Here is a 72,089-nt window from a genome sequence, read left to right as displayed (position 1 = left end):
GATTTTCACTCTGCAGCGGAGTGTGCGCTGATATGAAACTTCCTGGCAGATTAAAACTGTGTGCCCGACCGAGACTCGAACTCGGGACCTTTGCCTTTCGCGGGCAAGTGCTCTACCATCTGAGCTACCGAAGCACGACTCACGCTCGGTACTCACAGCTTTACTTCTGCCAGTACCTCGTCTCCTACCTCCCAAACTTTACAGAAGCTCTCCTGCGAACCTTGCAGAACTAGTGCTAGTAATTAACTGGACGGTGGAGTGGTGAGCTACATGCAGATGTAGATGTAGACCAGATTCTTCAAATCGTTGTTCAAGTTCATCTGCGCTGATGAAATAGAAGACGATGTCATGTTCTAACAGATGTGCTTCATATATATCACGTTTCCTTAATCGGAATTACTTCTTGATTTTCCCATTTTAACAATCTGGATACCTGCCGTAAAGTTGTCGAGAATAATTTTGTAATGTAGAATTTCTGTTTGCGAGTCTTCTGACAGACATGTATTTCACACTATATGGATGAAGTTTTACAGAAACTGCAACACAGCATTGACTTATACAATTTTCAGTGTACTAACAAAGCTTAAATCTATATATCTTTTCCCAAAAGCTGTTAGTTTCACGTTTGTTGAAAGTATGACAAAGCTTTCTTCAAAACTGGTAACCCCAAATAATTTACAATCCATATTCATACCTCTTTTACAGCTGATTACAATTTTAGCGTATATCTAATAAATTACTGAAGGGAAGATTTCTTGTATCGTGCCTGCAACCTTACCTTTTAACTAACATAATTACAGAATTTCCTCAAATACGATAAGTCTTAGCCTTGAGGAATTCTGTACTTTATTTTGCAAGATATTTTGTATTAGTTTTGCTTCAACTTCAGTCATTTCTGCTAAATCTCTCTCATATCATTGTACCTTTACTCATCTATGTGCATCATGTGGCTTCAAGCTCCTCTTATGTCATAATTTCCGGAACTGTTCTTTCAGCATTCAGTGCGCCTGATCTGTATACTGAACTACACATACATTGAAGAAAATTTTCGAATGATAATACAAATTAACTTCTTTTGTTTGTCATTGTGCCAAGTGCCTTCTTAACTTTACAGAAGTTTCTGTTTTGCTGTACGTAATAACACTGTCAATCGTTTCGTTAACGAAACCTTCAGTGTATCTTGCCACACTTTCATCTCTATTTTAGCATGTGCTTTAATGCGAGTATATGTCCCTATTCTTAAATTAATTGTCATAGCCGGTATAACTGACTTTTCACCTGATGAGTCTGTTCCTTTTCAGCTTTGTTTCTATTTTTTGTATGCATCTCCATGATAAAGTGGAATTCAGAAGTTGTTAAGGACCACTGTATGTTGCGGAATACCTCATAAGCTATACGCCCTTACACATTATTTCTATTCCATTATAAACAAGTCCATTATTAATTGTGCTATTCTGGATGTATGTTTGATGAGAAACATGTGGTTCTTCTGGACTAACTCCAAAGCTGCATTCTCAATAATTTTGTTTTTGCCGTAGTCCCACGCTAAATCCCCAGAGCACAATCTTGCAAGCTTTCCTATCACTTAGCATCTTCCGTATCTCTTTATATTGGTCTTCCACCTTCTTATCAGAATATGCTCATTTTTGTACATCGACACTAGTGATTCCGATGCAACACATTTCTTTCATTTTTAAGAGAAATCTTGGTATATATTCTGAGATATTGTCAATAACTAGAACACTGTTTCGAATTTTCGTGTTTACCAAAAATCTTCCAACTTCAGTTTCCTCAGCCTAATTCTTATTAATAAAAAGGTGATCTTATTTTAATTCTATTGGGTCTTCTTTTCTTCGTAACTATTATGATAACCCTAGAGTTTCCCTAAAGTGTCTCAAATAAAATGTAGTACAATCAGTTCATTTGCTAATGTCCATGGCATTGTTTGTATATTCAAAACTACATGTATCAAGTTGTGTACACAGACGATGCTGGGCATGGCCAGCAGCCTGAGTTTCATAAAGGACTTATTCACAATATCATTTCAATTCACCTTGAATATTAACGTCCTAGTAATTTACAGAAAGTCAGCAGAGTCTCCAAAAGCCCTTACCCATGGCAGATAAACCTTCCCGGTCCTAAAGACCTGAAGAGAGAAACGAATAGTACCTGAGCTAGCGAGTTCTACACCCACACCAGTCTCAGCTAAGTGCTGAGTGCTTACAAATCTCAGAGCCAGGGATCAAAACGGTCAGTCAGTTTGGTGACAATGTCAGCAGAATTTTAATCTGAAAATATAATTTAGCAGTCAGTTTCAATTTTTTGTAATCGAAAGTACATATATTTAGTCTGCTGGTGAGTGATTTATCGAGAGTTTTTATGCATCAAGTGACCCTTCAAGATTGTTTGTTTTAAGTTTACTAACAGCTGAGCGACATGAACGTCTGGAATGTAGACTGGTATGTGTCCTCGGATGTTTTTCTTTTTAATCCTCACTAACATGTAAGAGAACTCCACGTAAACCTTAGCACACTGTCCTCTTACAGTATAAATTTCTGCATCGTTATATCAATTGCTTCAGCAACTTTAATTAATTTTGGTCTTTTACAATTAGTTAAAAACTTCATTAATAACTGTTGCCTTGTTTATCGTTTAAGCAATTGCAAACTAATTCTTCCATGTGCTGGTTATGTATTCAGTATGTTGATTACAATTCTCATAATTTTTAGTAAATACAAACTTTCTCACGAATTTGCAATACAAAGTTTTCAAATTATAATTTGTGGTCGAAGCTTTATCTTATATTCATGTTACAGATTCTCTTTAACCATAGAGACTGATTAAATTAAGATAGTTGTTGGTTCATTCAAACGTATGAATATTGTATGAAACATATACACACATCAAAAAACGTTTTGTGCCACCTCGGTTCTGGGAGTTCCAGTACCTGTACAGAAAATTGGAATAGAGATCAACACAAAAATCATTTCCACCCTTTTTATTGCTCATGAAAACCACGCATTGCATGTTGTACCACCAAACAGCGAGACCTTCAGAGGTGGTGGTCCAAATTGTTGTGCACACCGGTACCTCTAATACCCAGTAACACGACCTCTTGCATTGATACATGCCTATATTTGTCCTGGCATAATATCGACAAGCTTATCAAGGCACTGTTTGTCCACATTGTTCCCGTCCTCAACGGCGATTCGGTGTAGATCCCTCAGAGTGGTTGGTGGGTCACGTCGTCCTTAAACAGCCCTTTTCAATCTATCCCAGGCATGTTTGATAGGGTACATGTCTGGAGAACATGTTGGCCACTATAGTCGAGCGATGTCGTTATCCTGAAGGAAGTCATTCACAATATGTGCATGACGGGGGCGTGGATTATAGTCCATGAAGACGAATGCCTCGTCAATATGCTGCCGATATGGGTCGAAGGATGGGATTCGTATATCGTACAGCAGTTACGGCGCCTTCCATGAGCACCAGCGGCGTACGTCGGCCCCACATAATTCCATCTGAAAACAGCAGGGAACCTCCATCTTGCTGCAATTGTTGGACAGTGTGTCTAAGGCGTTCAGCCTTACCGGGTTGCCTCCAAACACGCCTCTGGCGGTCTGGTTGAACGCATATGCAACACTCATCAGTGAAGAGAAAGTGATGCCAATCCTGAGCGGACCATTCGGCATGTTGTTGGGCCCATCTATACCGCGCTGCATGGTGTCGTGGTTGCAAAGGTGGACCTCCCCGTGGACGTCGGGAGTGAAGTTGCACATCATGCAGCTTATTGCTCACAGTTTTAGTCGTAACACGACGTCCTGTGGCTTCACGTAAAGCATTATTCAACATGGTGGCGTTGCTGTCAGGGTTCCTCAGAGCCATAATCCGTAGGTAGCGGTCATCCACTGCAGTACTAACCCTTTGGCCGCCTGAACAAGGCATGTCATCGACAGTTCCGGGCCGTGTACCTCCTTCCTAGTGGATTGACTGAAATTGATCGGCTGTCGGACCCCCTCCGTCTAATAGGCGCTGCCGATGCATGGTTGTTTTGGCCGGGTTTAGTGACATCTCTGAACAGTCAAAGGGACTGCGTCTGTGATACAATATCCACATTCAACGACTATCTTCAGGAGTTCTGGGAACTGGAGTGATGCAAAACTTTTTTTGATGTATGTATAATGTCCAACACATGTGGATATTTATAAAATGTTTTCAGTAGGTTGTCTTCTTTAGTTTCGTGTATTATTTTTTGGCAGAAATTGTGTATGTTTTCGAAAATAAAATTATACCTCTGGATATTCGAAATTATAATAATTGTGTAGTACCCTCTGATAAACGTTTAATGCGTGCGTTTTGTACGTCTTGTTTTCTTTTCTGCAAATACGTTTTAAATGAAAGTGGGATTGAATATACAGTACACTCTAACCTTTTTACCTGTACCAGCAATCTACCAAACTGGTCGTTTATTGTCTTATCACATCGAAGGTATGTTGCTCTTATATCATGATCGACCCATCTGTTTCAGCTCAATAAATTAAAGCCTGCAGCGAGAATGATCCAAACATGAGTGAATGTGCACTGAAGAATGGTCACGCTGCAATGCCCTATCTGGTGAAAGGTGAGGACAGACAACAGAAAGCGCCGAAGAAAGTGACATTCTCGCTATGGAGAAATGAGAATAACATGTATTGCATATATTCTACTTTTTTTATTAGATACAAAGGCTTTACTGTAGTAACTGCTTATACTGGTTCCATTCAATTGCGTTCTGGACAGGATGACTAATTGCAATAACATACTAGCAGCAGTTAAGTTAATTATGAATTATCTGACAATAAAAAATAGTAATAATATCAGGTATAGATCAAAGTACAGTACAGCAGAATCTACGAACAATTTTCAAAAAATCTATTTCACTTTAAGTGGCTTTAAATTTATACATTTAAAAATTTGCCGGTTGTGCACTGACAAAGACAACGTTTGCCCCTAAAGTAAGGAGTACGGAAAGTGGGGCTTCTCATGGTTTGCCTACATAATCACCTTTTTCACTTTTTCTTGTTTAATACGACAGTGCACGTTTTGGACACACCAATTCGCCATATGATCCCTGACTTACGGGTATGAACTTCATATATTTTTCATTTACCTTTATTTCACTTGGAATCAGAATCAGTTGTTTCAAAGGTTTCAAATCTTTTATGTTGAGATTTTTCCTTCTTTCATTGTAGGTTCAAAAGTGGGGAAATGTGCGGCTGAAGCAGATCGTGATTCTAAAAGTGTTCTATGACTGTGTCTAGAAGTAATGACAAGAAATATGTAACTGAACATTTTGTTGAAAATAGTGACGAAAGTGTAAAGTGTATTATTCTTTAATTTTTCTAAGACAACGGCGTTTATCCTGTTTTGTTTGATTTTTTCTTGTCTCTTACTTAAATGGCAGTAACTGTATATCGTGTTTTAGAAAAAATGTATTCTATAATTTTTTTCCTCAGTACATTTCACTATACATTCTCGACTCAATGTGAATTTCATCATTGTCGCCATTTGGCTTCATGGGACTTTATCTCATAATTTAAATTATTTCTCTTTGACAATCTATGTATTAATTAATGTCGTATGTCACAACGCTACGGAACGTCTCGAAAATCATAAATCATGGTTTGTACGTTCTTCTTTAGACATTAATAATTTAATGGTTTTTATTGGAGCGTTGTGATTTTTCGGTTGTGATTCTCGTCACTCATCTGTATAGACAACAATGACATAAACCTTTACAGAATGACTGATTTGTGAACCACTAAGCTCAAATTTGTTTATTTCTTTGTTTTACTATTCTAGCTCCAACGTTCTAGGGCCAAAGTCAAGAGAAAATCTCTTTGGTCATGGAGCGATTCAGAACATGAAGTCAACTTCAGAGAAGTTAGTAGTAAGCAAAGTAAAATTTACATGAATCCTACGTAGACCATGTTGCTGAATATACACCGACGGTAAAAAATTGCAGCTCCAGGTAGCAATTGTGTGTCATAAACAAAAGTTGGTAATCGTGTTTTAACATTTAAAAATGATGTCTATTCAGATTTCGCACCAGTCGCATAAGTGTGTGACACTAATAGTGTTACTATGAGGATGTAAATCAGTTTTGTTTTAAATACATTCTTCAACGGACGTGAGGGTTAGTTACCTTTGGGATTGGATGTCATGAGTTTATGTTAGTCAAGATGACGATGATTCCACTGTCAAATCCTCACTGAGTTTGGACAAGGTCATGTAGCAGGACTAAGAGAAGCAGGATGTTCCTTCTGAAATACTGCAGAGAGACTTGGCAGGAATGTAGCGATTGTACATTATTGCTGGCAGCGGTGGACACGAGAATGTACATCAGTAGAAGACGGCTGTCGACGGTCACGTGGCGCTACCGAAAAGAGGGACTATCTTGTTCGGATTATGGCTCTGTCGCATTGCACTGGATCAGCAGCCGAAATTTTTTTGGCACTATAATGACACAACGAACTGTTACGAATCATTTAGTTGAACGACCGCTCCGGATTAGACGGCCCTAGTGTGCATCCCACCAATCCCAAACGACCATCATTTGTCACTTCAGTGGTGTCAAGCGAGAACTCATTGGAGGGCAGGATGGAGGTCGGTTGTGTTTCCGATGAAAACTGCTTCTGCCTCGGCGTCAGTGATGGCCGTGTGTTAGTTACAAGTTCAGGGCTTGCTACCATCTTGTCTGTGTGCTAGGCACAGTGGACCTACTCCTGGAGCTATGGCGTGGGATGCGATTTGGTATGAGAGCAGCACTCTCTTCGTTATCCCGTACACCCTGACTGCAAAATCGTACGTCAGTCTGGCCATTCACGACTAGCATTCCAGACGGCGTTTTCCAACAGCATAACGCTCGCCCACATACCACTATGGTAACCTGACATGTTCTACAGCTAGCCGACGTGTTGTCTTGGCTTCCTCGATAACCAGATCTGTCTCCAATCGAGCATTGTACGTTGTACGTTGGCGTGGTCGACAACACAGGGATTTGCTTAAATTTTTTCCAGGGACTCACCGACAGAATAGAAGCAGTGAGGAAAGTTTTCGCTTTAGCCTAGAAAGTACCAGAATTACTACTAAGACCTTTTAATTAGTGTTGTAGCATATTGAAAACGGATGCAGCAGAGTACTATAAGGCTTTCTGCAAAAGAGTGACGGATGTGCGATCTACATGCAGAATGGATTTCTGCCTAGTATTCACTGATTATAAAGTGCTAATTCTTCGAAATAAGCTCATACTGTCAACAACAAACTACATTAAAGGAACTGTATATTAAGCGACCAATGTCAGATTCCCCAGACTCCTCAACAGCGATCGAAAAACGTTCGCGAACATACAACACATATTGCTCGACCTGCCATTCTGAGATAATAAAATAACCTCTCTGCAAAAGAAAATAAGCAACACTGAGCTATTGCTTATAGCAGGTATTGGTGTATTGATAAAAAGAGCAGCATTCTGTTTTTTTAAGAAGATCCTGAACATGGGCTTTCCAAGACAGCTTAGCACTTATCAGAAAACCAAGGAGTTTGGTTTGTTGAGACTCACTAATCAAACGGCCATTCCGTGTAAAGGTAGCTTTTTTCATTTCAACTGTGTGTTAGAAACTGTAAAAACTGAATTTTGTCTGGAAGTTCAGTATTTGATACGTTGCCTCTATGAAAATGAACATCCTTCACTACCAAGCTGGTGTCATCGACAAAGAAAAATATTTTAGAATCACATGTTATTTTAGAAGGCATATCACTTATTTTGTATATATATAAACAGAGCTGGTGCCAACGCTGGCCCCTGTGGAATCCTCCCTTCCCCATCCACCCATCGGCTTACCCCCTTTACGGTACCCCATTCAGATGCCACAACGTAGCCGTTCTCATTACCGTGGAGAACCATATTTTGTTGTCTCTTCTTAAGGTATGACCGATATCAGTTGTGAGCTACTCCTCTTATTTCACATTGATCCAAATTCTGCAGCAATATTTTGTGATCATCACAATCAGACACTTTAGTTAAATCGAAGAACATACCCGATATTCGCAACTTTTTGTTTAATCCGTCCATTGCTTCACACACAGAAGAGAATATAGCATCTTTCGTTGTTAAACAATGTCTAACATCAAACTGTACGTTTCAACGCAAATTATATTACCGACATGATCGATTTCTCACAATATTTTCTGAAGTATTTTTAGAATTTCTGCTTCTTAGCTTATGGAGAAATCACGCTCCTTTTGTGAACACTTCTTCAAGCTTTAAATTTAGTGCATTAAACATTCATAAATATACATATGAACAATCATTCCCAAATGTATTTGTAATATTTTAAGCGTCAGTGAAGCGAACCTTACGGTTTTCAAATAAACTTATATTCTTTTCTGAAACTACTGACTTCTGTACAGAGGAACATGATCTGCTGTGTTCGGTGAGACACTTCCCATTTTAAGTGTAAGAAATGGCGTGTGGAAACTGTTATAACAATAATTATTTGAACCACAGTTTTATTATTTTACATACCGGTAAACAGTTCACATGTTTATCTCTGTATTAGGTGTTATTCAACTACCTCGTGTTATAATGTAGCCGTTTTCGATGTCTCGTTCTTCTTTCATGTATGTTGTCGTAGATATGTCTTTATTTCAATAGTCGAGCTTGTGACTGCAGTTTCATTGTGCGGCCGTGTGTGTGTGTGTATGTGCGCGTGTGTGTGTGTGTGTGTGTGATTGGTGGGTCGGTGGGGGGTGGAGAAACGTGTAATTAGCAGAGCTGTATGTGGGGGAACGCTACGTGTTGGTAGCCACATGGTGACAGAAAACTGCCTACTGTGATAAATACGTTTTTGGAAAAACACAGTGCTGGTACACAGCGAAATGTAATAGAATTTACTATATTTCGTGTTGGGACTCAGAGGTCTGTCCATACAGAGTAAAGACAAAGGTTGCAGCAAGTGCTTGCTGCTGAAACTGGTTTCTCTTGTCTTGACAGGTGATCCCAGCATCAAACTGTTACCACAGGATCCACATACTTCCTGTATGTGTAGTAATTCCTCTCAGAAACTTTGGCATCTCGTAAAAATCTAAAACAAAAACCAATGACCTTTTCAAGTATTGGACCAAAATTCAGAAGTATTAAAAATAATACATAGTACGGAATTATGACACAGGCAAACTTTAAAAACTTCGCATCAATAAAAAAACCAAATGGATACTTCAAACAACTATTTCATGAAGTTGCTACGAGCTGAAATAACGTTCTCTTTAACTCAGGTGATCAAATCCTAAAAGCATTTAATGTGATTCAGTGGGTATATCCGACTGTTTTGACAGAAGGAATAATACGAATAAACATTGAGCTTTGACGAGATCATTAGAGACGGAACACAGGGCCTGCCTGGACAGCAGTAACAGGACACCGTCTCTCGTTTCACGTTAACTAGCTCAGATAGCAATGCCAATACGAGTAACTTTTTATCTGAAAAGTCGTACCTATCAAGCCACAAATAGTTTACCAGCCACACTCTGAACATTGCTCATTTTACTGTAGCTTATTGCGTTGTCTACTTTTATACTTCACACGACTGAAAGTTTACCAATCAAAACCCATCAGATATTTCTAAAACGAATCCTGTATCGGATGACTACAGGAAAAGAATCGTGCCCTGGCGAAGTAGAAATCACACCCAGTTCTAAAAACATTACAATGTGTTAGTATTACACATTTAAGAAGTTTCATAAGTAAAAATCAGAGTCGAATATTAATAGAAATTTACATATGGGTTGAAATGACAAAACTTCTGGTTAACTATTATATTAAAGAATGTAAGTCTATGTTACACTTCCAACTACGGCAATATTATTTAAAGTACACGCTTTAACTATCAATAAATTGTAACGTTCTTTAAAAACAGAATTAGTGTAACGTTCTTTTAAAATAAGAACTTTACAATACTTATTAAAATTGTTCTGCTTTTTATGGAATACATTGAATGATGGCGAGTGCATGCAAATATTTATATTGTCTTACCTCTAATGCAGCAACAGTATAACGCGATATATTATGATCTCTTGTAAAAAAAGAAAGTATGCTAGTTACTGCCTCAGCAGTGTGCAATGCTGGCCATAATACTTTGAAATGCACATGTAATTCTTTTAGCTGATAAATGAAAACAATCAAGAAAAATTAAACTTCTTTGAAAAACATATGACCTGAACAGGAAGGCGGTACTGATTGTGGTGAATTACTAAGACTGATTTTTTAAAAATTGTATTGCAACTTAAATTTGTCTTTTCAAAAACACCTGACAATTGGAGTTACAGTGGTCAAAAAATACCTGACTTTTACTAATTGATTCACGAACAATGAGATTTATACAGCAAGTTTTATCTAACCTCATTCAACCGGCACAAATGGAAATCATCAAACTACATATAGCTCTGTTAACAAATCTTAGAAACATTACAAAACTGAAATATCTAACTAGCCTATTTGTCCAATCAGCTTACGCACATTCTGGTATTACTTCGCAATTGACAGTTATCATCCAACCCACTAACGTGCTGGTCAAACGAAAATCAAATTATTTAACATCTTTACCTTGCTTGTGAGAAGACTTCTGCTAACACGTTCTCGTGATTCCTTCATTAATTTAACTCTTGGTGGCTTCACTGAACACACCACAAAAACTGCCTACTACATCCTATTTCACTCATGGACAGCTGCCTACACGTGTAGACAGCTACCTACAACAGTATGCCCAGCGCTCTCTTACTCTACACTACAGTCTCAGACCAGGAGCAGTACCTTTGGCTCTGTGGTCGTACAGTCAGCGATCCTCACTATAAAGCATTTCACTTTAGTTCACATCAATTTTCTTATCGTATTGGGGTGCCACATGCAAGTGTGCGCCAGTAGACTCCTTTTAAAATAACTTATGGAAATTTATCAAGTCTGTTATTTCCAGTTCTTTCATTGCTTCAAATTTATTATTTAACAGAATACAAAAATCGCTAATTTCCATTTGTTATTTAAGAAATTAATGTGAGCCACCTTGCACCAAAATAGAAGCAACGGTATAGTGATTTGTTCATAAACTAATATAAAGCTACCCTTCACTATGGTAACGTAACCGAATGAAAACGATTTCTATGCTAATAGTGCTCTCAACCTGTCTATTGCGTTATTATACATATGTATGAGTTTGCTCGCATAGAAGAGAGAAAGAAAGTGAATGAGTCTTTATAACTTGTTTCCAGATTGTAATAATTCAGCGTTGCTTCGTTGTGAGCTTGACGGTGTCGATTTATTTGTCAGTGCTACTACTTCTCTCTATGGATGGGATTTTCAAAATTTAGTGGAACCGTTTCAAGACTTTTCCTCTTACTGTTAACTTCTTTACCACATTATTGGAACTAGAGCAGCGTTGAGTGCGGTAGTAATCAAATATTGTTATTAATTTGATTGTGCTTAGGCATGTCACCTATACGTAGAGCTTCGTCTAAACGTATATCTGTGATAGCCTTATTGAAACAAAAGACATGTTACGTAACAAAAACGTCTTTGAAACGGAATATGCGTGATCCGTTTAGGCCTCTTTTAAACCAGCAACTTTCTAGCCAAAACAGACTACTCATAGTGCATGCGCATTTTGTACCTGTGTATAAATCAACGACCAACCACGATACAAGTCTGTCTATGACGTCAATGATCTGTAGATTGTGCCGAGTGTGGAGTTCAAAATTTTCGAGTATGCTGCACACTGCGTATGCCCAGAGACAAGGGTCTATGGCGGCACATGTTAATATCGGAAGTTCTTTTTCTGGTCGAGATCACTCCTATTACAGAAATGGATTTTGTGCTTTCGTGTTTTCTTAATCTTTATTGTGTTGTTTGCTTTGTTTTCATGGCGCATTGAAAAGCTACACAAGATGGAGGCATTTTTTCCTAACAGTGTTCTCCTTAAAGAGAGACGAAATATCTGAAAGCAAAAGGCTTTTACGTTTTACAGAGAAAAATTCACACTATACGTAAATAAGAATCTAATTAGATAAGCGTGATTTAATGAAAATTATTTCAATAGTAAAAGAGTCAGAAAAGTAATTTTTGTTGTTACTTGGCGGGAAAACAAGTTTAAAGGACAAAGGAAAAAGGTACTATTAACTGCATTCAACACAGTGTGATGTGTTTGCAAATACATAGTTTTACGAGCAAATAACTGTATATGTCCTGCAATGTTTGGTTGGGACGGTTCCTATTCTTTCAGATGTCAGGAGTAAGAATATTTTACTATGCTACCTTTAACAAGACCATCCACTATGAACTTTGGTCAACAATAAACTCCACTATCATTACCTGTTCCTACATTTTGTAACTACATTTCGGTTTCTTCGTAAAGAGGATAGTCCCTTATAGACTCAAATTCTCCATTCAGATGCCAAACTGCACAGCATTCGGCTCAAACAATACCGGCAATTTTGGAGCTGACGTGTAAACGAAAATGACCACTCAAAACAAACAAGACGCGGTACAGAAATAAAACACAAGGAGCGCTGCAGTAAACGCACTTGTCTCGAGTAGTCATTCAAGGGACGAGAATCGATCGTGTAAAAGAGGGCTTACATTATAATGTGCTTTGTAAGGTGGTGTTTAGGGAGAGAGGCGAGGACTGGTATTCATCATTGACACATCCCAACACTATAGTCCGATTAGAATTACTTGATAGTTGTCTGTCACTTGCCGCTACGGTGTAGCCACATCGGCTGACGGTTACCGGTCGGTTATAGCTGAAACACACACACACACACACACACACACACACACACACACACACACAAAAGCGCGCGGGTCACTTGCTGTTAATGTGTAATGCGAAACAATGAATGCGAAGTACTCACTCGGCAGCTAGTAAGTGACCAATGACCGAACGGCGGTAGACAACGTGTTTTGTAGCCATGAATTTAAACTCATGTCCTAAACTATCCATAACATCGTGATGTACACTGTATCCGAGAAAACGGCTCTCAACAATCTGCATCACAGCTAAAATCACGACAACTTTGTTTACAGCGATTGAAGCGAATCTCTGCGAGCAAACTCCAGACAGAAAAAATTGAGATTGAGCGCCAAAAGCTAGCTGTAATTTCTTGCTAAAATTGGTTACCTGAAACTATCCTCATACTAGCTACACGGGCTACCGCGTTGCCAACTAATGAGCAGTCCCTGTTGGCACTTGCCTGCACGTTACAGGCGACACAGGCAGATTCCAAACGGGAAAAAACGACAGAAAGGAAAATAAGAGCAAATAAAGTCAATATGATGATGAAAATGACGTGGAAAAGAATTAGAAATAAAAAATTATATTTAAACCATTATCTGGATAAAAATAATAATCAATCTCATTTGGTTCGATTCAGAAATAAAACAAATAACCTTACAGTTGAGAAGATTCGAACGTACGACACGACTTTCTGCATGTGAGCTCACTATGGTAACCATTGTGCTAAGCCACACGAATAGGCTGAGTAAGTTTTACAGTATTAACTACTGCAGTGCTTCCGTCGCAACTATGAATTGCAGCCTTCAAAAATTCGAAATATCGAAAATGTTCAAATGTGTATGAATTCCTAAGGGACCAAACTGCTGAGGTCATCGGTCCCTCGACTTAACACACTACTTAAATTAACTGATGCTAAAAACAACACACCCATCCATGCCCGAAGGAGGACACGAACCTCCGGCGTGAGGAGCCGCACAATCCGTGACATAGCGCCTCTAACGGCGCGGCCATGCAATATCGTGGGAAGCTTATCCACTGTAATTACGATAACTGTGTATGTGACGCTGACTTGCGTCTTGAACGGAAGTATCCAGTAGTGTTTGGTTAGCCCTGTGTGTGAACTGTGTTTGTTTCGTTAGCATCGTTTAGTGTGGGCGTTGTTTTTGGTGTTTTTGTCATGAAATACGAAATGAAAGTGCCACACCCATGATTGGGGATCAAAAAACACTAGAAAGAACACCGGACAAGAAACTGGAAGTGAAATGACCAACTGTTGTGGCAGTTTGGCAACGGTGAACGGGTCGGGCGTGACGTTGAGAGCTCTGATTGGAGGAAACCAGGTGGGACGAGTGAAGTAATTTTAGTCGCACTATTGTTTTAATCCCCTCGGAGGTTTGTGTTGGGACTGGGAAGTCCATTAACGTGGAGTGTCTCACAGAGAAATGTATGAAAGTAGTTTCATTCCTCCAAACGGGCTCTGTAGTCTCTCACAAGACACAATCGTGTGGGAGCTACTTTGGCAGAGAGATATGGTCCATTTTTTTTCACCTCTCTTTCCGTCGAGGTGTGGATATTGTGTTGGAAGGGGCAGGTTCCGTGAGGGTTGCAGGCCTAGGTTTGCCTATGTCACAAGGCAGAATTTCATTTTATCTATTTTTTTTTACAATTACATTTCAGTACAGCTGTGTCATTATTAATTAATAGTAACAACTTACATTTCATTACTGCTTATATGGTTTGAATATATTGTACATATGTTGTAACCTATCACAATTACAATATGTACCGCAAGATTGTTTCCTCATCTTACTCACCAAAGTTTTGAGGCTGCAGTGACTAAACTATCTTCACATTTATCGGAATAAATCTCAATTGAAATAATGACTCTGTAACTTAATTCTTGTTTTAGCTCCTTAGCCCTGAATTACACAGATTCGGGAGCAGGTCCACATAGAGCACAATATGGAATGCAGCTTGAGTAAGAGAAAGGGAAAAATTATTGTTTCATTCTCCTAGAAGAACACAGAGGAATAGCACTTACAAGAATACTGCTTAATCTCTCATAAAGTACACCTTTTTTTCTCGTGCAGATATATTTCATCTTAGACCAACAATCAGATTAGAAATTTTACTTTTGTTGTGACCATCAACATGCAGGCAGACGCTTACCAGCACGCCCACCTGTAACAGCACATGCAAAAGAAACGTTACGGATGACAACGATTCAGATATAGAGTAAATACTGGTTGCAGTATAACATGTAAGCAAATAAACTTTCCAGCTGCATATATTATTCCAGGTATTCGGAAAAAATATATGTATTTCTAAAAGGTGAGAGACAGTTACGAATAAGGGGAAATTTTGAGACTGTTTAAAAAGCATGTACCGAAGTGTCAGGTGGTAAATCCTATGCAGACGAATAATAAATAGACAGTTTCAAAGCAGGATCAGCAACATAACTTCATTCTTTCAGAGGCATTTACCACTGAGTCTTCACTGCAAAATACATTTCCCTTCTGGTACTTTAGTCTTAGTAATAGGTTTGTTTATAAATAAGTCATCTGCTACCACTCACAATTTTCTTTATTTTATTTTTCGCACGACGCGTTTCGGGAAATAATTCCCATTTTCAAGTGCGTTTTTTGTGTGTTTGTTATGCCATTTCTATGTGATGTTGTCGATGTGAGAGAGTCGGCTTCATTTCGTTGACTTTACTGCAAAACACGCGATTTTTTGTTGGTTGTCGATCTTTCTCTGAAGTTAGTGGCGAACTTTAGAATAATTTGTTCTTACAGTTTCCTTCCGGTCTATTTGTGCAATCTCTCATACACACTAAACATCACATACAACTTGTTGTAGACTTTTAAAATGTTTTGATGTTTAAATGTGTACTACAAGTTGTATGTGATGTTTAGTGTGTGTGAGAGTCTGTACAAATGGACCAGAAGGAAACTGTAAGAACAAATTCTTCTAAATTTCCCCACTAACTTCACAGAAAGATCGACAACCAACTAAAAATCTCATGTTTTCTTATATATATTGCTGTAAAGTCAACTAAATGAAGCAGACTCTCTCACATCGGCAACATCACATAGAAATGTCATAACAAACAAACAAAAACGCACTTGAAAGTGGAAATTATTTCCTGAAACACGTTGTAAGAAAAATGAAATAAAGAAAATCGTGACTGGTTGCAGATGAGTTATTTATTAACAAACATATTGTTTTCACAGTCGCAAGCTTTCAGAACCATTTATAATGGATGAAATCAGATACCTTAGTCTTGTTCACAGTACCCCTGAGAGCAGCTTCTAGAATTTCTATGTAATGCTAACCTGGTGTGTATTAAATATTGTAATGTCATAGCGCCTCAAATGAACTTTTTAGAAATCTATGAAAAGCCCTGGCAGTCTTCTACACAACTGTTGCCTATCACAGCACTCATCTCTAAAGCTAATAATTAATGACGCAATAGGTATGAGTGTTCTCTTTGCTGTCGGATATGTCTGACAAGACAGACACCACTCATATCTCTAATCTTACGTGCGTGATGGCTATTTGATCAAGTTTCAGTGTGGATGTACAACCAATGTCAGAACTCCTGTAGGAATCATAAATCTGCGACAAGGGGTTTAATAGACTGAGTTCATTGCCGTACGCAAGCGGGAAGTCGGGAATTTGGGTCTGACGAATGGCCGAGGTGGTTAAGGCAGTCATTCCAGAGAAATACAGCATCCGAGTTGAGTCCCGGTCAGCCACAAATTTTCAGCTCTCACCTTTGCATAGCCGCAATGTCCTGTGCGTCTAGAAGTCGTATAGTCTCCTTCCTATCTCTTTTCCATCAACTTTCCTTTACTCTCACCCGAATTACTCACTTAATGATACTATATACAGAGGTGACAAAAGTTATTGCATACCTGTCAGTATCGTGTAGGACCTCCTTTTGCCCAACGTAGCTACTCCACGTGGCATGGACTCAACAAGTCGTTGAAAGTCACCTGCGGAAACATTGAATCATGCAGCTTCTATAGTCATCCATAATTGCGAAAGTGTTACCGGTGCAGGATTTTGTGGACAAACAGACTTCTCGGTTATGCCCTAAAAATGAAGGATGGTATTCACGTCGAGCAATTTGGGTTGCCATGGTCGAATTCTGCAGAATGTTCTTTCAGCGAATAGCGAAAATTGTGGCTCACTGACAATTCCGTCGTCATTGAGGAACATGAAGTCCACGAATGGCTGCAAATGGTCTCCGAGTAGCCGAACATAACCATTTCCTCTCAATAATCGGTTCAGTTGGACCGGAGGACCACGCTATTATGGAGTCACCGCCAACTTGCACAGTGCCTTTTTGATAATTTGGGTCCATGGCATCGTGGGGTCTGCGCCACACTGGAATCTACCGTCAGTTCTTATCAACTGAAATCGGGACTCATCTGACCAAGCCACTGTTTTCTAGTCATCTAGGGTCCAAACGATGTGGCCATGAGTCCAATAGAGGTGCTGTTAGCAAAGGCACTCGCGTCGGTCGTCTGCTGCCAGAGACCATTAACGCCAGACTTCACTGCACTGTCCAAACGGATACGTTCGTCGTACGTCCCACATTGATTTCTGCAATGTTGGTTGTCTGTTAGCACTGACAATTGTACACAAACGCCGCTGCTGTGGGTCGTTAAGTGAAGGCCATCGACCGCTGCGTTGCCCGCTGTGTGAGGTAATGTCTGAGATTTGGTATTCTGGGTACGCTCTTGACACCGTGGTTTACGTAATATTGAATTCAGTAACGATCTCGGAAATAAAATGTCCCGGCGTCTAGCTCTAACTACCATTCCGCGTTCGAAGTCTGTGAATCCCGTGTCGCGGCCATAACCACGTCGGAAACCCTTCAACACGAATCACCTGAGCACAAATGGCTACTCCGCCAATGCACTGCCCTTTTATACCTTATGTACGCGATAGTACCGCCAGCTCTATATGTGCATGTCGCTAACCGATGACTTCTCACCTCTGTGTATTGACTATGAAGGAAGATCTCAGAATCTGACTGTGATAAATGTGTCTACAGACATTTTCTAATTGAGGGAGTGTTTACCTGGGTCTGTTAATGTAGTGAGTTTTGAAGTAGGCCCTTTGTTGATCGCGGGATCTACCACTGCACGATGTGTTACAGGTCGTTTCCGAGCGAGAGACGCCTTGAGCTGGACGTGTGGTTCCCCGTGCTGGACATGAGCTTCAAGTACAACGTGTCCGGCAAGGTACTGGTGCTGCCACTGGACGGAGCGGGTACGGGCACAATGAAACTCGGTGAGTGGCGCCGCCAGCTCTGGTAAAGCAGGCGTTCATACTGGACACATTAATACCCCAAAAGCATGCACAGTACGGCACTGAAAAGTCAAACTAGTATGTACTGTGTGCCTCAAAACAGCAAGAATCTCATTGAAGTTACCAAATCCGCATACTGTGATTGAGGTGGTGATAATGCGGTTGCGCTCGGAGGGGTAAGGTGCTGGTTCGTGTTAAATAACATTGTACTTATTTGTAATGTGAGCCAATTTCTATTTTCTCTATTGTGTTGACAACGTCAAAAAAACAAAGTTTGTCCAAAATTAGATGCTGAACAATCCAAGAGGTTCAAATACTAAAACTTCATAGACTAACCTAGAGACCAATCTCATCGCGAGGGGATGGTCAAGTATTCGTAAACGGGTATGATCTAGCTTCCGTCCTTTACATACATATAGGGGCAATAAATGCCTAATGTAAACACACTCTATATATATCATCGCCTTTAGCTACTTTCACAGTTACATGACGACGAAGAACTTAATCAGGTGTACACAGAAATTTCTTTAACCGATACAAGACAGTTAGAGCAAACTAAGTTTTCACCTCCAATATTTACCCTAACGACTATCCAAGTTTTATATAAAATAATGATTGTCGAAATTTCACAGGATGCACTTTACACACTTTTGCAACTTACAATGTCCCATGCAGCTCCACACGCCTCTGGTCTGGTTAGCCATGAGGCAAATCTTTCACTTCTCGATGCGTGGAATAGGACGCGCATTCCTTCTCCACTATCATCAAAGGATAGCAACCAAGTAAATTCAGAAGCTATGTGGAGCGTACGTATGATTCAACCTTAAACAGACACGGCAGCCATTATGCATTAGTACTCAAAACCTTTTAGCTCAATACAGTCAACAGAAATGTCCCAAACCAAAACGTTCTCCCCAGTAATCTTCAACCAGTTACCGACCACTTAAGGCAGTTCACAACCTATGTACATAAAAGGCAATGCCCTGACTGAGTGACCCATCGTAGCCCACCCCAAAACGCTAAGAATACAAACTGGACAATTGGAGAGGATCCTGATCTTATACTGCAGGCGTCGTTTAAGAAGGGATTTTTCGAAATTCCATCCCTACGGGGGTGAAAGAGGCGATAAAACGATTTTTTCAAAATATGTCGCTGTTAAGGCAGTTTTGAAGCTACAGCTACGAGAATTTGTATCTGGTTTCTCGATCGCAATAATGAAAGACATTTCAGCAATTTTGGAATTTTAACTACTTGGAGTGAAATAATGAGAGGATTATTCTTAAAACAGTTCATTCTGAAAGAACTAGTAAGGTATTTCTAAGCCTACATCTGTGAAAATTGTTATTTGGCTTATCGGTTATGAATAAAAAACACGTGTATCATTGATTTTGGAAATTCGACCCCTGAGGAGGTGAAATAGTAGACGAAAAGTTTTAAGAAGATATTTCATTGTATTAAAAAATTTTAAAGCTAAATCTATGAAAACTGGTATTTCACTTCTCGGTCAGACATGAAGAACTATCACAATAACAAAAAGGCAGGATTTACAAAAACCTTGCTCTCTAAAAACCAGAATCGCTTTTTGAGCAGAAGTACATTCGGAAAAGACCGTGCTTCTAAGGCCTTAATTATCTTGAAATATGTTATGTTGTAATGTGTGAACGAATTAAAAATTTGATTAAAGAAAACAAAAACACCAAACCTCTACAGGCTGTACAGTCTAAGCAAGTGAAGCTGCGAGTGCTAGGCTACTTGTTAATAATTAAGCTTTTAGTGACTGTGATCTAAATAGCTCAGAACCACACTTCAGAAAAGACGGATTAAAAACTAACATTGAGTATAACAATAAATTAGTATTGCAAAGACAGGCACACAGGCGAGAAGATGATTTTAAAAAATAAACGTAACCAAACGGCAACACCACACAGCAGGTCTCAGTACCGTATCAAACAGATATGAACGCACTCTGATAATTATAACAACCGCCCCCGCACCTCCACCTAAACCTGTAACACACATAATACGCAGTTACAGTGAGCTTATAATATCGCTAATTTTATGCGAAATATTTATTACCCAAACGTTATCAGAGATCTTAATTGAAGAGCACTTTACAAATACGACACACTAGCCAGTAAGCAACTTCATAACTGCATACAGAAAACAGCAAACAACCAGTGGCGATTCTCCATACAAGACGTATCCTCACATCTGGACCTAAGTTTCAAATCATACACCATTACGTAAAACTATCTTACGAAATGATATACGGCGCCTAAGACCATACAATTCATCTAAAGCGGCCGTGACGGCTAGGAGTTCAGCACCACTGCGCAATGCATACAACCGGGATCTTAATGCTGCTGACACTTCCTTGCTATCTTTAGAAAGAGAAGCAGACCCTAACAACACCAGCGCCGGCCGAAGTGGCCGTGCGGTTAAAGGCGCTGCAGTCTGGAACCGCAAGACCGCTACGGTCGCAGGTTCGAATCCTGCCTCGGGCATGGATGTTTGTGATGTCCTTAGGTTAGGTTAGGTTTAACTACTTCTAAGTTCTAGGGGACTAATGACCTCAGCAGTTGAGTCCCATAGTGCTCAGAGCCATTTGAACCATTTTTTTGAACAACACCAGCTAAATTAAGAAACCGGCCTAGCAAAATTTCTCTTAAACACACAAAGGCCGGCATAGATATACAAATGACTTCAGCTCAATCTTCATCAAGTACTGGGGAACACGCCTTAACTACTAAAGCCGTAACGAAATTGAGCTGCACACAGTCAGACCCAAAACATCAGGCATGTTCTTGCTCGAACATATGTAGCTTGAATTACCGGTATCCTTACCGTATTCTCGATACTGAGTGGAGTGCAGACTCTCAAACGGCTCTCGCTGAGATTACGGCGTCACGTGTGAACCCCATCTGTCCACTGGCCCAGGCCGCTCTGACGTCTTAAAGCAGCGCCGCCGCCTTCCTTGCCGAACCCGGCCTGCCCCGTGTCAACACGTTCCTGCAGCACACTCCGTCCACTTGCATTATCACAAGTTCATGTAAGTGTGAGATAAGCCACTCCAAATGTGAAATACTGGTGCATTAATAATCAGTGTAACCGGCAGAATGCTGAATGCAAGCATGCAAACGTGCATGGACTGTGTTGTATACGTCCCGAATGTCGGTTTGCCGAATGGAGTTCCATGCCTGTTGGTCGATGACTTGGAGTTGTCATCCGATAGTGTCCCGTTTCTACTCTTAATGGAGAGAGATCTGGTGATGAAGCTGGGCGAAACATGTTGACACTCGTTAGGGCATGTTGGGTTCCAACAGCGGCATTTGGGTGTGCGTTATCCTGTTGGAAAACACTCCATGGAATGGCTGTTCGTGAATGGCAGCACAACAGGCCGAATTACGAGACTGACATACAAATTTTCAGTCAGGTCGCGTGGGATAACGACGGAGTGCTCCTGCCGTCATTAGAAGTCGCAACCCAGATCGTAACTCCAGGTGTAGGCCCAGCGTCTCTAGCACGCAGACACGTTGGTTCCCGATCCTGTACTGGCCTCCTCTTAACCAACACACTGCTATCACTGGCTCCGTGATAGAACCAGCTTTCATCAGAAGAAGCAACAGACCTCCATCCTGTTCTTCAAAAAGCCTTAGCTTGACTCCACTGAACGCTAATGGTGGTGGTTTGGGTTCAGTGGAATGCAAGCTATAGGCCGTCTCTCTCGGAGCCGTCTTGAAGAACCTAACATAACCTAACCTAACCTAACCTAACCCAACCTAACCAAACCTATTTGTAACAGTTCGTTGTGTTACTGTGGGGCCTCCATGAGAGGATCAGTGACGAATACAGCTGTTCCCCCTCGAGGTTGGGAGGTTGGGGGGGGGGGCGATATTACGATTTATGGGTGGGACGGAATGTTATAGGCTTCAAATTTTATCGATAATATACTAAAAAAAATAGCCGTTGTAATAGTATTTAAAAACTTCTTTCAATCTCCGATATTTAATTAAATTTTAAGTAAGTACTAAGTAGGGATGGCCTAAGTTAGTTAATTCTATTCAAGAATAAAATTAAGTGAATCAATAAAATAATATTATTAAGTGTAATAACTTAATTTTACGGCATGTCTGTTGATAACATCATCAGTGAAGGTACTATGGGTTCGTCGTACCCTTCTGTTGATCACACAAACTGAAGCGCCGGCCGCGCTGCTGCTGCGGTCGCAGGTTCGAATCCTGCCTCGGGCATGGGTGTGTGTGATATCTTTAGGTGAGTTAGGTTTAAGTATTTCTAAGTTCTAGGGGACTGATGACCACAGCAGTTGAGTCCCATAGTGCTCAGAGCCATTTGAAGAAACAGAAGCGTATCCTGACACATCCTATTTCTTGATTTTGTCATTACCTTGTTCATTGTCTGAATGACCTCACACTGTACTTGGAAACGCGAACGCATAGCACACATTCGGCTAATGTCCTTAATGTTTCATAGCAGATGTCATCCCTTAAGATAAAAGCAGCAGCATCGGAAGACGAATCTTCCGATTTGATACAAGTAATGCACTTAAAATAATGCAGTCTGCATTATCAGCGGCAACATTTTTAAGTCCTAACATCAAGCACAGTTTCCAACAATTATTATCACTAAATTCTTGAACTGTTTTAAAACTTTCAGAATATGCACCTACTTCTATTATTTTCATAGCCTTGTAGTTGAAACGTTGCTCAATTCCATTAATCATACTTTTTACAAATTTCCTTACGTTCTCCCTTGTTTGTTTCTTGTCCTCTGTGATAAGCCCACTTCTAACTTCCGTTAAATCCACTTGTAGTTTTTTTTATTTTATTTTACTTAGTGTTCCATTTTCCACGCTGTGTTCATCAGATTCACAAGAGCAGTCGATGTGCCTTAAAAGTTCCAGAAACACAGGAAGTTGTGAAATAATAAGTGATTGTTTTTGTAAAACTTTACTTAAGTTCGAGACAGCCTGTAATGCATCGCTCAAAATCACAGAAGGTACAATGAAATTGTAACTTATTATTTCTAAAAAGATTCCTCCTGCCAAACTTGCTAAACTCGGATAGCATAATATCTTGACATGCCATCATAATAAATTTGTAGCATAGGAATATAGAATGAACTGTGCAATAGGTACTCAGTCTTTGAATGTCAACGGCTTCGAGTATTTATAAAACAGATGTTGCTAAACCACACCCAATTTCATGGAATACACTTTCTCGCTTAGGAGAACGACGAACAAGTTTATAAATGTCCTCAATAATATATAGTGTGCGTTTTATTATGGAGTATTTTTTCTTACAGACGGTTCCAGCTAATGACAAAACACTTGTTCTGCTGAATTTATGGCAACTCGTGCCCTCTTTTCTCCGATAACCAAGCAGAGACCGACCCACGTCACAGAACCACTAAAATTGGCAGTGTCATCGAAAGAGCATGTTACTAATAGCCTATACTACAAAAAAAATTTTCGTTTCTTTAGTTCACTATAAGTTGCTGTAAATACAGATTCAACTGTAGTACTCTTCAGTTCAACAAGGCATAACGCAACATAACGAACTAACAGTTCACTTTTGTTAGAAAAAGCTGCAAATCCGTCCACCATTAAGGAAAATCATTAATATGTAAAATAATAATTATAAAGCAGTGGCTGCTAACATATATACAGCTTTGACTGTGAAATTTAATAACCTTTCCAAAATTAATGGTCGTTTTCGGTACTGTCTTACAAATTAGAGATCCAAATTTTGTTGTGTGGGGGATTTCTTCCTTACTAAAGAAAAACCACAATTCGAATTAAAGAAGATACTACTTGGGGATTTAACATTATTTCATTCTCATTTTGTGCATGAATTGGGGCGTTTAATCGTCGTAACTCACAATTTTCAAGTGCAATGACTTTTGACGTTTTTATGGCTTTGTGGTTTTCTAGTGTCCCTGTGTTTCCAGTAGCTTTTCTAAATTTAGATGTACAGCAACGAACACTTCCCCCTGTTTCTAGCAGAGCTTCGATATCATTTTTAAATGCATTTCACACAATTTTCAAAGTCTGCAGCTCGTGATCTAGTGGCTATCATTGCTGCCTCTGGATCACGAGGTCCCGGGTTCGATTCCCGGCCGGGTTGGGGATTTTCTCTGCCCGGAGACTGGGTGCTCGTGTTGCCTTCATCATCAATCGTGACACTGGCTAGACTGGATTGTGAAAAAATTGAACTGAGTAAAAATTGGGACTTTTTACGTGTGCTGATGACCGCGCAGTTGAGCGCCCCGCAAGCTAAACATCATCATCACAATTTGCAAAAATCCCAAACTAATCACCGCCAAAGTACATCCAATTGCACCTTCACTCCCATGTTTTCTGGTACTTAAACTACCGTTCTACACTTTGTTGACGATGACGACTTAAGGATGAGTCAAAATTAGTATAGTTTTCGTTCGAAGAGTGAGGAAGAGTAACTGAAGATTCAGAAAGCACTTCATCAGCATTTGTTTAAAAATAGACTCACAATTATCTCTGACTTCTGCAGTACACTGTCTTTTATAAGATCATCATCATCATCATTTAAGACTGATTATGCCTTTCAGCGTTCAGATATAAGATAAGAAAGCAAATAAAGTTTGTTGTTCGGCATTGTATTTCGACACTAACACATCTTTTTACTCGACGAACTGTCTAAGAGCTCACGAACACTGCATATTCACATCGCTCTTCCATAGTAAGCTGTTGACTACCCATTAAAATAGGTGCATACAAGAAGTTGAAATTTATTACAACGTTGGAAGCATATTATTGTCGTAGTGTGTAGCAGACGGCAGCCGATATATTGAGACAAATCCTTTTTCCGGGTATCGGTATATGTAATGTTACCACAATTTGTCCATTATTGATTTCAAACTTCATAAACAGCGGCTACCGGCACAGATGAAACTTTTCAAAAAAATGCAAGGTTATTACTTACTATATTACATTAGCCAAGATGATTATTTAAATCAATACGTTATTATGACTTTTAATCTTACATGAAACTTGATATGAATTTATAAGGGGTGGGGCGAGGAGGGAGGAGTTTCTAATTTTCTGCGGGGCTCTTTTCTTCCTCTGTCTACCCTCTGAATTCATTACTTGTAAGGATAACATGATCGATATTCTTACCAGCGAGCTACTTAGAAGGCAGCGCTAGCTGGCGAGCCTTAACTTCTAGAACTTTCTGTAGTTTCCCGCCTTTTCAGGCGGCCAGGGTATTTCCGTGTCGCGCTGATAGTGCTAAGGCAGTTGTGGAACGGAGTCGGTCCAATGAGCATCCACTGAAAGAGTCGGAAGACGGGAGTCCGCGGAACTACGGTAGAAAGCGTATAACAGTGCACAGAGTGGAGTATCTGATTGAAACAGGAATACGAATAGTCCTTGACTTTTTGAGGATGAATGACTTCCGTAGTTTGTCAGTTCCACCAAAGTGAATGAATGTGATACGGTTAGGCGTGTTTGTATTGTTGAAAGTTAAATAAACTACGTTAAAGGACTTCATGTACTGCTGGAAAAAAATAGTACACCTGGAAAGACGAAGTTCATTTTTATTCGATGATGGCATATGCTACCTGGAAGTAGTAGGTGTACTGAAAATGGTTTCAGTGTCGTCCGCCAATATACAGGATAGTGGCATAGCTAGTAAATCCCTGTCCGTGTCTACCCTTTAATACGGAATGCCTCACAGCCAGAAGGCTAGTGTGGTACAAACGTGTGAACCAAGCAGGCAACCATGCCACGGTCGTGATTCCTGCAGCCAACTAAGTGAGTTTGAAAGGGGTCAAACTGTGGCGTTTCTAGTGGCTGGATGGTCCTTTTGGAGAATTGCCACACAGGTTGGAGGTACTGCGTCAGTTGTGCAACGATGCTGGTGTCAGTGGTCACGTGAACACTGTCACTCCTGTAGAAGAGGTTCTGGACGTACACGTAGCAGGGAGCCCGCCAGGAACGTCGTATTGTAAGGGCAGAATTAGCAGATCGTAAAGCTACCGCGGTACATTGCTTGTGAGCCCTGACGCGCAACACGAACTGTTACGAGCCGGTTATGAACAGTGGGACTACGTACACGCACGCACACACACACACACACACACACACACACACACACACACACATGCACGCACGCATGCACATCTAGCCTGTCTTCCATTTCCAGACATTGACGTGCACGGCTCGATGGGTGGCAACAGAGGATCACTTGGAAGATGGAATGGAGGGTCGTGGTCTTCAGCAATGAAACTGATTCTGCCTGCACGCAAGTGACGGTCGTTGCCGCGTACGACATAGACGTGGTGAGTGCTGTCTCGTACAGTGCGTTAGTCCATGATGTACTCAATCCACCCCACGCCTTATGGTCTGGGGTGCGATAAATGGTTCAAATGGCTCTGAGCACTATGGGACTCAACTGCTGAGGTCATTAGTCCCCTAGAACTTAGAACTAGTTAAACCTAACTAACCTAAGGACATCACAAACATCCATGCCCGAGGCAGGATTCGAACCTGCGACCGTAGCGGTCTTGCGGTTCCAGACGGCAGCGCCTTTAACCGCACGGCCACTTCTACCGGCGGGTGCAATAAGCCACAACTTTCGTACACCTTTGGCGTTTCTAGAGCGGTACGTGCAGAATCTTGTTAGATGCGCTCTGTTGGTGTTTTTGCAACAGGAAGGTGATTTGATGTTCCTACACGATAATTATCACCCACACACTGTCCGCGAATCTTAACGTGATCTGCAAGACGTGCAGCAACTTTCCTGGCCAAAATGATCTCCGAATTTGTCTGTAGTCGAGGCCGGGTGGGACATGATGGGATGAGAAGTGACTCGTGCGATTCGTCAGCCAACAACTCGCACAGGACGACATGAACAGGTTGAGTAGTAGACGTGGCACATCGTATCTACGATCGACTGGATGCCAGCGTCAGCGCCTTTACTGCCGCCCGTGGAGGCTGCACCACACAGTAATGTTGGGTGTTGTAGCAGGGTCTGTACTTGGTACAGAAATACCGCCAGTGCTATTGATGTCTAAGTGTAATCATTTAATGTACTCCATATGCACTATTGTAACAATGATTCTTGAGTGAAATTGAAACCTCTAAAAAGGCATACTATTTTATTGTATTACAATAGAACCTTACCTTCTCTTATGATTTAACTTTGTCGTAACTGTTAATGGAAACGTCGAATACAAGCGACAATTAAATTTTCTATGCGGTCGTGGCTTTGCCTCACTTCTCAAGGGTCCGATTACAGGGTCTCAGGAATACAGCCAGCGTGCTTAATATTTCGGGGGAGAACTTACAGTGCACGGCCTATCGTGGAACAATGTGCAGGTGGAAAGAACGAACCTAAGAAATTTGTGGACGAAAATTGAGAGACGTTGATAATTATCGAGGCAACGAGCAGCTACTGTGCTGGAGAACTAGCAAATGGATTCAGAGCCATCCTATACAGTCCCACTTGTAGCGGAAGAGTAAGAGAACTCCGTAGGTAGTTTAACAATTTCATACGTACAAAAAGAACTGTGAAAACAGCGTTCAAAATCTGTCAAACATGGCAAGTGCAGACAATTGACAAAATTAAAGAAGCTGCATGTGAAATTAACATGAATTTTTAGGTCCAAAAATAAATCTTGTCAAAGCTGACATACGAAATATTCTGACAATATTTTCCATTCATGTTGCTGCAGAAAAAAAGGAATAATAATCTCTGTGAGTTCTCAGGTGTGAAGTATCCTTCTGTCGTCAAACTCATATGTTGAGTACCATAGGACGAGTAATCTATTTTTCCTCTCTGATGTTAGAGTAGCCTCTTACAAGCTACACGTTACGAGTAGCATCAATCAGTAGAGATTATTGAGAATACCTCTGAATTAAAAAGTTTACGAATAATGCCATATTCCCTGCGTTTCCTGAGTTCCTTCATCTGCTGTTGATGGAGACAAACGCAAGAGCAGCATTGAGGGATACGCTGCAGAAGTGTCTTGCATACAACGTGAGCTACAACACTACTGACATTACTGAGGTGTACGACTTCCTACACAACGGTAAAGAGAGGAGGGCTACAGAATGGTGCAGCAACTATCGACGTATGAAGGCTGAACAGGAGCAGAAATGATAGCGGACGAGTTAACGTAGTAAACAGAAGATTTGCTTAACGCGTATTTTTCCAAGTGTATGAAGATTCATTACAAACCGTGCAGCAAGAAACAGACTTCAGCCCTCAATGTGAACAAGGATGAGGCTCTCTGACCTGAACAACGAACGATGGTGTCAGGGTGGTGACCAGGCGGCGTCTGCGTAGCGTTATATAACAAAGCGGCCCCAACCGCGAGTGGGCCGTGGGGCTGCAGCTGACCATCCTATACTGCAGCGGCAGAGGGCGTTCGTGGTCTAGAGCTGCTTAAAGGGTGACTGACGAGGGCACCTTCTGGGAGGTGCATCGAGTGATGAGCTCCCACTTCGCCTGCTTACAGTGTGGGTAGGTACCTATAACATCCTAATATTGTAGGTGCCAGTGCGGCCACGTTTTTGAAACATTGCCTGTTAAAGTTTGAGGAGTTCTCTATATACAGAAAAGTTTCACTATTGTGGCAAATGAGCGAGTAGCCGAGTGGCAACTGAGCTAGACTCCCGTCTATACTACTTTTGTTTCCTTTTTTTTCAAATACCTGTTTTAATTTATAATTAATCATGAACATTCCGAAAGGAGTTGATTAAAAAGAATTACAAGCCTTTATATATAAAAATTACAAATTGAATCTCACATTTTACTTCAATCTTTTACGTTTTTTTATTGTAATAGGAAATTAATCGTAATGTAATTTCTTGAAATATTTTATTACTGTTCAATATGTTTTCGTTGTATTTTCAATTTTGTTCCGTTGAGGTAGGGAATATTAAAAAACCAACGAATGAAGGATTGAAAATATGTTTCATTCAATGGAAAGTTAATCGATATTTCCTATATTTTGACGAGTACATTCCGGCGGATGATACTTGTTATAAAAACAATCAAAACATTTGTACTTTCGACACCACGAACATTCATTTTCGTCGCAATCGCATTTTTATTTTCTCAAGTCCGCAGGAAACGCCACTGCATTGACGTTATCGAACACTTCTTTTTGCGATGGATCTAGCGTCGCGAAAACAAAAGTAGCATAGACGAGTCTCGAACCGGGGTCGCCTGGACGGGAGTCTCGCTCACTTGCCATTTTTTGTTTTGGAAAGGTGTAGTAGATCAGGGGGTATAGTGGGCAGGGGTCATACGGGGAGGCTGGGAGGCCTGGCCACGGTGCCCCGTCTCCTAACAGGATAAGGGAGAGGCAGTGGGAAGGAAACACTGTACGTGTATGTAATTCTTTATTATTATTATTATTATTATTATTATTAATTCTTTATATTTATTTGTTTAATTTTAATGTCCCAGAAGAAAAATCATATATGAAAAAGAAAGGAAAGAAATATAGTGCCGAAGTGACATCCTCGTCACTTCACTCGGAGTGATATCCTATCCCTCGAAACAACGTAAACCTGGAATCCCCCACCGCTTCCGGGGGTCATGATACATGCTGCCTAGAAAGTTCGCAAAAGTGCGTTTTATATTTAGAGTGGCGTCGGATGATTTCGTGTTGTTCTAGTAGATAATGCCAAGAGTCCATGCCCGATATCAACGTCCGCGAGAGCATGTAGTGCGATGCGTGTCCTCCAATCCAGCGGATTGCCGATGTTTTCTGTGAGGGGGAAAAAGACAGCGTCAGGGAAAATAAAACGTCCGTCGTGATCGTGGATTCGTCGGCGCGTCGGAGGAGTGCCATGATGCGTTGCGTCAGCCGCCAAACATCCTTTGCCTCACCGCACTGCAGAGAATGTTCTTCTGTGTTTGGCATGCCACATGTAAGGAAGAGCGGGGAATCTACCATGCGAATGTCGGACAATCGTTGGCGGTTGACTGTCTTGCGGTTGATTGATGTATACCATGACGATCTCGCTGCTGTGGTGAGGAGAGGCGTATGGACACCTCGCCAAATCTGTCGCCAGTCTCGCGTTGGGTATTTAAGTTCGACAACATTGCTGCCATGATGACGCCGCAAGTATCTATATATCCCACGGGTAGTAGGTATTCTTGTACAATGTATCTGAAACTGAAGATAACTAAAATCAACAAAGAATCGCGTGATGTGAGAAAAAGAGGGCGATATTACGGTGGTTCAAAGGACGGGTGAAGAAACACGTCCAGGATCGCCGACGTGATGGTGTGTTGCCGTTGGTTCCGAGTCCGTAGCGTCGCTCACAGGTATAAAGCTAGCGCCTTGTTCCACACATTCGTGAGATTAAGTCCTCCAGAATGGTGTGGGAAAGTCTCGTATTTGATCTTAAACAACATTCCCTGGTTGACATAGTATCCAAAGGCCGCCATTAATCTGTCAGCAATACCATGTTGCATTGACAGTACATGTGCAAGGTGCGGCAGTTGCGAGGCCAGATGAAGATTAGTGTATTCCACCCTTTGGAGCAGGTCGTGCGTTCGGAGTGAATTGTTGCGTATGTGCAGTCGGACGTGCTGGAGGAGACGTCGGTAACTCGCCGCCGCTGATTGCCGTAGCGATTGGGTGAACAATACACCTAAGCATCGCAAAACGTCCACCGCCGTAAACGGACTGTGCAGAGCGTCCACCCCTCGTCCGATGTGCATAATCTTGGTTTTGTTCATGTTGACCCTGCTTCCAGCAGTTACTCCGTTCGCAGTAAGAAGGGTAACCACCTTACTTTGTTCCCCGACCGGACGAGTATCATCAAGTCGCCGGCATATGCACGACATGTGAAGGAACTCGCACGGTGTCGGACGCCTGTAAGAGTCCGTCTAAGAGTCTGCATCAACGGTACGAGCGCTATTACAAACAGCATTATCGACAAGGCACATCCTTGCCTAACTGAGCTGCAAACAGGAATCGTTCCTACCTCCCTGCCATTGACTCTTAGCGTCGAAGAAGCGCCGCGAACGAGGCGCATGAGGATGGTAATAAAATCCTGAGGTATCGCCATGCGTCGCATGGTCGAGTCAAGGAAATCATGGTTGATTCTGTCAAAGGCACGATCAAAATCCACCGATACGAACGTCGCTCGCATGCGACAAGTTTCCGTCAGGGAAATTACGTCACGGTATTCGCCTAGGATAGAATGGATGTTGCTCCGAACCCCTACACAAACCTGGTCTGGTGGTATTGTCTTGGATATTACAGTCTTGAGCCCTGCCGCCAATATTCGTGCAAAGATCTTATAGTCAGTATTGACCATTGTGAGCGGGCTAAATTGATGGGCGCTGACACTCGCTGTCGGTTTCAGTATTGGTATAAGCAGTCCCGCCATGAACTGCGACGGAACGTTCTGTGTCAGGGCTCAATAACTCATTATACATCAACACCAACGAGGACATCATTAAATCCGCAAATGCACGATAAAATTCGAGTGTCAAACCATCTGGCCCAGGGGATTTATGCACCGCGCCCTTCGTGAGTGCCTCCGTATGTCATCTTCCGTTAGGAGTTCCGATAGCGCCTCTGCATCAGTACCATCCACCTCCGTTTGCATCTGTTGCAAAATTTCTTCACCTGTCCGATTGTCCGTCGGCTCCAGAAACCCAACTGCAACGTCCTGTTGTGGCGTCAAGGGTCGACCATCGTCATCATGGAGCACTGTGATCAAGGATAGACGATTACGTGCATGTCCTTTGGACACATGATGCATGCTAATACGTTCTCCATCGACGTTGTCTAAGCACCGAACACGGAACGAAAGCCCCTCCAGTCGACATCTCGTGATGGATAAAATGCATGCCTGAATGCGATGGACTTCCGCTTGACGCTCGGTCGATGGGGCCCTGGGAATAGGTAGCGAAGCACCGGGTAGTAATAGTCAAGTGTATCTCGGAGCCATTTCACTTTTTCCTTGCCATAGGTTATGAGAGCTCTTCGTATCGCCGGTTTTGCACATTGCAGCCACCATGAAAGAACAGTACAGTGCAGCGGCAGTCGGCGAGTGCATGTCTGCCATGTTTCTTCGATCCATAGGCGACATTCAAGATCCACCAATAAGGATGAATTAAGTTTCCATGAACTACGACTCCGCCAGACCCACTACCGTGGGAGGGTTAACGTGCATAACTATGCAAGGTGATCCGTAAAAGTTGTGGGCCAACGTTCAGCAGCCAACACGTGATCCCTTAATCTGTCAGAAACATAAATCCGATCCAGCCTGCTCGCCGTGTGGCTAGTAAAAAACTTGTAGCCCTCTCGATGCCCATGGATCTTATCCCCCGTGTCCATTAGTGCCAAGTCCCGGCAGATCGTGTTCAATGCGTGGCAGGAGCTGAAATTAGGAGTTTGGTCTTTCGGTGTGAGAACACAGTTAAAACCTCCTCCTACCAAGATGTGGTCATAACTCCCATGGAATAGAGGGGGGGGGGGGCGATCTCCTCCGAGTAGAATCGTGTTCGCGACCGTCGATTGTCAGATCCGGAGGGTGCATAGATGTTAAAGATACGAATGCCGTTCACGGTCATAGCCAAACCCCGAGCCGAAGAGAGGTAATCGAGGTCACAGTCGGAATTCCTTCCCGGACTAATATCGCTGTGCCACGTCCTTCATCTGGAGTCGGCGCTAGATAAGTGTTGTAACCACGCACGTAGGCAAAATCAGCATTGCAGATTTCCTGCACCAGCAGAATATCAACATCTATGGCGCAAATCATGTCCCGGAAAAGTTACATCTTTGCAAGTGAACATGCGGTGTTAATGTTCACTGTGACCACGTTATATGCTTGGTTCGTTGTCGTTGTCATGCCCGTGTCATGTCATTGTGAACTGCAAGGGCTTTAGTCCACTATTCGTGTTCAGAGGGGTGCCCGCCAACGGGTTGCCCTCCGTTGTTTTCGTTCCGTGGTGTACATCCTGTAAGTGAGTTGTCACCAATTGGGGGTGCCAATTCCTGTCTGTCTTCGACTGGTTTCGCCCAGTTGCAGTGGTCATCAGTCCCAGAAACGTCCTCTGATGTATTTCGATGTGGCTGCCGGGACACTGATGTTCCTGACTCCTCCGTCAGCAGTGCTGGGTCAGTCGGTGTCAATGAAGAGGGACCGCCTGAAAGGCAGGACATCCGGTCACCATCTCAAGGAATCCTGTCAGCGTCCTCTAAAGGCACGTGTTCCGTGTCAGCCAGTTCTTCGGCTAGGATAACTTCCGTGTCCCCTAGGCTAGGGGGGGACGTGTCACCCGAACTATGGCGACACTTTTTGCGACGCTTCGGCGGTCGCTGTTTGCGTGCCCTGCCCTCTGCTGCCATAGGCGACGCCTCACTGTGTTCGTCGATCGTTCGTTGGTTCTTTGCTGGCGCCAATGTCTCGACCTCTACTTCCACGCCGCGTGCCACATGTGAGGGTGCGGAAGATTGCTCCCTCATCTGACGTGACGTGGGTCTAGGGGCGTTCTCCGTGTCACCTCCATGCTCCCATAACTCGGCCTGCTCTTGCATCAACACGTCCTTGCCAGGCTCCAGACTCGGCAACACCTCCCGGCGGGCCACCGACACGTACGTCATTGGCAATTGCGTGGGAACTTCTCGCTGTGACGCTTCTCCATGTGGAAGTTGCACGAAGCGGCGTTGTGTGCACTCCGAGCGGAAATGTCCTTCTCCACCACAGCCAGAGCATATGCGTGGCTGGCCATCGTAAACCACTATAGCTCGACATCCTCCAATGTATAAATAGGAAAGGAAATGTTTGTTACGGACGATCCGCACCTGTCGGAAGCCGCTTAGTACGGGATAAGAGCTAATAACTTGCCCAGCGTTCAGGCGTATGACTATGTACCGTACCATATGGTCGCAGCGATTCAGTAACCATCGATTCTGACACCTCAAACGGCAATTCAAAGATCCGAATGAACCTCACACCCAAGCCTGAAGGAGCTACTGTGACATCGCTGATATGGCTATCAGAGTGTCGAAATTTAAATCCTCTTTGAACAGCGGCGAGAGTTCTTTCACACGCAGCTTCATCGGTCATCTTGACGTACATTGTACTGCTTACAATGGACAGGTGTATTCCTATTAGGTCTGTAGCAGGTAAACGAAGTTATTCCCTCAAAAAACGCTCTATTTCTAAATCTTTGGGTTTGGCATATTCGTTGTCGAACGTAAACTGGAGCGTAGTCTTTCTAAAATTGTGTGCCATGGCGATCTAGTCAGACAATAACACGCACGAGTACCGGCGGTGTAAACACTTCCTCGTCTACGCGCGCCCGCGGCCGGGACAACAGGTCCGTGCCGCGACACCGCCTATAGCAGACTTGCCACTCGGCTAATCGCTCACTTGCCAGAATAGTGAAACTTTTCTGTATATAAAGAGCTGCCCAAACTTTAACAGGCAATGTTTCAAAAACGAGGCCGCATTGGCACCTACAATTTTAGGGCGTGATAGGTGCCTACTCACACTATAAGCAGGCGAAGTGCGAGCTCATATCTCGATGCACCCCCCAGAAGGTGCCCTCGTGACTGGGGCATGCTCCATTGAGTCAACCGGATCCCGCACAACCGCTATGGGCGTTGACGGAAAGTTGTAGTTCCGTTGACAACTTCAAGACGCCGGTGGGGTGCTATGGATACATGATACCACAATTACAGTCTGTTGTAATTCCGCTTTGAATCACCTCAATTGACGTGTGTAAACACCCAGGGAACTGAGATCAGTGATAGGCTGTCAAGTGCCCAGAGCCACAATTGTAAGATGGCTCAGTCAATAGAAATTAATGACATACATGTCTTATCATAGACGTCATTAAAGCAAAGATTGTTGTAATGTAGATTAGGAAAGGCTAACAGTTATGGTTTCAGTGACGAATACAGATTGTATGACGGCACCATGCCCGACAATAAGTGACAGAATTTCTTGTGGATCAGCACACCTCAAGATCTGTTCTCGTGGCGTGGGTTGCCTACAGTGCTAAGTGGCCTTAAATACTAACTGCCGGGATCTTAATAGCAAGACTGTGGAAATTATGGTGCCAGATTCCTTCCGTTCACGACCTCAATCCATGCGCAAGATGGGGATCATTCCCAAGGAGCTACAAAAGTTATTCTTTAGCATCATCGGATGGAAAAATTTAAGGATGAATGTGGATACATCGTAAATAACAGACACCTACAGTACAATATGTTGTACTGATGAATAGAATGTAAAACAGGCCTTCAAATATCTGTACGAGTCCACGAGTTGGCATGTCAACTTATGTTTGTGAAACTGAGAGGCAACAACAAGTAATGACATTATGTTGCAAATAACTACCAAAAGCTGCTAAGAGCTATTACTTTTAGTAGTATAACCATGTTGGTCCTGGTACACTTTGTTTACAAGTCAAAAACTTTTAATTTGTTACAGCACATGATCCAGGTAAATGGACTATCAATGGTGTCATAAACTAAGGTGCAAGCAGCCACACCCACCTTATTATTACGTGACAAGCCAAGCCCCCCTTACTTGTCACCAAGCAGGTCATAATCCCTCGTCTCCCTCTCCCCAATCCCCTGTCTTCACAAGATTTGGTACGTAGGACCTCCACAATTGAAAGACATTACAATAAAATTAGGGAGATCAGATCGACTGGCGTTTCTACTGGGCGGCTGCCCAGCGGCGGACTGTTTCCACCAACATGCTATGGTTGGAGCTCTTGCACTGACTGGCCCGACCGCATGTTATGTGTTAGCGAATACAATAATTTCGTAGACATGAAGATGGGATTTTAAAATCCCGACACCGATTGTGATAAATATTAGTACAACTGAAGCGGATCTCTCTAAATTAATTATAAATCCTGTCTTCTGCCAATAGTAGAAACATATTGCTTTCACTGAATTACAGACTGCACAATAGTTTTTACGTATGAATCGTCTCTGGACGATGACTGTTTCATATCATTTTTCTCTTCGAATTATCCACCCTGACTGTGTCTCAAGAGCGTTCAGTTTTGCTTGTAGACGGACAAATTTTATAATAGGTTCAAAATAAAATTCGTCTTTCATCAAACCAAGAGCTTTTTTATTTACCAGCGTAATATTGTATCTCTTACCTGCAGCGAAACCTAAGCTATTGAACCTTTTATGCACATCAATTCTGCCATCTTCGTAGATATTTCGAATAATAATGTGAAAGACTAAGCTATCAGGGGCCCAGAAAAACAGTTCCACATGATTTGCCAGAAACTTGTTTAATATTTGTCCATAATAGAGACCTAAAATAAAGGTTTTAGAAATATCCAAAGTGAATATTTCCACTGCAATGGGTTTATCGAAGAATATATTAAGCTTGCTCAAATCAATGGCAACTAAATTTCCGTTAAAAGCAACACTTCTTTGAGAATTTGGATTGGCCATGAAAGGAGCTGCTCCATACCTGATTACCCAAGATATCGCGAGTTCCGCATCTTTTGCATCTTTTTCATGGTTTTCGAAACACACAATCATTTATCTTTTTGAAAAAGTTCTTCTCGAACTCATTTCGTGCACTCGAGCATTTATGGGCTTTAATTTCAGTGAAAGGTTACACCCAGGGGGCTTGCCTGAAAGATAAAATTTTTGGACTCTTTCTTAACACTTCTTTATGTATTAAACTGTGTTTCAGATTCCTTTGGTGAATAACGTAGTTTTACTTATCTTACAATTAGAATATAATTTCCTTGATATCTTACTAGTGCATGGTGGAACAGAATGGAAATCGAGAAAACTCTCCGGGAATTTGAGATCCAGTTTTAAAATATACCCTATATTGGAATTGTCTGGTTCGTTTCCCCACCACAAAAGATTCGACGCTATCTGGACGAAGAAATTCAAAATAGGACAACGGAACATACTATGACGCCGCCAAGCTGTGTACGCTATTCACATCACGATATATAATGTAAGATTCAATAATCTTGTCCACATAGTCGGCCATGAGGCTGTTGTTACCAGCTGAATGTCTCCAAGAGCGATGATATATATCATCTCTGTTGCATCTTTCAATACAGTTTCAATTTTCAAACATGAATCGGAAAAATTTCCTTGAGTTTTACACTTCAATATATCCCACACATTGGTAGCTCTTTGGTACTCGGCCTGTGTTATAATTTTGCCTATTAATAAAGATTTAAAACTTCGTAATTGAGTGAAGGTGATCTACAAATCGCTTGTACTGGAAGATCACCTTCTCTTAGTTAAGAAGTTTAAATCTTTATTAAATTCCTTATTAAATTCCCCTCTGGTTAACTAGATTAAACTCTCCATCGTTGGAATAATTTTCTCATTATCTTGACTTAATTTGATTTTAAGTATGATTCACACTTATTGAGCGAACACGTCAGAAAATAAAGCGAATCTGTAAGTTGGAAAGTTATGCTGCAGACCTGCTTTAAGTGCAGCACTGCAGCACTATTCACATAAGATTTGTGCTATTCCGTAATAGACGGCAGAAGCGAAACGCAACCTGATTTAATTTAATTTTTCGTCGCTATCTGACATCTTTTATTCACAAACATTCATAATCAAGAAATGCACGTCGTAATTGGTCAGATTGTGGAATACGACTCGCACGGTGTAGTGCGGCCTGTAGTTCCAGAGTGCAGCTGGGATGCGCTGTACCTTGGAACACACTGGTGAAATGGTAATGACTTCTGTGTTTAGTATCACCTTCCCCAAAATTTCCCAAATATGGGAGAACTCTGCTACGAAAAATCCTTATTCTTCTTTGGGACTTATGTCAGTCTTTGTATTTTGCAATGAAATGCCATTCACACGCTCAGAGATTGCATACAGCTGTTGAGTGAAACATTCCATGCACTTTTTGCCCGTGTATAATGTGTCGAAATATCTGGGGTCATAGCCACAGTGTATGTAGTAGACAATATGAACAGTTTATGCATATGTACCTGATCAGAAAACGAACCAGAGTCACAGCTAGTAGCTGGATCTAACTCTCATTCATTTTCATTATAAATTAATAATTGTAGCTTCTGTTTCTTGTTGAATTTTGTAAATTTTACAGACTTGATCCTGCAATTAGGCAATATCATGTTGGTTGGTTTAAACTGTGAGCAGTCAACTAAATGAGTATCTAACATTTTCGTGAATGAAAATAACATGTGTATACTTCACACACTGCAGCTGAATGCTGATGACCATAATGCCACGACTAAACGGATTGTATCTGTATTACCATACTGCAACGATGATGTTTCGCTATATGTAATCGCACAACTCTGAATTCTATTTAATCTGTATCATATTGGTCATCCACTCATTATCACAATATTGCATTCCGTAGCCATTTACAGAGGCATTTTCGTATGTTTTTCGAAAATCTGGCCATGCTTCTGGTCTGTAGGAGACGGTACATTGTCAAAGTATAATGCTAGAATTGAGACTCACGTTGCACATCCTCATTTACTGGACACAAACCTGCTACAATTGACCACTTGAAGTAGGCATTACCCATTCACTTAATATTTATTACTGCATGTTTAGTTTCTATGATCGTTGGCAGTCTAGTGTACACCCCTCCACGAAAACCTCTTTTGCCCTAACATTAATTTACAGTTGAACTATTTCCTTCAATGCGCCACTGGAATTTTGGTCTTTAAAAGTCTGAAGTTTCCTAAAGTCTTCTCAATGATATTAGCATAGTACTAATTAGCACTAATTTCTGATGGGATTAAAATCTTATTCTTTATATTGAGATAAATTTGTTTTTTCTCACCTGCCATGGGCAAGAGATACTTACACACTAGCAAAAACTGATATTAAGAGATTGTCTAATTAGACAAATTTTGTTCTCGAAAACGTGAAAACAAGCACCCAAGAAATGAGTAGGCTCCTCAGGCCCAGGCTTATTATTTGTCGCATCAGTACAAATTCAACTTCAGTAAAGAGTCGCGAGTAACACATTAAAGATCATTTAACTTAAGCCATTTTGCTTCCAGTTGACCCATTACAATAATATTGGTCGATGAAGTTCTACTACCAATACTCTTCAACTACTGCTGATTCTCCAGTGGCGGTGCTTGCAGATTTTCTGCTGCTCTATCAGGGGGAGGCTCTGCTGCTGCTTTTAGATTCTCTAATATTGAAAGAAAAACATGTCCGAGTTGCATTCGTAGATATGACAGGGAAAATAATTGTAGACTATATAATCAGAAGAATTAGTAGGGGAAAGAAATGACTTCATTTTTGTATGGTATTGTTACACGTGCCGAATTTTGTTGTAGTTTTCAGGAAACGACGTTGTTCTCCCCAGCTGCTAGCAGAAACAGCAACATTGAATGAAAGTAACTTACATGAGCTACTAGTAAGTTAAAAATTTAAAGTGCTTGATAGTGAAATATGGGATATATTGGTTGAACATGAGCTCCTGAAAGTAAACAAATTTGATTGCTATAATGATATGACACTTCTTTCGTCGAGTAGAAGCTACACTTTTATAACACACTTCCCAACAGATTACTTCTGAATATTGCTGAACCTAGATGCTGAATTAGTGTCAGCCCATTCACAGTCTTATCTGTGAAACGCCAAGTTTTCCACCAGCTGCGTTTTGATAGGTAAATCCCACTCCTTCTCTTCCACATTCCAAGCAAGAAAACATGTAAGCGCAATTTTGCTGTCTTCTTACACTCAGCTGTTGCTTGCAAGACAACTATGAGGTGCATTCAAGTTCTAAGGCCTCCGATTTTTTTTCTCCAGACTGGAAAGAGATAGAAACATGCGCATTGTTTTAAAATGAGGCCGCGTTCATTGACAATATGTCCCAGAGATGGCAGCACTGTACGGCAGATGGAATTTTACCGCCAGCGGCGAGAATGAGAACTGTTTTAAATACTTAAAATGGCGGCGTTTTCCTTACTTGAACAGCGTGCAACCATTCGTTTTCTGAATTTTCGTGGTGCGAAACCAATTGAAATTCATCGACAGTTGAAGGAGACATGTGGTGATGGAGTTATGGATGTGTCGAAAGTGTGTTCGTGGGTGTGACTGTTTAATGAAGGCAGAACATCGTGTGACAACAAACCGAAACAACCTCGGGCTCGCACAAGCCGGTCTGACGACATGATCGAAAAAGTGGAGAGAATTGTTTTGGGGGATTGCTGAATGACTGTTGAACAGATCGCCTCCAGAGTTGGCATTTCTGTGGGTTCTGTGCACACAATCCTGCATGACGACCTGAAAATGCGAAAAGTGTCATCCAGGTGGGTGCCACGAATTCTGACGGACGACCACATGGCAGCCCGTGTGGCATATTGCCAAGCAATGTTGACACGCAACGACAGCATGAATGGGACTATCTTTTCGTCGGTTGTGACAATGGATGAGACGTGGATGCCATTTTTCAATCCAGAAACTAAGCGTCAGTCAGCTCAATGGAAGCACACAGATTCACCGCCAACAAAAAAATTTCGGGTAACCGCCAGTGCTGAAAAAATGATGGTGTCCATGTTCTGGGACAGCGAGGGCGTAATCCTTACCCATTGCGTTCCAAAGGGCACTACGGTAACAGGTGCATCCTACGAAAATGTTTTGAAGAACAAATTCCTTCCTGCACTGCAACAAAAACGTCCGGGAAGGGCTGCGCGTGTGCTGTTTCACCAAGACAACGCACCCGCACATCGAGCTAACGTTACGCAACAGTTTCTTCGTGATGACAACTTTGAAGTGATTCCTCATGCTCCCTACTCACCTGACCTGGCTCCTAGTGACTTTTGACTTTTTCCAACAATGAAAGACACTCTCCGTGGCTGCACATTCACCAGCCGTGCTGCTATTGCCTCAGTGATTTTCCAGTGGTCAAAACAGACCCCTAAAGAAGCCTTCGCCGCTGCCATGGAATCATGGCGTCAGCGTTGTGAAAAATGTGTACGTCTGCAGGGCGATTACGTCGAGAAGTAACGCCAGTTTCATCGATTTCGGGTAAGTAGTTAATTTGAAAAAAAATCGGAGGCCTTAGAACTTGAATGCACCTCGTATAATCTACAGCCTTGAACAGAGGAGGCTCTGTGCATTTAATTTTACGTTATGTTAAAATAACATTTGCGGAACAGATAAAAATATCAACGTTTATTTATGTTACTCACAAACTACCCAAACTCCGTATGAGTGAGGCACCTAGCCATTCATAAACAATACCAGAGGGTGCAGCTTAGAGTCAGAACCTGTTGACATCTTAGCAAAAAAATAAACCTTACCAAATAGGGAGCATAAAAGATACTGGGATTAGTGACCACAAGGTTGTCGTATTGTATCACCAAATTCCAGCAACAATAAAGCAAAATACGTCTGTTTAAAAAAGTAGATAAAAATTCACTTGACACCCTCGTAAGAGACTGGCTCCACTCCTTCCAGTCTGACAATGTAAGACTAAATCAGATGTGGTTTAAATTCATAGAAACAGTATCGACAGTAATTGAGAGACATATATCAAATAAATTGATAGGAGATGGTTCTGATCCTGCATGGTAAACAAGGAAGGTCAGAATACTGTTGCAGAAGCAACTAAAAAAGCATGCCAAATTTAAAAGAACACAAGATCTTCAAGACTAGCAAAGTTATGCAGAAGCTCGAAATTTAGCAGGAACCTCAACGCGAGATGCCTTTAATAAGTTTCTACAAAGGTGCTCTCTCTAAAAATCTGACAGAAAACCCTGAAGAGATTCTGGTCACCTGTAAAGTACACCAGCGACAAGACGCAGTCACTACCATCACTACGCGATAGCTATGGCGAAATTATTGACAAATCTACCTCTAAAGAAGAGTTACTAAAACAGATTTCCGAAATTACTTCACGAAATAAGATGAAGTAAATATTCCAGAAACAGAATCAAGAACAACTTCCACTATCAGTAAGTTAGAAGCAGATATTTTAGGTGTAGCGAAGCACCTTAAATCAATAAATGCAAGACCTCCAGTGCACACGGCATACCAGTAAGGTTCCTTTCACAGTATTATAACACAATAGATTCATGCTTAGCAATCATATACAACCACTGGCTCGTAGAAGGATCTGTACCCAAAGACTGGAAAGTTGCACAAGTCACCAATACCCAAGAAAGGGAATATGAGTAATCCGCTGATTTACAGACCAATATATCTAACGTCGATTTGCAGTTGGATTTTTGGGACTTATGCTATCCTCTAACATTACGAATTAGCTCTAAGAAACAGTTAAAACGTATTCAGAAAATATCGCTCTTGTAAACACAACAAGCTCTTTATTCTCACGATGTAATGAGTGCTTCAACAAGGGAATCAATGCCACTCCATATTTTTAGATTTCCAGAGGGATTTTGACACCGTGCCTCACAAGGTGCTTGTAATCATATTGTAATCAAATGCAGTATCGTCTCAGTTGTCTGACTGGATTCGTTATTTCCTATCAGGAAGGTCACAGTTTGTAATAAATGACGGAAAGTCATTGAGTAAAGCAGAATTAATATCTGACGTTCCCCAAGGAACGATATAGGGTGTCTGTTTTAACTTGAAACAACTAAATATCTCGAAAAAATGTTCCAGATAAAAAATTAATATTTTCAATGGTAACATCTACTTTGAATGCATAAAACTATTTAAGGTAAACGCTAGGTTTTTTGTGTAGAATGCAATTCCGTAATAAAAAAGGAGGGTTGTCATTTGAAAACAAAGTTGTTCCCTTATCGGGGGTTGGGGGAGGGGAATGTCTAGTGTTAGCGCAGACAGATGCCCCCTTTGGAAAAACTAAATTTTCATTTGGAGCTTTTTTTCATATAGTACATGTTTTCTGATATATTTAGTTGTTCCAAGCAAAATCCGTGTATAGTAATAAGCTTTTGCAAATTATGTCTGTACTCTACTTCTATGCCTCTAACACAAACGCTTGTGCAAACATAACTGGTAGTCAACATTGGTGAACCGTCTGCTCGTTCATCTGCTCGTTCACTCCAGTGTAAACCAGACAATGTTGAGAGGGATTAGGCTAACGAAGCATCGACTATCGCTTTTTTATTTACAACGGCTCGATTGAAGTTGCGTGTGAGAACATTTCGCGGTTGAAACAGACGTCCGCATGATGTGTCGAAATAGTTCACGTAGCTACAAAGTCTGTACACGCAACAGAGGGCAGAATCGTGAGATAGCTTTCAGTTGAGTGCTATCTGTCGCACTAAAGGTCTGTGAGCACTGGCGAGTCTAGTGATACATGCCTTAAGAAGCATGTCTTAAAAAGAAAAAAATAATGGTAACAACAAATTTTTCAATTCCTTGAGTATGCTTATTTGTTCCCTGTCAAAGATATTGAGTTTGCTTGATTATGTGGGTATCTCAGAGATTGGAATGTGTTCCTTGCGAATGTGGGAAACTCAGAAGATGATTCTTATACCACCAACAAGTACCTGACGATTAATACTTAATACTCGCAGTTTCGCTTGCTGACTTAGTAGTGTTATAAAAACCGGAAGGCTTGTTGCAGTAGTTTTGTCATTGTTGCTGTACCGTCAGATGTGTCATCTTCATCGTTAGCAGTCACCAAATAATCTTGTTGTTGTTGTTGTGGTCTTCAGTCCTGAGACTGGTTTGATGCAGCTCTCCATGCTACTCTATCCTGTGCAGGCTTCTTCATCTCCCACTACCTACTGCAACCTACATCCTTCTGAATCTGATTAGTGTATTCATCTCTTGGTCTCCCTCTGCGATTTTTACCCTCCACGCTGCCCTCCAATGCTAAATTTGTGATCCCTTGATTCCTCAAAACATGTCCTACTAACCGGTCCCTTCTTTTTGTCAAGTCGTGCTACATACTCCTCTTCTTCCCAATTCTATTCAACACTTCATCATTAGTTATGTGATCTGCCCATCTAATCTTTAACATTCTTCTGTAGCACCACATTTCGAAAGATTCTATTCCCTTCTTGTCCAAACTGTTTAAAGTCTATGTTTCACTTCCATACATGGCTACACTCCATACAAATACTTCCAGAAAAGACTTCCTCACACATAAATCTATACTCGATGTTAACAAATTTCTCTTCTTCAGAAACGCTTTCCTTGCCATTGTCAGTCTACATTTTATATCTTCTCTACTTCGACCATCATCAGTTATTTTGCTCCCCAAATAGCAAAACTCCTTTACTACTTTAAGTGTCCCATTACCTAATCTAATTCCGTAAGCATCACCCGACTTAATTCGACTACATTCCATTATCCGTCTTTTGCTTTTGTTGATGTTCATCTTATATCCTCCTTTCAAGACACTGTCCATTCCGTTCAACTGCTCTTCCAAGTCCTTTGCTGTCTCTGATAGAATTACAATTTCTTCTCCATGGATCTTAATACCTACTCCGAATTTTTCTTTTGATTCCTTTACTGCTTGCTCAATATACAGATTGAATAACATCGGGGAGAGGCTACAACCCTGCCTCACTCCCTTCCCATCCACTGCTTCCCTTTCGTGACCCTCGACTCTTATAACTGCCATCTGGTTTCTGTACAAATTGTAAATAGCCTTTCGCTCCCTGTATTTTACCCCTGCCACCTTTAGAAATTGAAAGAGAGTATTCCAGTCAACATTGTCAAAAGCTTTCTCTAAGTCTACAAATGCTAGAAACGTAGGTTTGCCTTTCTTTAATCTTTCTTCTAAGATAAGTCGTAAGGTCAGTATTGCCTCACGTGTTCCAATATTTCTACGGAATCCAAACTGATCTTCCCCGAGGTCAGCTTCTACCAGTTTTTGCATTCGCATGTAAAGAATTCGCGTTAGTATTTTGCAGCTGTGACTTATTAAACTGATAGTTCGGTAATTTTCACATCTGTCAACACCTGCTTCCTTTGGGATTGGAATTATTATATTCTTCTTGAAGTCTGAGGGTCTTTCGCCTGTCTCGTACATCTTGCTCACCAGATGGTAGAGTTTTGTCAGGACCGGCTCTCTCAAGGCCATCAGTAGTTCTATCTACATCCGCTTCCATTTCCATAAAATTATCCTCAAGTACATCGCCCTTGTATAGACCCTCTATATACTCCTTCCACCTTTCTGCTTTCCCTTCTTTGCTCAGAACTGGGTTTCCATCTGAGCTCTTGATATTCATACAAGTGGTTCTCTTTTCTCCAAAGGTCTCTTTAATTTTCCTGTCGGCAGTATCTATCTTACCCCTAGTAAGATAAGCTTCTACATCCTTACATTTGTCCTCTAGCCATCCCTGCCTAGCCATTTTGCTCTTCCTGTCGATCTCATTTTTGAGACGTCTGTATTCCTTTTTGCCTGCTTCATTTACTGCATTTTTATATTTTCTCCTTTCATCAATTAAGTTCAATATTTCTTCTGTTACCCAAGGAGTTCTACTAGCCCTCGACTTTTTACGTACATGATCCTCTGCTGCCTTCACTATTTCATCCCTCAGAGCTACCCATTCTTCTTCTACTGTATTGCTTTCCCCCATTCCTGTCAATTGTTCCCTTATGCTTTCCGTGAAGCTTTGTACAACCTCTGGTTCTTTCAGTTTATCCAGGTCCCATCTCCTTAAATTCCCACATTCTTGCAGTTTCTTCAGTTTTAACCTACAGTTCATAACCAATAGATTGTGGTCAGAGTCCACATCTGCCCCTGGAAATGTCTTACAATTTAAAACATGGTTCCTAAATCTCTGTCTTACCATTATATAATCTATCTGATACCTTATAGTATCTCCAGGATTCTTCCATGTATGCAACCTTCTTTCATGATCCTTGAACCAAGTGTTAGCTATGATTAAGTTATGCTCTGTGCAAAACTCTACCAGGCGGCTTCCTCTTTCATTTCTTAGCCCCAATCCATATTCACCTACTATGTTTCCTTCTCTTCCTTTTCCTACTCTCGAATTCCAGTCACCCATGACTGAATAATTTCTTTTATCTTATCATACATTTGTTCAATTTCTTCATCATCTGCAGAGCTAGTTGGCATATAAACTTGTACTACTGTAGTAGGCGTGGGCTTCGTGTCTATCTTGGCCACAATAATGCGTTCACTATGCTGTTTGTAGTAGCTTACCCACACTCCTATTTTCGTATTCATTATTAAACCTACTACTGCATTACCCCTATTTGATTTTGTGTTTATAACCCTGTATTCACCTGACCAGAAATCTTGTTCCTCCTGCCACCGAACTTCACTAATTCCCACTATATCTAACTTTAACCTATCCATTTCCCTTTTTAAATTTTCTAACCTACCTGCCCGGTTAAGGGATCTGACATTCCACGCTCCGATCCGTAGAACGCCAGTTTTCTTTTTCCTGATAACGACGTTCTCTTGAGTAGTCCCCGCCCGGAGATCCGAATGGAGGACTATTTTACCTCCGTAATATTTTACCCAAGAGGACGTCATCATCATTTATCCATACAGTAAAGCTGCATGCCCTCGGGAAAAATTACGGCCGTAGTTTCCCCTTGCTTTCAGCCGTTCGCAGTACCAGCACAGCAAAGCCGTTTTGGTTAATGTTGCAAGGCCAGGTCAGTCAATCATCCAGACTGTTGCCCCTGCAACTACTGGAAAGGCTGCTGCCCCTCTTCAGGAACCACACGTTTGTCTGGCCTCCCTACAGATACCCCTCCGTTGTGGTTGCACCTACGGTACGGCCATCTGTATCGCTGAGGCACGCAAGCCTCCCCATCAACGGCAAGGTCCATGGTTCATGGGGAAGCAGTCCGATAGTCTGCAATTCAGAGGCACATAGGTATTTATGACTGATGTTTTTTATTATTCTCACGACATAGCCGATTAGAGCGCACAAAAGAATTGAATGCATCCTAGGCACCCTAGCGTTTGTAACGATCAATTAACAGGGGAACACGACGGCAGTTCACTGGCAAGCCCTTCACTTTGGCCGTGAGTCTCGGTTCAGCTTGTAAAGGAACGTCATGAAGTATTTAATTATAAGGAGCGCCAGACTTCGTAAATAACTAAAAAATTGAGAGCTGGAACTATACGGCAGTTCTGAGTCGCTCTCAGGAGGTGCATTGCTTTCGTGACGCATGACATTCTCGTAGTCCTCTTCCTAATGCCTTGCCGTGCTGATAGAACAGTGATATCGCTTACTTAAGGAGACCATGGAAACAGTGATTAACAGTGCCACACGTTGCTCCATTTATGTTATTGCTGCTCACCGTATTTGCACTCGACGTGGGCTTAATTTTACTTTGTCAGGCTGTGTCACTTATGCTTTGAGTATTCTAGTATAAATTTCACAGTTTTGTTTATTGTTGTGTTACTTTCCTTATGTGTGGACTGAGTATTGTACTACTTTCGGATTTTACATCTTGATAGCCATTGTTTTACGTCTCCCTACATACCTGACCAACTCCGTCCTCTCCAGTGCCTACATACGTGCGTTCTACATAACCAGGATGTTACTCCTGGTTCATTTTACCTTTAGCTTTATACAACAACACTGTAATCATAATATAATGTCTGATACATATTTTCCTTTTTCTTCCAGAAAACGTGACCATCAACTACAGAATAAACTACGAAACTTACAGAAAAGGTGATACTGACTACATTAAAGCAGCAGTGGCGCAATCCAGAGGTGAAATTGGTCACATGGCACTTAACCTGCAGAATCTGTTCAATGGAGACAAGTTTCTCGGTGAGTGATCGGAAAGTATATAAGTAATAACATATCTAATGAAAGTTTTTTTTTAAGAAAAACCTGCCTGTCATCAGCCATATACGGAATCGCGTTAACTAATCCACATATGTGAAAGGTCATCTAACCTTAGCAAATGAAATTGAGTTAATGCAGATAAATCCATTAATAGTAGAACAGTAATGCATGATATTGTTTCGTGATGGAGGCGTCTACAGTGATTTAATTCTGATATAATAATGTTTCTTTAGCAGACAAATTCTCCGTAAGCCCCAAAAATTCATGGAGTTTTAACAGCTTACCCAAAATAATAATTTACCGATGGATTTTCGTGTTCTGGAGAAACAAGCCTCATTTCCTTACCTAAATACATCAGAAAATCTTAAAACTGGAACTGAATGTATTACTAAAAGAAAATGGCAAGTTTTTTATTTTAATTAATTTATTTATTTGCCAGTTTTCTGGCTGCTTTGATGCAGATTCTTCTCACCTGTGCCTGCTTACTGAACTCAGTAGTGCCTACACGTAACGTACTCAGTTATTTGTTGGAAATATCCTAAACTCTGCCTCCCTCTACAGATTTTATATCTTGCAACTCCCTCAAGCACCACTGACGCTATTCGTTGATGTTTTAACACACTTTCTATAGTGCCGTACCTTCTTCTCATCAACGATTTTCGCATCTTCCTATCTTCGCCTGTTCTGAGATGGCCCTCATTTTTTAACAATCCACCTAATTTTCAACATTCTTCTGTAGCACGACGTCTCAAATGCATACATTTTATTATGCATTCTTTTCCCGAAGTCCATGATTCTCTTTCAACAATGCTGTGCTCAAAACGTAAGTTCTAAGAAACTGAGGCGTATGTTTGATAATAGTACACTTCCTTTGTTCAGCAGTTTCTGTGCCACTCCACGTTTTATGTCTTCCCTGATTCTCCATGTAATGTTATATTGCTTCCAAGGCAGCAGAATTCCTTTACTTCATCCACTTCATAGTTATCAACTTTGATCTTAAGTTCATCGGTTATTTCATTTCCGCTACTACTCATTACTTTCGTTTTTCTTCAGTTTACGTACACTTAAATCATTGTGTCTGATCTTTAGACCGTTCATCCTATTCTTTCTCACTTTCTCTGAAAACAGCAATTTCATCATTGAATCTCATCATTGACATCCTTTGATCCATAATTTAAGTTCCAGTTCTGAATCTTGAAGAAAATAAATACCGACAGCAGTAATTTCATGAATTATTTTGAGTACCAGTTTCGGTGCCTCATTGGCATTATCTTTAGGCTCCTCTAAACGTAACTACTTATGAATCTAAGCGTCTGTGCTATTACAGCGATCAACAGTTTCAACTTCCTTCCTTCTTCCTTCAATTCAAAAATTCCTTCAGTTACCGAAGATTACTTCGCTGTTATCTTCCTTGTAACTATTTTGTCTGTCCAACTTCTGTGGTTGGCAATTTTCGAGATTTCTAATCTGCTTCAACTGATATGACTGTCGCGGTATTCCTTATCACAGAATCTACGACAGATCTGAACAGATATTCAGATAGGGATACGCATCCTTAATAAAAATATTGCATCTAATTTAAGTGTTGCTCCTCCTTGCCTGTTCAATGCCTCTTCGCACGAGACCTGATGATCGAAGCTAGTTGTCTATCGAGTGCTCACGTTGCGTTACACGAAATTTGTGCTACCTGTGCAGTACATTCCGATTGTCATAGCATAAGAAATAAACCTGTCAAAGGTGTCCAAAATCTTCAGCGCAGCACTCGTTCCGGAATATAGTCCTATGATATAATATCTTATAAGCAATAAGTAATTCTGTCAGAAACTTTTGAGAACAGCAGCAAATAAGCTATTTTCTTTTGTACGATAACCACTTGATATTCAACGTCCTACTGAGTAAGACGAGTTGATGAATTCCAAGTTTTATTTCCCAGTCAGAACACTTACAATGAATTCATTTTCAGGGGATGTATGGATCGATTGAGTGTAGATCCGATGATTCACAACGTTCACTACGAAAGCATGTTCAAAAATTGTAGGCTGCTGAGGAAAAAATTGATTTCAGTTACAGTCCGTTAACTGTGATCTTACTTTTATCTTTCTGCGTCGGTTATTTACAAAATCCGTTCTTTAAACATCACCTCTTCGTCACTTCTTTTTAATTTTTTAATTTGCGCAAGGCTTTTAGATGCCTGAGCTTATCACAAATCCGCTGGAGTTAAGTAGTACTTTACTGATGCAGTTGGCTGCTACATTTAATGTTGGCTATAGACATTTTTTTAGATTCTAATTATCCCAAACACGTTGCACCCTGTGTTCTGCGTATCATTTTCAATGTTTCCAAAAGTGATATCTACTTCCACAGACTGCTGTTAATCGATCGATATCAAAATTCTGCACTTTTACCTATTGAAGAAAAAGTATCAGTGTCATGAAAGTGTCACATCTACGTAAAAATTGGCCGATAATGATCAAATTAAGCGATTATCGTTTCAGATAGTACAAAACACACACACAGCGAAAAATCCCAATGGTAGTGAAGGTGGTACGACAGAATTAGGGGAAGAAGCATTTCATCTAACAAAATCCACTTTGTGTCTGACTTGCAGGAAGCCGAAATGGTCGGCATCTATTCACCAGAGCTAATGCCAGAACTTGAACAAATCCCTTTTTCACACTCAGACATGTAATTCGAACGATGGAGCGTTTTAGTATTCACAAAATTACCTAAAGAGATAACAAATCTTCCAGCATCAGTAGCGCAACCAGTTTATAGAATTCTGGGAAGACAGCTGACAGTTATATCCCAATGGCAGGATATCTGAGTTGTTTGGCCAAGTCAAGCCAAAAATAAAAGTTATCCTTTCACAATGAATATTACCTAATTTCTAAAGCCAGGTAAGTTCTACAAAGTAGAAGAAACACTTAAAATAATAAGATTTTAACCATCTAAGAAACAAGATTGTCATATGGGAACATCATGTATTTTGGAAATTGCGGAAAAAAGAATCCTTAAAAATATATCCCGTATGGGGATTGAAACACCATGGATCTTGGAAATTGCGAATAAAAGAATCAATAAAAATACACCGTCTGGGAATTACATTCGCAGTGTCATCCGACATTCTGAGTTTAGTAGTCAAAGTAAAGCCTGCGAACAACAGATTAATGACACATTACGATGTGAAAATAAAATGTACGCATGGACTAAGTCGCCGATCAGTTAACATAATAAAACAAACATAGAGAAAGAAAATAAACAATGTGCTACGGTATCTCGGAAATTCCACAAAATAACGAGAAAATTCTAACGGACGATTTTTATTCGTATTTACGGAAAGAGAGAAAATCTAGGGAAATGGCTGGTGGTTTTCCTGCAGCAAACGGAAAAATCAAAATTAGAAAGAGTTTGGTTGAACTATGTAGAAATTTCGACCTCCAAACAACATCAATACATTTTAAGAAAAAACCCTCGGAACAAAAGCCATGGCTACACCCAACGAGAAAATGAATTTCTAGATAAATATATCGCAGTTTCCAATCGACATAAAATGACATGTAAAATGTTCCGGTACACAAACGACCAAATACTGATACAGGGCAAATCTAAACCGAGAGAAGTTAAGCTGCAAAAATTCAACAAAGTTATGCCAGTAATTCCTAAATTTGATATTAGTAAAATCCAACTGTAAATCTCCTGCTTTTGTTTGAGCAGAACTGGGTACAAGAAGTACATGACTTCAGTAAAATTTTTTGAAAACTTATCCCTATTACATAATATTTTGACCCAAAAATAAGCACTAATGTTATCTGCCCACGTTTTACTGGGAATATTCAAGAGCGGGAGATGCTTTCATTGCACAACGTGAAAGAAACGGGGCATGAACGAATGAAGAGTCGATGTGGAAATCGTTCTAAGTGCCAGATCTGACTCTTTCAGGAGAACGAGTAAACAACGTGTCTCTGTTAGTACATAGCAGATCTGCACCCAAAGAAATGGGAAGGTATTCTGATACCACAGACTTACGCAGCTCTCCTCATCACCGCATAAAATAATGAGAAAAATGAGAAAAGAAAGGCTTCATTAAGAAAGTGTTAAGTGCCAATTATTTGCTGGCTATGTTTTTTCCAACTAATGTAAACTGCGACTAATGTAATATAAAAAGTGAACAGCCGTCCCAAGGTGAACATGTCATTTAGAAACCACTAACGGAGCTGTATGTGTTAATAAATACCGTTCTCAACAGCGGCTCGTTGCTGTTTTCTTCTTTGCAAGAATCAGCTTGTATTTTGTACACAGCTATAGTCTTAAAACACGAAGTTTCGATAGTGCACAGGGAAGAACGTTTTTGTTACACGTATCATTAATAGTAAAGCACAATGTTTTATTTATGAAAAAATAAAGAAGAGAAATACAGCATCAAGTTTTTAATTAATAGAACTGCACTCAACAAAAAACACTTTTCATATGTTTTAAATTTTGGAAGCTCAGAGGGAAGTACAAGTTAGCACGAGGAGGACCGTGTGCCTCCTACTAATGTTTGTTTGAAAGATTTCGTACATGGATCAAGTCTAAGGACATGCAGCAGAATACCAAGAACACGATAGTATTGAAAAAGCTTTTCTTGAAAAAATTGTTCTCAGAAGGTTTTCCATCTCCTCTCTTATAATTTTTGAGTGACTCGAAGATCGCTATTATAGACGGTACTTAGAAGCGCTTGCTTGACCTCACTTATGGGCAGAACACGTGCAACTAGGATGTGCAACCTCACGCTATATGTCTATGGTCTATCCAAAAAGAACAGCAAAAAGTTCTTGAACTGTACGAAGAGCTATATGAGTCGGCATGTAGCTCTTAACATGGTGTGGCATTATATAGGATTGATTTAACTGATGTGACAAGCCCTTCGTTTTACGGGCCTTAACTTTTACAAATGGATGTACAGATATTTGCCGACACTAAATGAGTGTTTGCTGACGTAAAGTTTGTTTCCTGCCCTTCTGAAGCAGACGGGTTAAAATCATTTGAAGCGTGGTTAAGGTTAATTGAAAACCACCATTTACTGCCACTGACTGGCTGTCTTATTCACCTGCTAATGCATGATAAATGAAAAGCAGAACACGAAAATTCCATGCACACCAGAATAGTGAATATTAAAGTAGTGGGAATATAACGAAGCCAGTACACTAACCTCAGTGACAGGAAGTGAACTACCAACACTATAAGCAAATAAGATCTATCTCTCTGAACAACGGAAGTTAAATCTGAACACGACTCAAGGCACATGTATAGAATTAAAAGTTTTGCAAGTAAAATATTACGCTACGCAGCTAGAGCACTTCTCAAGGACTGTAGCATGAAAAGAGCCAAGTGAATCACCAACACTGTAAACAAATACAGGGTTATTACAAATGATTGAAGCGATTTCATAGCTCTACAATAACTTTATTATTTGAGATATTTTCACAATGCTTTGCACACACATACAAAAACTCAAAAAGTTTATTTAGGCATTCACAAATGTTCGATATGTGCCCCTTTAATGATTCGGCAGACATCAAGCCGATAACCAAGTTCCTCCCACACTCGGCGCAGCATGTCCCCATCAACGAGTTCGAAAGCATCGTTGATGCGAGCTCGCAGTTCTGGCACGTTTCTTGGTATAGGAGGTTTAAACACTGAATCTTTCACATAACCCCACAGAAAGAAATCGCATGGGGTTAAGTCGGGAGAGCGTGGAGGCCATGACATGAATTGCTGATCATGATCTCCACCACGACCGATCCATCGGTTTTCCAATCTCCTGTTTAAGAAATGCCGAACATCATGATGGAAGTGCGGTGGAGCACCATGCTGTTGAAAGATGAAGTCGGCGCTGTCGGTCTCCAGTTGCGGCATGAGCCAATTTTCCATCATGTCCAGATACACGTGTCCTGTAATGTACTTTCGCAGAAGAAAAAGGGGCCGTAAGCTTTAAACCGTGAGATTGCACAAAACACGTTAACTTTTTGTGAATTGCGAATTTGCTGCACGAACGCGTGACGATTCTCTACTGCCCAGACTCGCACATTGTGTCTGTTCACTTCACAATTAAGAAAAAAATGTTGCTTCATCACTGAAAACAAGTTTCGCACTGAACGCATCCTTTTCCATGAGCTGTTGCAACCGCGCCGAAACTTCAAAGCGTTTGACTTTGTCATCGGGTGTCAGGGCTTGTAGCAATTGTAAACGGTAAGGCTTCTGCTTTAGCCTTTTCCGTAAGATTTTCCAAACCGTCGGCTGTGGTACGTTTAGCTCCCTGCTTGCTTTATTCGTCGACTTCCGCGGGCTACGCGTGAAACTTGCCCGCACGCGTTCAACCGTTTCTTCGCTCACTGCAGGCCGACCCCTTGATTTCCCCTTACAGAATCATCCAGAAGCTTTAAACTGCGCATACCATCGCCGAATGGAGTTAGCAGTTGGTGGATCTTTGTTGAACTTCGTCCTGAAGTGTCGTTGCACTGTTATGACTGACTGATGTGAGTGCATTTCAAGCACGACATACGCTTTCTCGGCTCCTGTCGCCATTTTGTCTCACTGCGCTCTTGAGCACTCTGGCGGCAGAAACCTGAAGTGCGGCTTCAGCCGAACAAAACTTTATGAGTTTTTCTACGTATCTGTAGTGTGTCGTGACCATATGTCAATGAATGGAGCTACAGTGAATTTATGAAATCGCTTCAATCATTTGTAATAGCCCTGTATCTATCTATCTGAACAACGAAAGTTGAAAGGAGTGATTCAGTACATAGGAAAATCCATACAACCTTCGGTAAAATTGAAAGCAGGGATGGTAACATTAGGTGTGAGCTAAATGAGGAGGAGACAGTGGATAGGTGGAATGAGCAGACTGAAGGCCTCTATGAGGGACTTCCCTGTTGACGTGATAGAAAAAGAAATAGAGGATCCAGTATTAGAATCATAATTTAGAGGTTTAGGACTTGAGATCAAATGGGGCAAAAGGTATAAGTAACATTCCATCAGAATGGTCGAGACCATTGGGGGATGTGGCAACGAAACGATTATTGACGTTGGTGTGTAAAATATGTGAATCCGACGAAAGCGTTAGACATTGTAAAATGGTGAAAGACGTTCGAAATTCTGAGAAAGATCGGGGTAAGCTGTACGGAATGAGGGGTTATACAGTAGGTACAAGAGCCAAGAGGGAGCAATAAGAGTGGAAGGACAAGAAGAAATTTAACAAAGCCATCACCGAATAGTTATTCTTTCGTGAACATTCTGGGGTGGCGGAGTCATTGCCTTCAGTGTCGAGTGCCAAACTTAATGCGGTTAGGCTAAGTTCCCTGAAAGACTATTCTCTTAACTGCAGAAACGCATAGAAGTAGAAAGAAGCAGACACAAACTTATTCACTTGCCCACTACATAGGGTCACGTGTCATTGTACTACGCCTTGCACTGGTTGCAGTGCCACAAGTCAGTCCAGGACGTGACTGCTCTGGCGAACTCGAACGATCCGCTTAAGCTACTGCGTCCTTTGATATCGCACATGATACTTTTATCTCGTCGCTCGTTGACCTGACGGGTTGGGCTGCTAGTATCGTATGCTATAGTTTACGCGCTTGCCGTCTCTCAAGTGTTCCACATTCTTACCGATATCAGCAGATGGCAGCCGCGTTCAGTAGTAGCGGATTTTGTATTGAAACGACATGTGGAACAAAAAAATGGTAAATTAAACAGCTTTATCAGTTGTTATTACTTCATATGTTGTTATATCTTGTTTTTATAATGTTTTCGAACTAACATGACAAGAAGTCCAGTGGCTAAAAGTGATATTACTATTACTAACGAACGGTTTTGTGCATGATATCACTCACGATACCCCGAGATTTCTTTATTACAATTATAATTATTAACCATACCAATTTTTTGGTGCACAGTGAACTACTGACGCCTAAATATCATGCCTTAGACTTTAGAATTTTGAAAGGGGCGTGGGGAAATATGAAATGTGAGGGAGAACAGAAAAATTAAAAGTAAAAATAATACATCATTCTGTGGACTTCGTCATTACTGCTGCATGGCTGGATTACAGACAGGGTGCTATCCAAAATAAATGGACAAGAAAGGAAACTATACAGTATTACGCATTCAAACTTGACATTGCTAAAAATACGATCTACTACAAGAGGCTTGCTAAACAAAATGATAGCAGTTCAGAAGAGAATGACGGACAGCATGAGTCCAGATATCCAAGTGTACCTCGGGCCGTGCCATCGGTTAGGTTTATAGCATCAAAAGATTTACGTTTGCCAGAGGTGATAAATTTTCATCAGAAAAGCAGATCCATTGTAGGGTCGCAGGACTAAGGGTCTCACCTTCATTCGTTGTACAGAATACAATGTTGTATCGCAAGTTAACGCAACTGTCTCTTTAAGTTCCATAGTATGTAACCAAAAAATTACGTTAATTGAAGTTGAAGCTTAAATTTGGAACGTAAGGAATTTATTTGTTTTCTATCCTTTCATGCGTATTACGCAACACGTTAATCCACAGGTACCAAATATGATACTACCTGTAAAATTTTATTAAAAAAAGAAAAATAATATTTTGTGCTAATCTATGCATGTAATTGCTCAGAAATGGAATTTCATTAAAATAGGAGATTATATGTGCCTTCAGGAAGCAGGAGGTGAGGTCGGCGTTGGGCCGGCTGTCCTTCTGTAGGCGCAAAAGGTAAAGATGTTGACACTAGATAAGAAACGATGTACTGGCGTGTATTATCGATTTGTACATTGGCACAGGTCAAACAACACAAGGGCCTCTTATAAAAGCTTTGTACTAAACCTAAATAGGAACCAATTCTAAGATCTCTGCTTCAATAAGGAAACTGGAAAATTGGCAATTAACAACCAAGAGAACGACAGAGAACTTTGTAAGTGTTTAAGAAAAACTTCCAGCAGAAATTTACCTAAACCCAAATACGGCAAATGAAGAGGAAATTAGCATACAAATTAAAAGATAGGAAATAATAAAATGTTTCTTGAAGACGGAACTGCTGCACAATTCCTGGAATCAGCTGGCCTAAAAGTCTGAAAACAAAATAACATTATCCACAAAAAACATTTCGCAAACTGATAGAATTGAAGTGAATGAAAAAATGGAATGAAACATCCACTACAGAGAACCCACTAATTAAAAAGCGAGGCCGAACGGATGTTAATGATTATACTGTTTTCCCTTCTGCCTGTCCCATACACACTTTTATTTCAGTGTCTCCTGGACTGAGCACAACAACAACTTGAAATGTAAAATTTGCGAATATTGAACAAGTTTCAGACCATATAGATCACGCCCAGAAGATATTTCAGTCCTGAAATTTTGTGGGCTGCCTAGAAAGTAATGCACCGCATTTTTTAAACAATTCTTTATTGAACATAATGAGAATTACACACACGAAAGAATGATGTTTTATCTGCTCTCCCTTTCTTCCCATGTAATCTCCATCCCGTTCTATGGCCTTCCTCCAGCGCGAAACAAGGGCGTTTATGCCCTATCGGTATCATTCTTGTCCTGGTGGCAGAGGTATGAATCACATCCTCATCGTCCTCAATACGTCTTCCAACTGCTCAAGTCGTAATGCATCTGTCCTCGCTAATCACATCAGCTCGCTGCAACATGTCAGGTGCAACAGCCATGGATGGTCTCCCCGAAGCGCTGCAAATCTTGCAGCTCCTACGAACCGCCTTCTGATGACCTCACCGTCTGTGCCCAGCGACTAACTGGTGTACTTTTGTCGGCAGCAGATTCTCGATAGACTTTGCACAAGCGTTTGTGAATATTCACCAGAGTTTCTTTCTCTGCAGTGAGAAAAGTTACTTGTAACGTATATCACCTCCCGAAGCCATTTTGAAACTGTTCTGCTGATACACTATCTGTGGTAAGTGACAGAAACTTGGCGCGCTCACGCAGGAGACTTCAAATAATACATGCGTACCGTTTCGCATTCGTTGAATTCTTTTCGGCTGAGAAAAAAAAATGCGTGGCGTTATTTTCTGGGCAACCCTCGTAATTCTCAGCATCAAAAACTTTCTAGTAAAAGAGCAGTTTCTAGAGTTGTAGATTTTAGAAAAATTTGTTATTTGGTGTTAGTATGACACTCTTACGAATTCTGAAGAACAAGGTCTGGGTTTTTTTTTTGGTCATCAGTCTACTGACTGGTTTGATGCGGCCCGCCACGAATTCCTTTCATCTGCTAACCTCTTCACCTCAGAGTAGCACTTGCAACCTACGCCCTCAATTATTTGCTTGACGTATTCCAATCTCTGTCTTCCTCTACAGTTTTTGCCCTCTACAGCTCCCTCTAGTACCATAGAAGTCATTCCCTCATGTCTTAGCAGATGTCCCATCATCCTGTCCCTTCTCCTTATCAGTGTTTTCCACATATTCCTTTCCTCTGCGATTCTGCGTAGAACCTCCTCATTCCTTACCTTATCAGTCCACCTGATTTTCAACATTCGTCTATAGCACCACATCTCAAATGCTTCGATTCTCTTCTGTTCCGGTTTTCCCACAGTCCATGTTTCACTACCATACAATGCTGTACTCCAGACGTACATCCTCAGAAATTTCTTCCTCAAATTAAGGCCAGTATTTGATATTAGTAGACTACTCTTGGCCAGAAATGCCTTTTTTGCCATAGCGAGTCTGCTTTTGATGTCCTCCTTGCTCCGTCCGTCATTGGTTATTTTACTGCCCAGGTAGCAGAATTCCTTAACTTCATTGACTTTGTGACCATCAATCCTGATATTAAGTTTCTCGCTGTTCTCATTTCTACTACTTCTCATTACCTTCGTCTTTCTCCGATTTACTCTCAAACCATATTGTGTACTCATTAGACTGTTCATTCCGTCCAGCAGATCATTTAATTCTTCTTCACTTTCACTCAGGATAGCAATGTCATCAGCGAATCGTATCATTGATATCCTTTCACCTTGTATTTTAATTCCACTCCTGAACCTTTCTTTTATTTCCATCATTGCTTCCTCGACGTACAGATTGAAGAGTAGGGGCGAAAGGCTACAGCCTTGTCTTACACCCTTCTTAATACGAGCACTTCGTTCTTGATCGTCCACTCTTATTATTCCCTCTTGGTTGTTGTACATATTGTATATGACCCGTCTGTCCCTATAGCTTACCCCTACTTTTTTCAGAATCTCGAACAGCTTGCACCATTTTATATTGTCGAACGCTTTTTCCAGGTCGACAAATCCTATGAAAGTGTCTTGATTTTTCTTTAGCCTTGCTTCCATTATTAGCCGTAACGACAGAATTGCCTCTCTCGTCCCTTTACTTTTCCTAAAGCCAAACTGATCGTCGCCTAGCGCATTCTCAATTTTCTTTTCCATTCTTCTGTATATTATTCTTGTAAGCAGCTTCGATGCATGAGCTGTTAAGCTGATTGTGCGATAAATCTCGCACTTGTCAGCTCTTGCCGTCTTCGGAATTGAGTGGATGATGCTTTTCCGAAAGTCAGATGGTATATCGCCAGGCTCATATATTCTACACACCAACGTGAACAGTCGTTATGTTGCCACTTCCCCCAATGATTTTAGAAATTCTGATGGAATGTTATCTATCCCTTCTGCCTTATTTGACCGTAAGTCCTTCAAAGCTCTTTTAAATTCCGATTCTAATACTAAATCCCCTATCTCTTCTAAATCGACTCCTGTTTCTTCTTCTATCACATCAGACAAATCTTCACTCTTATAGAGGTTTTCAGTGTATTCTTTCCACCTATCTGCTCTCTCCTCTGCATTTAACAGTGGAATACTCGTTGCACTCTTAATATTACCACCGTTGCTTTTAATGTCACCAAAGGTTGTTTTGACTTTCCTGTATGCTGAGTCTGTCCTTCCGACAATCATATCTTTTTCGAAGTCTTCACGTTTTTCCTGCAGACATTTCGTCTTAGCTTCCCTGCACTTCCTATTTATTTCATTCCTCAGCGACTTGTATTTCTGTATTCCTGATTTTCCCGGAACATGTTTGTACATCCACCTTTCATCAATCAACTGAAGTATTTCTTCTGTTACCCATGGTTTCTTCGCAGCTACCTTCTTTGTACCTATGTTTTCCTTCCCAACTTCTGTGATGGCGCTTTTTAGAGATGTTCATTCCTCTTCAACTGTACTGCCTACTGCGCTATTCCTTATTGCTGTATCTATAACGTTAGAGAACTTCAAACGTATCTCGTCATTCCTTAGTACTTCCGTATCCCACTTCTTTGCGTATTGATGCTTCCTGACTAATGTCTTGAACTTCAGCCTACTCTTCATCACTACTAAATTGTGATCTGAGTCTATATCTGCTCCTGGGTACGCCTTACAATCCAGTATCTGATTTTGGAATCTCTGTCTGACCATGATGTAATCTAATTGAAATCTTCCCGTATCTCCCGGCATTTTCCAAGTATACCTCCTCCTCTTGTGATTCTTGAACAGGGAATTCGCTATTACTAGTTGAAACTTGTTACAGAACTCAATTAGTCTTTCTTCTCTTTCATTCCTTGTCCCAAGCCCATATTCTCCTGTAACCTTTTCTTCTACTCATTCTCCTACAACTACATTCCAGTCGCCCATGACTATTAGATTTTCGTCCCCCTTTACATACTGCATTACCCTTTCAATGTCCTCATACACTTTCTCTATCTGTTCATCTTCAGCTTGCGACGTCGGCATGTATACCTGAACTATCGTTGTCGGTGTTGGTCTGCTGTCGATTCTGATTAGAACAACCCGGTCACTGAACTGTTCACAGTAACACACCCTCTGCCCTACCTTCCTATTCATAACGAATCCTACACCTGTTATACCATTTTCTGCTGCTGTAGATATTAACCGATACTCATCTGACCAGAAATCCTTGTCTTCCTTCCACTTCACTTCACTGAATCCTTGTCTTCCTTCCACTTCACTTCACTGACCCCTTCTATATCTAGATTGAGCCTTAACATTCCAACGAGGTAAAAGCAACTTCCCACAAACTGACAAAACCTACAGGCCACAACAGATCCGAAACGTATCGTGAGGCTCGGGTAGAACTGACAGGCCACACAACGTTGAATAAGAAAAAAGGAAGGAAAATACCTTCCATTAAGCAAACAAATACAAAGACAATTGACGACTCCACGCTTTGTTTTATATCGTGTGAAATAAGATATCGTCAGAGTTGTACTTCTTTCAATTATTGTTCTTAAATAAGTTACTGGATACATGTACGCTACCTCTCAAATGGTCGAGCAAATGATGCATATCTGTACTGCAATTTCTTGGAACTTATGATAAATCAATGTGCTAAGTATTGATGGAAAAAAGCTGTTAGTATTATTACTGGATTAAAACATTTTATTGTTAGTATAATTAAACTTTTACACATCCATAATTGGTGATTTTTTAGGGGTTAGGGAACGGGAGGAGAGAGGGGAACAGAATGTGACACCCACCCCACCCGCAGAACAGTGCACTGGACACGCGTCTTCTACAAGATCTGTTTACAGCAACTTTAAAAGTAAAGAACAAACGGAATGATAGGAGTGCTCATACATAATTGAATCAGTATTGTTTGCTACAAAAAACCAGATAGTAAGAAAGAGGAAAAAGAAATAAATTGCGTGAATGAATTTATTATCTCGTTTACAGCTACTTCATTAGAAACTTCCGTGATTTCCCTTCGTCGTTAAAGGCAGATACTTGTATGGTTCCTTTTCAAGGAAACGACCGATCTCTGTCTCTCTCTCTATCTCTCTCTCTCTCTCTCTCTCTCTCCCTCTCCCCTATCTTTCTTCCTCAATAGGTGCTTGTGTTCCATCTCTAATGACCTTGCAGTCGATGGGACGTTAAAACTAATCTTCCTTCCTTCCTTCCTTAGAGACGGAGCAATGGTTCACCTGGACGTGGATGTTTAGATATATCGGATACGTCATGTCTACACTAGCATCAGTTGGAATGGTCCGGAGTAAGAGCACAATAAGTAAATCAGCACCACGGGGAGGGATTTGAATCCCGATTGCGTAACGTTTCTAGTGTCACAACCATTGCGTCGCCATACTCGATCAGGGAAAGAGAGTCGAAAACAGACATATGATTACTTCAGATATTTCATGCTGTCAATAGCTGTCACCCTTTTACTTTCATAATATAAAGACTTCGTCTACAGCTTAAACTGTTCATTAATTTGGACTTACGACAACAGGCATGTCTTGTTCCCCTCGTTAACATGGAATGTCAGATCCTCAACAAGACAAAGAACAGGTATAAATAAAACAACGGCAGCGGTCACGATTCTTACATCCCAATATAGTCATGTTACTATACGCAAAAGACACAGTTGATGGTCAACAGAAAAAAGTTCTGTTCCATAGTATTATCAATATAACGATACCGATTTTGTAAAGCATAGTCAAATTCGTGAAGTGTAGATAGCTTCACAGTGGTCAAACCTTTTGCAACCAAGAGTCTTTAAAATAAGAAATCGTCTCTAGATACTTGGTAAACGTTCCCGAAGTTGTCAAAGGGCTTTATTCGAGCAATTCTAGAATATTATGAGCAACGTTTCGGAGCATGTATCTAAACCGGTGGTCACTTTAATAGACCCAGTATATGTTTGATGGTACATTACGCCTTTAATTTTAATGTGTTGAAAACTATTACTAATAGGTTCCATTTTTCTCATTGTACTTTACATACTTTTTCTTAGTTTATACAAAATTCAGTTCTTTACACTATTCAGTACATAATATGTTACAGAAGTAAAACTAACTGAACATTGTTAACTGTCGAAACTGCCATTAAAATTTGTATTCTATAGTTTTATGATAGTGCTATTATCTGCAGTTACTTTATTTTCACTGAATATTGGCCTCCGAAAAAACATAGTAGGCAGTACTGTCTGACTTTGCCATAAATATCAGAAATAGTAGCGTGATCGCCTATATGTTCTACACGCGTTCACCATGTAATTCCTAGCGCTGAGACCAGGTATGTGTCTTCGCTTCTTAAGAGCTGTTATAATGAAATTATCGCATTTTAATATCCTGAAACTGCTTACACGAGAATTGTGTTGTGATGTGCGTGTAGCTGGTATACTACTATTTGGAACGCTATTCCCCAAAAAGAACTACTGATCGTCATAATGAGTTTCCTGTTCCTAATACTCCAGAAGATTTTTCTCTAAGCTTTACGAATCCGTAATTGGAGTTGAAAATTCTTTAAGTTAGACAAATGTAGGCCTCTGTTCAGACAGGTGCTCCCTCCCTTTCCCCATCTCCTCTTTACGAGTTGATACAACGGCAGCTCAATGACCTCATCAGATTCTAGAATATTCGAAACAAACAGCCTTTACCACTGCATTTGAAACAGTGGAATGTGAGAAAGTGCCCACATTCTGTTGTCAATTCCCAGAATGACAGAACTTCTGTATGAATAAATACTATACAAAAACACTTCTGGTTGGGGAATGTGAAAACTTTAGTAAAAGTTTTAAGTGTAAATGGCTCTTACTTACGCCAGAAAGTCCCAATGTCCACTTCTAAACGCTGATAGCAGAATTTATAGATCAACATATCAAGAGGTTTTAAAATAAAATAAATAATTGTTAGTGCTAAAGGACATGAGGGAAACGGTATGGCAGGCCTTAGGACGCTTTCGAACAGTCTTCTAAGAAACTTTGAAGCTATAGATTTGAAGGAACGTACGGAGGATCCATTGTAGACGTTTGAAAAGTTGTAATGTAACATGTATCTTTGCAACACAGAGATTATATATAATGGTACTAATTTTGTACCGTGTTCTAATTTGAAGTTCATTTCGATTTGAATACATTCTAGGTAAAAAAAAAGCATGAAATGCGATTTTTCAGGGGGTCGTATCTCAGGTTTTATTGATTACATAGATTAAGGGTCAAGTTATCCCTTGGCCTAGAGACTATTATTATATATAGCGGAAGAACGGACATTCCGTAGCCATCCTACCGTACAGGATAAAAATTTAAACATTCCACATTCCCTCCAGTCAAACTGTGCATATCGGTTGGTTCTTTTGGATTTGGCGTGGTCTAGATTGGGCCTTCGGCGTCTTATCAAAGTGTCATCTGTTCATGTTAGGTTCCTGAGAAAACTACGAAAACCACTGATTTTTGGGTACACAAAGAACCAGTTGTGGGAATGGCCACTTCTGTAATTTCTGTTCACAGCAGATCATCGAAATGTTTACCATTTGTTCTTAAAATGACTTTCTGGGTGGAATTTCGAAAACTTTTTCGATATCCTTAACTTTTACCGAGATTCAGAGGTTCAAAGTTTCCGTAGTTATGCATATGAAGTGTAAATGCAACATCCGTTCTGAATCGTAAAGATAGTTTTAACGGACGTAGTGAACTCATGGCAAGGGTTCTAGGTTTCACGCAAGGGTTCTGAGATCATCAAAGTACGCGGGCGCGATGAAAAGTAATCACTTCGAATTTTTTATTCTGTTCTCAATATCGGCTGAGTTATTAAATGCCATGCATATTAGTCGGTCGGCTTCTCCGCTTCGCTGATGCAAGTTGCAACCTTCTGCCTCTGGAGGGCTCTGAGTTGTGTCGTGTAACATGGGCCGGGTGTCGTAACTTCGTCCGTGAGTGAGAAACAGTACTGTAATCGCACAGAAAACTGAAAGAGTTCGTCCACATATGTAGCACTCTCTCGTTCAGCATGACAATGCTCTACCACATACGAATGCATATATCTGCAACAGTCCGCCGCCTTGGGTTCTCTGTCATCGATCACCCTCCATACAGTCCCGACTTGGCCACATGCGGGCTATATGTGTTTCCAAAACTTCAAGAACATCTTCCAGGACTTCACTTTAATAGTGGTGAAGAGGTGCATGTTTATGTGAGTTTGTGGCTCCGTCAACTAAGCAAGCTTTCTACAGTGACGATATCAACAAACTGGTCTCTCGGTGGGAGAAATGTTTTCTTCACCAGGGTGACTATGTCAAGAAACAAATATGTAGACATGAAGAATAAAGATGATAAATGTTATTAAGGCTTTTTTACTTAAAAAGCTTTAAGAGTCTTCATATCAAAACTTCCGAGCCATTGCTTTTCAGCACACCCACGTATGCTTTTGTCAGCATGTTTTAACCAATAAAAGTTTACGTTGCGCCGTCCCTATATAATGAGCGCTTCTCGCCTATACAAATATGCCCAAAGTAGTACTGCGCTAGCAAAAAATGTGTTAGAATGGGTCTTAACATGCGTTATACATCTTAAAATGACTAGCAAAAATCAGGTGAAACGGGGAGGACCGCAAATTCAGTGATGTATTTCTAATAACATATTTACTTTTTCAAGTTACAAATCGTAAGCTGGGCGATCTCGATGAATCGCGATGGATGAGCAAAGTTCGCAGAAAAATTTAAAGCTAATGATCTTGTGCTAACTTTATATTATGTGTAATTTTTTGTTCTTTAAATTACTTTTTTGTTGTTATCTTTGTTATTCGACTGAGCTCTCATTTTTCGGAGCATCGAGTATGTTTGGAGACCGTTGCCTGACGGTGTGCATTACCGTGCCGGGTAAGAAAACACTTTCACTGCCTTCTCGGGTTCAGTGCTTGTTAATCAGTCATGAAAGGGGATCAGCTTGATTGGTTTGCTTGATCAGATAATGATTCAAATGTTAAATGGAAGAATTTTACCCAAGGAATAACGCAACGTTGCCACAAGCAACCAAAGAAGCTAGCATATGGAAAATATTAGTGTGACAGCCAACCATGATCCATTGCTACAGGTGTCGTACTTTTATTTACTGACTTCATTAGAGCGATAATCCTGGCAATTCAATCCAGTATTCTATTAAAATGTGGAATCAAGTGGTTCAGATCATTGTTCGAAACAACTGAGGGTTCTCATTTAGACATACAATTTATTCCGACATTTCTGCTGCATATCAGTGGGGAACGAACAATAATAAACATATTACAGGCGTTGATTGCGCTGAACATAAGCTAGTCGGTCTGTTAAATTACGGCCGGGAGGAGTATAATGTTGCTAATGGAATTATGATTCACGCATGACTTTCAATTTGGTGCCAGCCAGACGTGGGATAATGGCTACAAATTCTATGGACGGCAGGCCCAGAAGATAACGCTAATTCAGGCAAAAGGGGTCAAGCAGATAAAAATACGCTCGATGAGTACATACAAATATTCAATGCAGCCTAAAAATTCATCTCACGCTTTTTCTGTCATGGAATTATACAAGAACGATCATTGTGCAAAGATTGTGCGGACAACTCCTTTCAGGATATCAGAATTCATAATATTCGATAGTTCTGGGATTGAATTTCCAGCAGAAAGCCGGCAGCTCAATATTTGTCCAGCCAACTCTACGAGGGAACTTGGAAAGCAATTGCTCACCGAATGGTTCGTTCGTGGAGTAATAGGCAAATTTCACACGCGACACGCGCAAGTCCTATTTTTAACTAACTTAGGATGCAGATGGTCCCTTCTCCATGCGTTACTATACAGGGTGGTCCATTGATCGTGACCGGGCCAAATATCTCACGAAACAAGCGTCAGACGAAAAAACTGCAAAGAACGAAACTTGTCTAGCTTGAAGGGGGAAACCAGATGGCGCTATGGTCGGCCCACTAGATGGCGCTGCCATAGGTCAAACGGATATCAAATGCGTTTTTTTAAAATAGGAACCACCATTTTTTATTACATATTTGTGTAGTACGTAAATAAATATGAATCTTTAAGTTAGACCACTTTTTTCGCTTTGTGATAGATGGCGCTGTAATAGTCAGAAACATATGGCTCACAATTTTAGACGAACACTTGGTAACAGGTAGGTTTTTTAAATTAAAATACAGAACGTAGGTACGTTTGAACATTTTATTTCGGGTGTTCCAATGTGATACATGTAACTTTGTGAACTTATCATTACTGATAACGCATGCTGGTACAGCGTGATTACCTGTAAATACCACGTTAATGCAATAAATGCTCAAAATGATGTCCGTCCGCCTCAATGCATTTGGCAATACGTGTAACGACATACCTCTCATCAGCGAGTAGTTCGCCTTCCGTAATGTTCGCAGATGCATTGACAGTGCACTGACGCATGTTGTCAGGCGTTGTCGATGGATCACGATAACAAATATCCTTCAGCTTTTCCCACAGAAAGAAATCCGGGGACGTCAGATCTAGTGAACGTGCGGGCTTCGACGACCAATCCACTTGTCATGAAATGTGCTATTCAATACCGCTTCAACCGCACGCGAGCTATATGCCGGACATCCATCATGTTGGAAGTACATCGCCATACTGTCATGCAGTGAAACATCTTGTAGTAACATCGGTAGACCATTACGTAGGAAATCAGCATACATTGCACATTTAGATTGCCATCGACAAAATGGGGGCCAATTATCCTTCCTCCCATAAAGCCGCACCATACATTAACACGCCAAGGTCGCTGATGTTCCACTTGTCGCAGCCATTGTGGATTTTCCGTTGCCTAATTGTGCATATTATACCGGTTTACGTTACCGCTCTTGGTGAATGACGCTTCGTCGCTAAATAGAACGCGCTCAAAAAATCTGTCATCGTCCCGTAATTTCTCTTGTGGCCAGTGGCAGATCTGTACACGACGTTCAAAGTCGTCGCCATGCAATTCCTAGTGCATAGAAATATGGTATGGGTGCAGTCGTTGTTGATGTAGCATTCTCAACACCAGTGTTTTTGAGATTCCCGATTCTCACGGAGTTTGTCTGCTACTGATGTGCGGATTAGCCGCGACAGCATCTAAAATACCTACTTGGACATCATCATTTGTTGCGGGTCGTGGTTGACGTTTCACATGTGGCTGAACACCTCCTGTTTCCTTAAATAACGTAACTAGCCGGCGAACGGTCCGAACACTTGGATGATGTCGTCCAGGATACCGAGCAGCATACATATTACACGCCCGTTGGGCATTTTGATCACAATAGCCATACATCAACACGATGTCGAACTTTTCCGCAATTGGTAAACGGTCCATTTTAACACGGGTGATGTATCACGAAGCAAATACCGTTCGCATTGGCGGAATGTTACGTGACATCAAGTACTTATACGTTTGTGACTATTACAGCGCCATCTAAACATTCATATTTCTTTACGTACTACATGAAAATGTAATAAGAAATGGGGATTCCTATTTTAAAAAAAACGCAGTTGATATCCGTTTGACCCATGGCAGCGCCATCTATTGGGCCAGCCATAGCGCCACCTGGTTTCCTCCTTCAAGCTAGACGAGTTTTTTCGTTTGATGCTTATTTCGTGAGATATTTGGTCCGGTCACTATCAATGGACCACCCTGTACACATGACAGTAAGGAGACAATGACCATCGGACCAAAAAAGAAATAAAATAATTTCACACGCAATATCACTTAAATATTTCGTATTTTACTCAAGAAACCCTAAGCTGAAAACACTGTATGAGATTCCCCATACTTCGTTACGACCGTTGCGACCGCGTAGCTGACTGAAGCAAAAGGGTGATGCCCACTCTACTAACAAAAATTATCAGATTATCAGAAAGCAAGTTAACGTCAGCGAATAAACGCAAGAGAGCTGTAACAAGAATTCAATATACCTCAAATGTGCTGAAGGCATCGCAGTTTTAACTTCGTATGACTGGACTGGCATGAGCTCCGTGCTCTCATTACAAATCTAGGTCCAAACCGATGAGTTTACTCGTAAAATAATTAAAAATCGTGGTCGCAACGTAATCCTGACTACGACAGTGCTGAAATCGAACGGATTAGTAATTTTAACTGTAAAGTCGGGTGTTGCTGAGGGAATTAGATTAGGAAATGAGACACTTAAAGTAGTAAAGGAGTTCTGCTATTTGGGAAGCAAAATAACTGATCATGGTCGAAGTAGAGAAGATATAAAATGTAGACTGGCGATGGCAAGAAAAGCGTTTCTGAAGAAGAGAAATTTGTTAACATCGAGTATAGATTTAAGTGTCAGGAAGTCGTTTCTGAAAGTATTTGTATGGAGTGTAGCCATGTATGGGTGTGAAACATGGACGATAAATAGTTTGGACAGGAAGAGAATAGAAGCTTTCGAAATGTGGTGCTACAGAAGAATGCTGAAGATTAGATGGGTAGATCACATAACTAATGAGGAGGTACTGAATAGAATTGGGGAGAAGAGGAGTTTGTGGCACAACTTGACAAGAAGAAGGGACCGGTTGGTAGGACATGTTCTGAGGCATCAAGTGATCACAAATTTAGCATTGGAGGGCAGCGTGGAGGGTAAAAATCGTAGAAGGAGACCAAAAGATGAATACACTAAGCAGATTCAGAAAGATGTAGGCTGTAGTAGGTACTGGGAGATGAAGAAACTTGCACAGGATAGGGTAGCATGGAGAGCTGCATCAAACCAGTCTCAGGACTGTAGACCACAACAACAACATACCTCATACTTCCGAAATTTATCAGATAGCTTGATGGAGACTTGCATCGAGACCGTCCATCCTCTCAGCCATCCAGAAGACGAGTGACGGAAAATGGAGGAGTGCTGCCAACGATCATTGAGCTCAGCCCTGATAAGGAGGCTAGGACTTCCTATCAACCCCCAAGGCTTCCACCACTACAGGTGCATCTTTGCCCGAGATCAACACGGATTAGATTGGCAGAAAAATCTATGTGAAGCATGTATCTCTGAACTACATGTGATCTGTTGAAATCACAATCAAAGCAGTCATTCACTCCATAACCTGATAGCCACATTAGAGTAATGGGAAAGGATGTGCATAATAACGTAAACAAGTAAACACTGAAGTCTCGGTATCTCAACAAATCATTAATATAACCAATGTGTCATCATTAACAAAAAACCACAGTATGTTGTGAGACGAAGTAATGGAGGGTGGAGGGGAGGGGGCAACAACCTTTTCCGTCATAATATGTTTCAAAGTACATAAAAGTTTTGACAGTAGGTAATATTTCAAAACTTTACCCGAGCTGTAGGTTTCGTTTTACGCAAGCAGTACACCATGCTGTAGCAGGGAAAATAATGGAACCAGAGGAAAAATGCTCCCGTCGAAGAAAATAAGAGGTGAATGCATTCCTCTTCAAAAGAATCTAGCAGAAAAGTGAGGAACTAGCTGCCTCAATCCTCATTCCGTCTTCATCATCAAAAATTATGCATGCGAAAATAATAGCTCTTGTTTGTGCTGAGAAACAGAAGCAGAGATACGGTGAGGATGGAAAAGAGAGAAGACAGTGCCAGTGGAGAGCAAGACAGAAGAGACGGTTATGGTGGGAGAGAGAAAACGGCAGTCAAAGAGAGAGAGAGAGAGAGAGAGAGAGAGAGAGAGAGATGGATGAAGACAGTAGCAGTGGGAGCCAAAGAGAGAGGAGATTTTGATGGTCAGTGAAAGACAGTGGCAGTAAAAGAGAGAGAGGGATGGATACACAAGCAGTGTGAGCAAAGGAGACAGAAAACAGTGGAAACGAAAAATACACTTCAGTGGAGACCGTTCATAGGGATGGACGGCGTGAGCACTCACAGACCAGCATATTTATGCTCGTAGGTCTTTTAAAGAGGGACACAAGCGCCCTTTTTGTGCTCCGATAGGAGCAATTTTCGTTGGTTCAGTATGTACTTTATCTTTTAAGATCAACTTCAAAATTTGTTGCTTGCGCCGATTTGAAAGAATGTCTCACACGGATGTCTGGAATACCGATAAGCAGACTGTATGCCTAAAGCAGCCACGTAGAAAAGATATCAGCCATCGTTTAATTCGATCTCCGTCTACTGTTTTCCCGATGGGAAGAACATAGGATCTTAGCACAACCAACCTTCACCACATTTGCAGGAACACACTCATGCGACACTCCCTTTGCGACGCCGTGCTAGTGCTGGCTTCTCACGGCCATCGTGTTAAGGACCTACCTTGTGAACTCCGATTTAGGTGACACCATTGCAGCCAGGTACTACTACCGACGTCAGTAACGATTTGCTGACGAAAGTCGCTGCCGGTAGATCCGATTACAACAAAGGAATAACTATCAACAGTGCACTAAATCATTAGCCTGTATAATACCGGGCAGAAACACGTGAACGCCCATGCTTCTGGGCTAGAGCAGTCGGAGTCAAAATCGAGTACCTAAGCTTAGCTCATGTCTCATGATACACTGATGACCACGTCAGTAACGATACGATGACGAGAGTCGCCGCCGGTGACCCAGTTACAACAAAGCAATGGGTGTCAACAGTCTATTAAACCACTAGTCTATATAGTACTGGGCAGAAGCATGTGAACGCCCATGCCTCTGGGACACAGCTCTCACCGTCCAAAACGAGTACTTAACCTGACATCACGTCTCATGGGACACATACAACGACTTTCCCAGGAAAATCTCGACTATGTACTCAAAGCAATAAATCAGAAAAGCCATTGGCATTTTTTCATGATATATTGCAGTAGAAAAGTATAGCAAAGTGTGCTGTCAGCACAACAGCTTACAAAAAATCATGCTATAAGAAAACTGATTCAAGTTATGCAGCACTGCGTAAATTACCTGTTCGTGAACTTCGAATTTAGACCCTAATTAAAAACACATCTAGGTTATTACTAAATTCTAACTGACAGACTACCTAGAAGCTTAATATCTGCGTGTAATCGCGATCTATAAGACCAAAGTTCTTTGGTTAACCCTGTAATTTATGTAATGATGCATGGGGTTGTGATACAGCAACGCGTCATAATATTGAAATGAATTAAAAAGTGAATGATTCCTAGGAAAAGTACACGGACATTCATCTTAACAACAATTTGGTAATTGTAAATATCCTTAACTCCATGTGAACCAGTTACCTTCCTCGTTTGCTGTGTAATAGTTTTATCAATTTTTTTGAAATTCAAATCCCTAAACACGGGATGGGGTAGGACAAGGAAAGAATGGGAGGGCGAACCCAGAATAGCAGCGTCATTTGTAGTCTGAATCGTTACATTTACTTACCGACAACATACAGCATAGTAAATGAAAAAATAATTACAAATAATTATGAGTGGCAGAGTAAGGTTAATTATTTCCTTACAGCAAATGATTGTACCTCAACAAGGCACAAAACACAGTGTCAGCATAACTATGAAACAGGAAAATTAGTATAAAGC

At 40.9% G+C, this 72,089-nt stretch overlaps 1 protein-coding gene across 1 annotated transcript; it reads left to right on the top strand.

The window, feature by feature from the left end:
• Window positions 1-17,980: 17,980 nt before the first annotated feature.
• Window positions 17,981-61,452, top strand: LOC124594389 (protein takeout-like). The gene is made up of 3 exons (XM_047132758.1): window positions 17,981-18,125; window positions 47,702-47,851; window positions 61,322-61,452. Exons 1-3 carry the CDS (start codon window positions 17,981-17,983, stop codon window positions 61,450-61,452), a joined length of 426 nt encoding a protein of 141 aa, XP_046988714.1.
• The last annotated feature ends 10,637 nt before the right edge of the window (window positions 61,453-72,089 follow it).

Source organism: Schistocerca americana, chromosome 2 (genome assembly GCF_021461395.2).
Source record: "Schistocerca americana isolate TAMUIC-IGC-003095 chromosome 2, iqSchAmer2.1, whole genome shotgun sequence".
In the NCBI taxonomy this organism is placed as follows: Eukaryota; Metazoa; Arthropoda; class Insecta; order Orthoptera; family Acrididae; genus Schistocerca; species Schistocerca americana.
Note: the sequence above shows the minus strand (reverse complement) of the source record. Positions and strands in the feature narration are given on the sequence as shown.

Excerpts from the sequence above, each read along its gene's own strand:
- LOC124594389 (XM_047132758.1), top strand. The coding sequence starts at position 17,981 with ATGTGTTACAGGTCGTTTCCGAGCGAGAGACGCCTTGAGCTGGACGTG. Across the intron at positions 18,126-47,701 it reads TACGGGCACAATGAAACTCG|AAAACGTGACCATCAACTAC; the intron begins GTGAGTGGCGCC and ends TTTTTCTTCCAG. Across the intron at positions 47,852-61,321 it reads CAATGGAGACAAGTTTCTCG|GGGTTAGGGAACGGGAGGAG; the intron begins GTGAGTGATCGG and ends GTGATTTTTTAG.